The sequence below is a fragment of the Rhyacophila brunnea genome, unplaced genomic scaffold, assembly GCF_057557595.1.
Source record: "Rhyacophila brunnea isolate RB1 unplaced genomic scaffold, BYU_Rbru_1.0 scaffold_9, whole genome shotgun sequence".
Taxonomy (NCBI): Eukaryota; Metazoa; Arthropoda; class Insecta; order Trichoptera; family Rhyacophilidae; genus Rhyacophila; species Rhyacophila brunnea.
In genome coordinates, this window is record NW_028233361.1 from 10,612,973 (window position 1) to 10,685,061 (window position 72,089).

Sequence of the window (72,089 nt, forward strand, 5' to 3'; positions counted from 1 at the left end):
GGTACACGTTTTAATCGAAGTTTACACAATATAAATGGCCAGGAAGCACTGTCGAAGGCACCCGCTATGTCTAAAAGAATGCCTAGTACGTATTTACTTGTTGCTATTTCAGTGTAGTTGATAACTTTTCGAATCGCATACTCAGTGGATTTACCCGGCCTGAAACCATATTGGGGGGAGAGTGGTGCAGTCTCTGCGAGGTGAGTCTCAAGTCGTGTGCGCATAAGACGCTCCAGTACCTTGCTGAATGTAGGCAAGAGTGTCAGAGGGCGGTAGGCCGAGGGCGGCTACCGGCTTTAGGGATTATCCTAAGTATTCCTTTTTTCCAGCAATCCGGAAAAATACCACTGGAAAAGCATTCGGAAAAAAGAGATGTTATTTCTGGCGCTGCAACAGCCCAAACATGCTTGGCCATCAAATTGTCAATACAATCATGGCCAGGTGCTTTCCCAGCGAGAAGGTTTTGAAAAATGCCACCAATTTCATGCTCGGATGGCAATGGCAAAGAGGTGACTTGGAATGGGAGCGCTGCTACAAAACGGGCTTGCTGAAGAATCGTATCATCCTTGGAAGGATCATCCTGTGGTATGAGGGCATCAAGTAATAGCGTGGCTGTTTCAAGCTGCGTAGTGGTGAATCCACGACCTAGAGGTCGCTCAATGCCACTAACGATCTTGGTTGGGCGAAGTCCAATCTTAATCGCGTGATACGGTGGACCCCAGGGGTCCGAGCCACCCTCAGTAGTGACAAAGTCGCGCCAGTGATCCTTTTTTGCTTGGAGAATGGCGTCCTTGTATTTACGTCTGGTACATCTGTGTGCTGAAGCCAGCAGTTCTATGGTATGCGGTGGTAGTCTGGAGCGGTGCGCAGATTGGAGTCGCCACCTAGCTTTTTTGTTGAGTGCTCGGAGATCAGAGATGTGTTCCGTCCATCAGGCTGGTAGGCCTGGAGGTTTGGGATTGCAACGACCCAAAAAGAATTCTGCAGCATTAATAAAGATGTCAGACAGTCGTGAAGCGGCCATATGAGCATTGGAAAGAGGTTTCCTGGAAGCTCTATCTAGTTTTCTAGTGATGATACTTTCGAAATTTTCCCAGTCCCCATGTTTCGATCGAAATCGTCGTGCAAGTCTTGGGGATGCGACAGATACACCAACCGGTGTGGAGCACATAGCAAGCGTAAATGTTAACGATTTGTGATCGCTAATGGAGGAGTCTTCTTCCACCCGCCAGTCACTGATTCGACTGAGGGTTCGGCCAGACACCAGCGTAATGTCAATATGAGAACTCCCTCGCCTCGTTACGAAAGTAGGCGAGCTGTTAGCGTTGTTGATAATCGAGAGATTGCGCTCTGCTATCAGTTTTTCGATATATTCGCCGCCACCCGTAGGATGGTCAACAGGTGCCCAAAGTGGAGATTGCGAGTTAGCGTCGGCACTAATGACGACGTCTCTGTCGCTGATATCGCAAAGTATTGCATCTAGCAGCATGGCCATTTTTTCCGTCGGACTCATATAGTTGAAATACATTGAGATTGCTATAACTGCACTCCCTCCAGGGGCGGTGATTTCAGCACACGCAATATATTCATTTAAAAGGTGAGAGAGGTGGAGTACCCCTAACTGAGGGTCAGCAACAAAGATACAGGCTTTGGATGAAGGGGAGGCACTGACGACACGGCCGGAACCAAACCCCATTTTAGAGCACCAGCGATATGGCTCTTGCACAAGCGCTACATCCAGGCCCTTCTTGAGCATTAAGGTCTCCAACTCCAGTGTACTGACCTTTCCCTTGCCCACATTTAGTTGAGCAAAGCAAATCATTTTAATTCATAGTCTGTCATTGCCCGTTCTCGTTCCTCCGCATACAGACTAGCTGGGCAAAAAGTACTGTTAGTCGGATGATCATTTTGACGTTTATAGCGGTGGCAGGCGACACATTTTGGAGCAATCTCTTTTCCGGGACAGTCTGCGCGATTGTGACCTACCTCAGTATAGTGAGCACACGTTGGAACCTTGGCGGAACACAGTTTTGCCATATGTCCGTACAAGTGGCAATTAGAACATTTTATAACCCCCAGAAAGTCTTGGACTGGGTAAGATTCCCATCCCATGAAGAGACGATCATCAGTAATCAAGGCATGCCTTACAATGGGTGGGACAAATGCAATAAAATGGCACTTTTCCGTGCCCTTTGGACCTGCCTTATGGCTGAGGCTGATTTCCATAACGCAGTCTGCTTCAAAAAGGCCCGATTTATCTTTTGTGGACTTAAATATAGCTTCCTGGAGCTCTTTTTCGGTTGTTGTCGCCGGCAAATTAAATATAATTACTCGGGGTTTCTTGCGTCCGGCGATTTCAGCGCGCAGGCCAGCCTCGGCAATACCAGGGGCAGTCAGCAGGCGTTTTGCTTCATCTTCTATCCGGGGATGGACAATAATTCCACCATTTCTAATGTTGCGGATTCCAGTGATCTGAACGCCCAAAGCCAAGGGGGCAACAGTACTGTAGATTTTAAAATAGTTTTAGTCGATATTGAGGTTTTGTTGCCCTCTGTCGTTGGGAAGTATAAAACACCCGGACGAGCCTGGTGTTGGCTAGGTGGTGGTGGAGCTAAAGGAGGCACTGAACGTCGGCTGACTACCGTTGACCAGGTCGGGATGGTTAATTGAGGCTTCAACTGGTGCTTTGTGTGAATATTTGAAGTCTTGAGGACTTCGATCTCCGCACACGAGGCTGTAATTGTTTTGGTTTTTTTCTGAGAGCAAGTCCTGCATTAATGCCATCCGAAGGCTAAGGTTTTCTAATTCTATTCCTCGGGAGGCTGCTAGATGTTCTGCTTTTAAAAGGTTCGCGTTCATATCTCCGATAGCTAGTGCCAAGGCTAGTGTTGCTTGGTATACTTGTTCGTGCATTGCTTTAGGAGCAGCCTTTGAATTGAGTGCCTCTTGAATGGCCTTCAAATGGGTTATTGCTGTATTATTTTTGTCTGTCTGACCTGGTGGGGGAGTGATGAAATCTAGCAGAGCTGGATTTATAGTGGTTGATGGGACTAGGACATCAGAGTCTGCTGGAGAATCCCAATGTATTTTGGATGAGTCTTCATCAGTCCCAGGTTTCCTGGAACCTAGAATCTTCTTTTTGGGAAGTTCCGAAGGTACGCTCTCCATATTCCCAACCACCTTTCGGGCCGAACTGGTGCTTGGTTCAGGATCAGGTGGTGTCCGTTGCATAGCTGAGCGAAACTATTTATAATAACTGCACAAACAACATATAATAAAATAAGAAATATTAATAACTATTATTATAATGTCAAATAACACACACAAATATTTAAATAAACACAAATAACTATTATTATATTATACTGTTATGATTACTTAATTAAAGAAACTGGTTTAATTAATGGCTAATTAGACTAGGTGATTATTAACTTTTAAGCGATAACAGATAGAAACAACCGTTCACGCCGAAGTATGAATCGTAACTCAAAGAAACTATTCAACATAATATTACTAATTCTGGCTATTAAAAAAAATAGAAATGATGGACAGGCATAAAGACAAAGCACTTAATACAAATTCCATCTACAATCTCAATGGAATAACAGAACCATGTTGTATGAAAAAGCATGGGTATAAGGGTTGGTAATGAATTAAATTATATATATATTTGATGTTAAGCTATATATATGTGAAAACATTTGTGAAATCCAAAGCAATCACAAAAAAACTCGTAGAAATCGCCTGATCAATATAACAAAAATAAATATTTAAAAAAATAGATGTATCTCTGTGAATAGAAGCTAAATTTTATTTAATTTTTTTTACTTAGTTATCTGTTTTGAAATTTTGTAAACTATGCCAAAGGAAAAATCTAAATTAAAACCGATTTAACTTTTGTATTATGATATTAGGGTTTTGTTTGCGTATTATGGATCTGTAACTCCCCTCTGTATAATATATCCCCAATGACAATAAATTGTCTTTTGTTGATTCATCGATACCCTAAGTTACTAATAATGTACTATTGTTAAGAATATTCGATCGATGTGATTTCGACTATTACGATGTACCTACCCAATATTATATTATTGATCAACCCCAATTTATCCACCCTATCTAGCTGTGTTACTACACACATATAAACCCTTGTACATGAACTAAGCATCACTAATATTACTTACTTACTATTTCATATTAATACTATTGTAAATGACCCTTGGATTCATTCAACTCGGACCATTCAACTTGTTGAAACATAATTCAGCTCTGCTCACCGAGTTGTTTCACTGCGGATCGAACCCTATTGAGTTTTTTCCCTTTTATTTGTACACCATGTAATTGTAAATTGAGTATTGACGAATAAACATCTCTGAAGATTAACATCCATCGAGTCTTATTACTGACATGAACCTTCCACTGGATCACGAGAAGATCGGAGCCCGTTGGTAAGGATTTCTGTTGCCGAAAATATAACATGCGACCCAGTTTTCATCTTTCAGCATCTACAACACTTTGCATGCTCAGAAGATAATTATTTTTTGTTAATATACACATAATTCGGAATATGTGCCCATTAAATTTTATTTGAAAAAAAATGAAGATTCCGGGACTGATTTCGGTCATTGCGCTTTACCAATGTTGTCACCTAAACCATATCTAATTACATAAACTATTTATTTAATTCGACGAATAAATCACAAGATTTGAGAATGTAATATTCTATATTATATTGAACCAGTTGTCATTGTATCGAACATACATCTCGTCCAACTTCAAGTCCCGTTGGGTGTCGTAATATTTTTTCTAAAAAAGATTTATTCTTGTATGTATGTTTAAGACCTAGCCAAGACAAAATATTTATCGATTTCGTTAAAGCTATAACTCAGTTGAGGCATGGTCTAAAAAGATCGTGGCTAGGCGATGCGCGAATTGTGCAAATGACGCGTGCCGAACGAAATATAATTGTTCATATTAATCCAACATGCGTCCATTTAATGTTCTGTTTATTATTCTATTAGTAACAATAATAATATATTCATTGACATGTTTTCTTTTTCAAGTAAATGGGTAACGTTTTTTAGTTATCTTTACACGATTTAAGAGTTAACACCCCCATCGCCATCACGAAACAAATTGACGTGTTTACAGCTCTACGTTCACTCTCCGATTGCCAGCGAGTCCAAAATTTCATCGCACCTATAGTTAAAAATTATTTGCCGTTTTACTGAAGTACCGTCTTAATGTCAGCTACCATTTTTTGTGTTTCCAAATCAAGGTGTATTAACCAGGATTTTTTAAAAGTTTTAGTTTTATTTTGAATTTTTTTTATTAAACTATTTTTTTATTCAACGAATAATTCACAAGATTTAAGAATGTAAGTAAGTTTTTGATAGCCTTTTTACTTATGAGAACTCCATTGAATAATTGATCCAAATACACACCCTTTCTCTGAGCTTTTAATACCGCTTTTACTTAATAGAGCTTCAATGCATAATTGATCTAAACAAGACACTTAGTTGAGATTTTCAAGGAAAGCAATTCACTTAAGAGGTACCGTCCATGGCATCACAAAATGTAATGGTATTATGGTCCGTAATTTATTGTGCAATTAGTTCAAGCACATCAGATATATCAATATAAATAACATGTACCTAAATAACTTAGGTAATCTTCTTGTAGACCGTAGACCTGTACAATGGTGACTTACATGGTACTGTAAAATTTAAGTATAATTAATAACACTGTTTTATAAAAAACCTATAATATATTTTTATTCAGTCAATGGATGTTTGAATACAGATGTATTTCATAGCATATACTATACCTAATAGGTGTGATGCAAATTTAAATTAAAATATTATATTAATTTTCACGAGAAAATATTTTTGACGTTTACAACATGACATGAAAAATATAAAGAAAAAATAAGGGTACAGTTTGGTTATGAGGAATACAGCGTCAAACACATTTGATAATAGCCGATATACTGGATTATTTGTTAAGTTAACCTAACCAAACCTTACCGAACCTAACCCAACCTAACCTAATGACATGACCCGGCTCACGGCTAGCTCAATAATACTACCGGGCCGTCACTGAGGAGACTAGTGATGAATTAGGAGAGGTGGATCTCCTTTGTAGTATCACAACTTTTGAATTCCCGAATAAAACTCTCAGCTGGTGTGGTGCCGAATTTATTCAGGTACTAGAGTTCACGGTCACACAATAAGATTAACTGTCATTGTTCCCGTAATTAAATCTCATTAAAGTATCAGCAAACTATTTATTTGTTCACTATAGGATCTCTGTGAAATCTTTCACAAATTCCCGAAAAGTCACACCTAATTCAGAGAATGTATACGCCGATATTCTTTGGATATTTTTAATTCGAGAAATATTTTCCCATAAGAAAGAAAATATAAATTATTCTTTGGTCACACAGTATTAGGTTTATAAAAGAATAGAATTATTTTATTGTTGTTATAAAGTTTATTTATGTTCACAGTGTATTTACAAATATTTATTTGTGTTTACAGACTTGTTTACAAAAGGTTTACTTAATGTTTACAAATTTATTTACTAAAATTTGTTTTTATGTTTATAAATTTGTTTACTAAAATTTATTTTATGATTATGTTTACTAAATAAAGTTTCAAAAATTTATTTTATAATTCCGAAAAAAGATTTGTAAAATTTATTATTACAAACTGAGTTTATTAATTTGTTTTTATAAAACAAATCCGATCACGTAATTTATCTCGATTACGTCACCTCGTATGATGAGTAATGAAAAATGAAATTACTCCGCGAGCGCGTTACTATCGACAGATACGTGGTATTCGAGCTACGTTTTAGCGGCCGACGTCACTACCGACAGATACGTGTTATTCGCGCTACGTTTTGCGGCACACGTCACGACCGGCAGATACGAGATATTCGCGTTACTTTTTGCCCGTCGATGGGGACTTATTGTAGGTAAATTTCACGAATGTTACTGAGAACCGTGTCTCGTATCCGCGGAAGGACTGCTGCTTAGTAGGAGATCGCTGGTGAGAAGTGTAGAAACTAATGATTTTACGGGAAAAGTGGTCACCTTTTATACCCTTCGGATAGAGGTTTAACAGGAAACAGTCCGTAAGGGATAGCAGATGTATATCTTTCTCTCACGGGATAAATTTACATATATCTCCCGTTCCTGGCAACTTTCTAATAGAGATATCTTCTAATTAAATCGGGTTAAAATTACTCTACCTTATTTTCACAAAATAAAGTTTCAATAGGGGTGTTTCAAGCACCCTCTAGAACAAGTCCCTTAAATACGCCGTAGCGGTGACGTAAGCAAAATAGTTGATTTTATATGATTTTTCGTGTTCGAACGAAGGGGAAAGTTTCTAGCTTTCCATCGAGGTATCGGAATAAGTATTCGGGTACTAAATAAGGGAATGGCAGTCTTTAAACTTAAAATGTCAAAACGAAAGGTTGACACCCACTTACTAGTCCTTTCCACCACTCTTGGCCTTTTTAGGCCAATAGAATTTTACTAAGTTTTAATAAAACTATTTGGAGCCGCAGAAAACGTTTCATTCGATATTTACCTTTCGGACGAACATTATTACGTGAAAACACTATAATATTATACTTAACATTTCAACTTAAATATATAAATGCTTAATCCTAACAAGATGTTATTTACAAGCGACTACAAATTTATTAAGTCTTTAATAGTGGCTTTTCCATAGTAATCTAAACGTAACCTTGAATCTATTTTTATCTGGCAACTCAATACAGCCGGGCCGTAAATTCTAGTCGAACAGAATTCAGTTAAGGTTCAAGGTCACGCGTCAATTTGTGTTTTTAGTCGCAGTATTTGATTCTTTTATTTATCCAAGACGCGATTAAGATTTATTATTGTTTATGGGTAGAAACCCATCTATACCAGAACCTTAAGTTTTTCCAATTGTTACTTTTACAATATTCATTATAGTTAGCGAGTTATAGCATTAACAAAATCTATAATTATAATTACGCGTCTATAGATATAGATACGCGTTTACAATATTTTTATAACGGTAGTCCGCCTCTATCTTGTACTGATAAAATTAGTGTTAAAATTCTTTATTCATAATTATACAGTATATAAATTTATAAATATTCAATTTTCTTTTTCAATTTTCATACATTTCCATTATTGCTATAAAAGTTATTGAAGCATGTACTTGCTAAATTTTACGTAAACAATCTCTCCCATAACTTATTTTCTAAGTTTAATGGAGATTTCCCGGAAATTATTTCCAAAATAACATCGCGCCAAATCTACGCGACGTGTCATTTCGAGGCCTGTGGTCACAGTGTTCCAATTACACTTGAGCAGTCTCGATCCTTGGGGGCGAAATTTTCTACGTAAAATTTTATTACATTTACAAAGAAAAGGTAAACAACATACATTTTACTTCCTAATACTAAACGATTACGCTAGTGGTTACCTGTTCATAGTCTTTTTGACCATTTCATTCTTGATTCTTCCATAGTTTAGGACCATGGGACTTATATATTTTGTTTGTACCTTGTCGTGAGATTGTCGCACGGCTATTGAGAAGTAGAATTGACTACAAGGCTAGATTTGTATAGTTATGTCGTTAAACCATACTCTGCCATAAACACTAACTGAAGGTCGGCGTTTTTGTTCGTGTCACTAACCTAAACTAACCCAAACTAACAAATAATCCAGTATACCGGGTATTTTCAAAATGTGTTTTCCACTGTATTCCTCATAACCGAACTGTACGAAAATAAGTAAAATAACAAAAATTATGAGACAATACAGTATAATATAAATAATAAAAACGTGAAAAGAGGTGAGGAAATACTATAAGAATATATATACAAGGACGTAGGTACAGCGAGTGATCTACATGGATATTGAGAAATTTTGCTCACGTAGAGGACTTTCGAGTGAGTTACGAGGTATCTTGATGTTACAAAAAATCCCAGACCATCACATCGTCACCTCAATACCACAACTAGATAACTCTGATTCGGTCATTGTTGGCAAAATAAAATTTAAAATTTACTTGATTAACATAAATATAGGCTATAATTTGAAATAAAATTTGAAAATTGTGCTTGTCTAATTGGAAACAATTAAATAATGTTCAATTGAATAAAAAAAATTATAGGAATGTTATTCTTTTATTTATTTAATGCAGTTATGGTTTTTAATACAGTTCCCATTAACTTCTGACACCAAGTTTTATCATTTTGTAGAGAAAAAAATGTAGACTCATATTCAATAGCTATCTCAAAAACGGTGAAAATCAAGTTCCTTATCTAGGTGTAGTATTGAGGTGACGATATTCAGTCGACACTGATATAATGAGCAAAGAAAATGCCATCACCTATGACGATGTGTTTGTAATAATATTGTTTGAAATGTGTCGCTACATTTCAAAATCCACCTTATATTATTTTTGTATTTTTTCTATGTATTTTTGACTTTTTGCGAATTGCTGAAGAACTACTGCTTTCTAACCTTTCTGCATTATCAAAATGTGGAATTTATTAATTTTAAATATTCTATACTCGAAATAATATAAACTTTCACCCTTGTGACTGTGTATTTGAGAAAACAAAAAGCTGTTTTTCTCCTATTCATCTATTATGGACTTGAGGTGATTTGAGGAGGTGATTTTGAAATCTAGCGACACAAATCTAAATATATTTTAATCTTTATTAAATTTAAGTCAGATAATGTATCAATTGAATAATTTAATGATTTCTTAGCGCCCAATTACATTTTTATTATATTTTTTTATTACTACATAAGATTTAGTTTTTAGTACACAAGCATATTAAATTTGTCGATCGAAAACGCAAAAATAGTACCGATGGTGAAATGTTTAAATTTCTCGGAAAGTAGAGTAATAATTTTTATTTAATAATTTACAGTGAGAAACTATAATAATAATTAATATATATATCTTTTTTTCAGGGTTTCATCGAATTTTAAAAACTAACCAACACCATCTGTAAATTGCAGTCTTATTTCAATAAAAACAAATACGCATGGCAGACAAAGCTTAGTGTACACTATTTATGTCAGATTTTAACAGCCTACTTCCACTCTTCCCCACTGGGTATCAACTTATACGTGGTGTAAATGAGAACTCGTGTGTCCCTGATAACTATTTTAGAAATCGTAAGCATCAGTTGTTTGTTCTCCCGAAGAGCAGAGCTAACCTGCCATTGGTGATGCCAATTGGGAGGGCAATAACTTTGTTCAACCAAATCGCTTCGAATGTTGATATATTTCATCTACGTGAGGATGAGTATTATAGGTGGACGTTGTTTTATAAATCCATAAAATAGGGTCCACTTAGCTCATTCGGTTTTCTTCCGTGCTATATAATTTATATTTTTTATATTATTTTTTACCTTTTACTTTACTTTTCATACTATTTTTCTGATACTGCATATTTTTATTTCTTCTTTACACTGTTTCTTTGTTTTTAAATGTCATGTTATGAACGTCTTGAATTTGTAATTTGTAATGTTCACGGTATGTAAAAAAAAAAATGAATTTGAATTTGAATATATATATATGTATATTTATACATGTAGAGACCAAGTGAAGTTATTAATATATACGTAGAATGTAAAAACTGATTTTTATGCAAAACGCAGTTTCAAAATTCAATCAAGATAGTCTTTTATAATAAGTAATAAATTACGGTGATTCTTTTAAAGCAGCTTACGATCTAAAGGGAAATAATTTACTTAGCGAAAAAAAACTTTTTTAATATACGATAGCAAAGGGAGGCCATATAAATGGTATAAAATTACATGATGAAGAAAAACTAATTTTAAAAAAAGCTCCACTTTAAAGTAGGTAAGTTTGGTGGAAAATAAAAGCATGCTATTCTTTAATAAGAATAAACAAAAGTTTAATAAAAAAATAATATCCTAAGAACTTTATTTTTGGGTAATGTTGTATTACTTACAACGACAGCTGTAAAATATTATATTACATTGTTGCGGTAAGTTCACACGGGGACACTCGCCAGACCATGTTGATAAATTGATCTACTTAACTCTCTTTTGTGTAAGGGCTATTGTAGTCGATAGCGTGTCACTCTTCAAGACAGTTTAACTTAATTAATTACCACTGTATAAACATAGATATGGTTAATACCGCGTTGTTTCCATGCTGGCGATATAGTGCGTAAATCTGTCGGTTATAACCCGTTTATACGTGCATGGATTTACTGCTGACAGTCCGTATTGTCGCGGCCATAATATGAATATACACGTGTAAACATGTATTACCATGCAAGTTACAAGTTTGCATGCATAAATCAAAAAGTTCGGAGGCATCTGAATTTTCACGCGACAGTTGGGATCTGTTCGATATCTGCACCTGCGCATTTCACCGCGGCACAGTACGCCGTGAGGTTTCTTATTGGAAAGAGATGGTCGTATACGATACGGTCTTCAATTTTATTAGGTTCAATATGAACATTAATTCAATTTTTGGCAGCTGATTTAGCTGATTTTGGCAAAATTCACGAATTCAAGAATGAAAACCTAACCTAATCTAACCTAATAAATAATTCAGTATATCCGCTATTTTCAAAAATTGTTTACTGCTGGCTTCCTGCAAAGTAGTGTAAACCGACAAGAATCGTATATTATTTAAATATGAATTTTATGTCAGTACTATTATACGACCCAAAGAGGTCTTTAATATAACATTTCACGGTGAAGTGTGATTCGGCGAACTGCATACGTACAAGTGTCCGGACACGAGAACGATAATGGCGAATCTGCCGGTAAAAAACTAACTACATCGCACAGACTCATTTTGAGGTTAACCGATTTTCACAACCTGTGAAATAGAAATAAAATGACAACATTGCGTCTCGCTTACTCTTGAAGAAAGAGATTGGCGATCATTTTCTTTTAAAATAATTTATGTTTTATCATTGTATTTTTTATGCGGGAACGAAATTATAGTAAAAATAATTTCAAGATAAAAAGAACTTGTTATATACCACGTTTTTAAATGCACTTGAAAAAGAAAACTTGTCAATGGATATACTATTATTATTACGAATATAATAATAAACATAACATTAAAAGGACGCATGTTGAATTTTTATGACAAATTATATTTCGTTCGGCTCGCGTCATTTGTACAATCCGCGCGATAGTCACGATCTTTTTAGACCATGCCTCAACTGAGGTATAGCCTTAAATGTTTAGCTCACAACTTTGCATCTATGTAGGTACCTTTAGAAACAAAAACAAATGAATATATCAAACAAGTTAAATATATATGCGTAAATCGCGACAATTTTAATTATTGTTGACCTAATTTTTCTTTCTCTCGAAAGCTTTGAGATAATGAATTTCTCCTTGCCAACGAACCACGATTGATGACGTGTACTTATGTTTAGTTGGGTTATTTGAACATGTGTTTTGTAGTCTTGAAAATAACCATTCATATAATTTAGTGAGTATGTGCCTAGAGCTGTATTTCAGTGATGAGGAACCTTTCTATTTATGAGGGCCGAATTAAATAATGACACGTTATTTATATACGTATCGCACATTGAGATCTATAGTGTCATAAATGCAAATAACATGATTTTGAGTAATTTGTGTTTGAATGTTAAATAATTAACTACAATACGACTGCTGAAAATACGGCGGTCTAGCACAATAAATATTGTACCAAAGATGTAATATTTTTTATTCAAAAGTGCCTCATGTAAGATAATGCCTCTATATAATAGATCTGAAGTGTGTCAGTACAAATTCGTGATATAGTCTTTTAAAATGAAATAATTGAATTATTTTTACATACATTTTTCACAAGCCGTCAGCGTATCGGTTAATGCGTACTCAGTGAGAAATGCCGACGGAAAAAAATAAGATTGTATATTACGTGCATTTCATACAAATCTTATTACCAATTGCAAATAAAAACTTTTACTTCAGTAATATGATTAATATTAAATTTATTATGTTAAACTGCATTTCTCACCGAATGCATGGGATACTCAGCATAAGCATTATTCAATCGTGAAAAGTTCAATAAATAGGCTATCACAATTTAATGAAAATCTCACTCCGAATTTTATATTGGTAGATAACTGTCACTCTGTATTATCGTGGCTCGGGCCAAAAGCATCTACTTAGTTGTTATCTTTTATCATTGTACTTATTTAAACTGCACTTGTCAATCCGTCAAATAAACACACAACCGCTCTCAACAACCAGTCTTCAGTTCTTCATTCATCTCCTCAATACTATTAGTAATTTTGAGTTGTTGCCTTCTTGAGTTTATTGTGCAGATTTGTTGGAAACACGGCTCGCTGTTACTCAGATAAGTTTTAAATTTTAAAATCATTTCGGGTTATGTACTTGTAAGTCAAGGGTTGTGAGGTAGTGACCAACTAAAGAAATTCATTAAGGAATCGAGAGCATCCACCACAAAAAAATTTGCCAAAGCTTTTTCAGAATGATCATGATCATGGTCCCCATATCCTGAAGCGGGCTCCCAGGCTACGATGTTTAGCGGGTCCCCAAATCTATCGCTAAGATTTAGGACAGTGTAATATTGTACATTAGTCCTCTCAAATGATAATCCGCGGAACCCTAGGTTCTGTGTAAAATAAAGGGTATTCTGTGTTTTTCAACGATGTTTTGTATTTTTAAATAAATATTATGAAGTACTGATCGCAACCCCTTTTTGTGATAGCCAAGTAACATGCGACCCTTCGCCATATTGGATAGTCATTTTTATTAGCCAGGGAACACACTAAAAATAATTATAAAATGAAAACCCATTTGTGAAATAGCGCCGCAAACGACTTTATTACTGTTAAAGAAAATTTGTGGTGTGTATTTATCTCACTTAAGTGGTCGACCTACCACGCTGGGCTTCTTCTAAGCCCAGCCCGTGAGGCTAGAGCCATGTTATCTCCCCCTCTTGTGGGGGCCATGATTATGCTCCCCAATCATGAGGGTGACTACGAAGAGAGAATAGAGTTGAGACAATGAAAGTTATTGGTTGAGCCAAATTGTGGTCGCATTCATCTTTAGTCCCCCCCCTACTCAAGTCAATAGCAACAGCAATACAATTACCAGCCAAAGAATAATATAATTGCGAACAACAGTGGAGCAGTTTTAACAACTCCAAAACCGCCGAGCGCGTAAGGCTTGCTAATGCTGTCGAGCTATATCTGATATGATACGAACGAGGCCGTGTTAGATACAGAGTTATTCAAGAGTTAGTTTAAGACACTGGTGTGTGTGCCTGGTAACGGTAAACCACAGTTATTGATTAATTCAATCCTACAGGCATACCTATCCTCATCAATCATACAACTCATCATCATTCATCAACCTGATTATCAACCATAAACAGTGTACCGTCGAGTGCCGCGCACTGGGCAACCCAAAAAACAATACCGAGTGAGTGACAGTGCAATCGGACCACGAAACCATCATAAATCATCATAAAAGTCAGTGTCTGGCATTCTGTTAAATCACCCCCACCCCTAGATCCGGAATCCACATCATTCTTAAAATTACAGTCCACTTGCGAAAAGCGCCACCAGTTATCATACGTTGATTGATTCTTCAAGACATTTTATCCGACATTAAAATGAAAGTTAATTATTTATGCAGAATTCTAAATCAAAAAGTTTTCTCTTAATGGCATAGGCAGGTACCGGAAAACTCCGTTTCGGCGCGAACGGAAGAGCAAGGACAAAAGAAAAACGTAATAATTGAATTCCAAATCTAACAAAATAACAAAACACCTCCCGCGTTCGGTTTATGGCAATAAACTCTAGGAAATACAATACAAGTAATACTATCGTACGTATCTGTCGTTGAAGCTTTAATTTCTTTGAATGAAAAGATTTATTTTCGGTATTATTACGTATTTTAAGCTTGCCTATATTTATAAATTTATTTGTTTGATAAAGTAGAAACGCGAAATAAACCGTAAACACTACCTATAGAGAAAGCTCTGTATATAATAGGTATTATTATAATTAAAGAATAAGAGTAAGTTAGTTGTCAGTTTATAATTATGAACGTCAGTAATTATCGTAACATTTTATCTTTTCAGCTTAAAAATTACATTGTTGATGATCTATCTTTTAAATAACTTTAATTAAGTTATGTAATTGAATAAAAAGGTTACTTATTCAAATAGAAACTGATTTTTTTGCTTGATTGTTTGGGTCGCCATTTTAGTTAAAATTAATTTTGACAGTTCATATTCGGAAATCGTGATTTATTTGTAAACACATTTTATCAAAATCAATTATTATTGTGACGACTAGAAAATTGTGTAAAATTTTTGGTATAAATAATGTGCCATCAAAACCCACTATTTATCGATTAGTGAGATTAAGTGAAAGGCTATATAGCAGATAATTAGAGACCACATTACTTATCAGTCACCTTTACATTTATTAAAAGTGACTGTATGGTGCACTATGTGGTTTGGAGGAATCATTGGCTCTTACTTTTTTTTAAGATGAACGTGGCGTTACGGTAACTGCTAATGGATATCGTTATTATAACATGATTGACCACTTATTGACACCAGAATTAAATGTTTTGGGATTGGTTGATATGTGGTTCCAACAAGATGGTACCACTTCACATATGCCAATGTTACAATGTCATTACTGAGAGATCTGTTTCCACAAAAAATTATCTCAAGAAATGGTGATTTTGATTGGCCTCCACGGTTGCCGGATTTAACAGCGTCAAACTTATTTTTGTAGGGATATCTAAAGAGCAAGGTTTATGCCAATAAATCAGAAAAACTTCAGCAACTTAAACAAAACATTCGAGACTAAATTAATGAAATACCGGTTGAAATGTGTGAAAATGTGATGAAAATGTTGTAAAAGAGCCCGCATATGTGAAGTTAACAGAGGAGGACATTTAGATGATATTATCTTCTATACGTAATTCTCAATATTTAATAAAACATTTATCAGCATTAAACCATTTTGTTTTCATTTTCCATAAAGTCATACAAAATTAAAGTAGTAAACCTTCCCGGCGAACACCCTGTATAAGTCACTTTAGAATTGTGCTAACTATCCTTGTCATTTCTTATTGAATATTGTAATAATTAAAATAAAACACTATGTAATATTATAATTGGTTAGATATTCACATAATTTAAAATAATGAAGAGAGACGGATATATCTGATTTAATAAAATATACTAGTTGATTTCTGTACTAACAAGTTTATAGACAAAATACTAATTAAATATATATATTCTAAGAATTTCACTCTTGAAAATGAAGTCAATTAAATTGACGTCGTTTCACGGAAAATAATAATATAAGTTATCGTAGTTTGGTACTTCAAACCGACGGCCCCAGGAAAAACCATGATAAGTCTAAAATCATAAATGTTCAGGAGAGCGAAAAAACTAAAATATTTACGCTATTAAATTCATCATATACAATGAGTAAGTTTTTTCTTATCTTATTTAAATAAATCAGATAAACCATTTTATGGTCTATATTCCTATCAAAATTTAATGGTGATTAATTAATTAACAGCTGAGAAAATGTCCAAAAATCGTTTTTATTTGGAATAATATTACGCACTTTATATTTCGACTCGATTCAACATGCTTTTGCGCGGACGAAATAGATTACTGACTCCGCATAACACATTCATATTCTGAGATAGAAACCTTATTTTACGTCGCATTTTTCTTTCTCTATACGATTTTATTAATTACAACTATAGTTATAACGCTCTTTTACGGAAAAATTGACATTGCGCAATATTTAACTCGAAATAGTACAGCGTGTCTATAAAATCTTAACAAGGGATATAGGGACATATTGATATATATATATTTTTATACGGAGTTTTTATAATTTAAATGTATTTAAGTATGACTTTTTATGTTTTTTTGCAAATTATTATTGATATTTTTATAAATAATCAGAATATGTACATTACGAAATAATAAACATTCAGGAAAAATGTTTATAATGGAATAATAAAGAAGTTATGAGGAAATTAGTACATAACACTACTTACTACACCATCAATAAAATATCTATTTTTATACCTACTTCGTAACAAATTTGTCATTAAAAATATACTTAGAATAGATAGAAAAAAAACAATGTAATGTTAATGGTCATGTATATCGCTAGAACAATTTTAATTTAATTAATATTCAGTACAATTATCGAAACCAGAGAGATAATATATTTCATTAAATAAATCATTATAAGTTCGTTAATAGTTTACATAAAGGATATACTGAGTGAATTAAATTAGTAATTATTAATTCAATTTTTGCAACATAATATCTTTCTGTAATTGATCTTGTAAAATTATAATTAAAAGCTTATAAATACTGATACAGTAATCATATTAACTTTCGTTTTGTTTTTCTAATGTTTATTGTTGATATGAGTTTAATTATCGATTAGTAAACATAGTTGAATTATATTTAATTGTCAACATAAATCATGAAACATTAGTATAAGTACGTCTTAATTGAACTCAGTTATGTTAATTAATACGAGGTGTCATGATTGCAATAATTTATTTGGAAAGATAAAATAAATATGTACCTCCCCAACATTGTAATATTTAGTTTCAAATTTAAATAATCGTGGTACGAATCTGCATTTTTCTAAACGGTTGGCTTTTAACTAGTATTTTCTTTAAATGATACATTATATTGTTATCTAATCTAATCAATTACGTAGAGTTTTATTAAATACTTTCTCAAAAAAACATAGTTTAATATCAATTATCATTCATAGCACTTTATTTAACTTACTATTTTGATCGATCTATATAACTCCGATAAAATAGTAATTACTATTTATGCTAGTTTTCATATTTTAAAACAATCATATTCAATAAATTAATACGAGGTATGTATATATGAGAGTAGGTACTAGATTTTTCAAAACCAATAATTGATATTTTGTTCGATATTATACCTACCGGGGATACCACAATATGTTAATCCCATCTCATACATATTATTTACCTAGATTCTAGACAACAATAAATGATTCATAAACTGACTATTATTATACACGTTTTTCGGTAAAATTCTATTGAAAATAATAGATAAAATAAGTTTTCAAAAAACCCGGCTAATCTTTTCTTTTAGGTGACCGACATGTAATAATAATTTATAATCCACAGAGCTCGTTTTCGAGAAACATTCAATGTACAAAGTAATAATAATATATACCCTTTTATATTATTGCAAACATAAAATTAACACGTCGGACGTATTTAAGTTTTACAATGAGCTTAAGTTGGTCCCAATGTGTACAAATCAATTAGTAAGCCTTTCGGAAATTCTCACCATTAAAAGAGTAATAAAATGATTTTTTTCACTTTCTTAAGTCATAAATATTATTCCGTAATTAGTAAGAATTTTACTAAGAGAATAATAAAATAAACTCTCTTGTATTTGCTAGCTAGATAAGTCCTTCCTTTTAAATAATAAAATATTTTGTAATTTAAACATGAAAATACTGCCTAGTTGTTATTATCGATGTACAAGACTAATTTAATCAAAATGTGTCATACTGTACCGAAAATAAAATAATGTTATGAAGTTAAAACATAATATTATAGGTATAAGCATCGGCCTATAACATCGTAGGTTCCGAGTTTGAATCATGGGTCTGAAAAATAGATACAAATTGTTTTTCAATTTGTGGTCGGAGTCAGAGTACGTACCTAATAGGTTGAGCAAGTGGCTGACATCCATTTCTCGTAAAAACAAAACCTGTTCTCCAATCTGTGAGGGGCCTCATTAGGATCGGACATGATCGGATATTTTAGGTGGGTACATTTTTAATTGCAAAACAATTTGTTTTCTAGTAACAGGTAATATTATTTAATTAAAATATGTCGTTTTCTGCTGGGTATTTATTTAAATTAAGTTTATTTATAATTACATACTTTTTTTACTCATCTAAATAATTGAAACAGTGAATTATTATAATGATATATCCATATCGTTTTCTATTAGATATTTGTTTAATATCAAATAATATAACAATTTCAAACTTAAACATTACCTACAACATTGTTTTTTGGGTATCTAAGTAGAAGAGTAATTAACCGAAAATAGTCGAAGAAAGCTTGTGGAGGTCTTTATTTTGCGGTGGATTTAAATTGGCTGATGAATCAAAATTTATATTTAAACATTATTACTGTGTCCTAGTGTAGTAAAAGCACCTACCTATATTAGTACAAAATAATTCTTTTCTATTTTGTTTGTTTTATATTCAATAATATAATATTTTGATAATAAAACACTAGTACTAGTGACTAGTGAGTAACTTTTTAACTAAAACTGCATTTACCTACTGCAAATTCCAATATTTTCCGAAGATAAACCAATATATTTTTCGAAACTAATGTGATACGTCAATATAAACCATGCCGTATATTAGGATCTCCGTTAAAGACTGTTATAGCAAGTAAAACAACCTTCTTACTCGTAAAATAAAACGCAGTACACTTTTTTTATTGATATATGACTATACTCCACGGATATTTATGTGAACACAAATTTGGTCGATGCGATATGTAGATATAGAGCACCATTGTCAAAAACCTAACTTTGTCAATTTTTATGCTAGAGACCTGAAATTTTTACAGGACATGCACAAAAAATATGATATTATAAAAAGCTAATAAAACTTAAAACGCTATTTTCAGACTTATCATGGTTTTTCCTGGGGCCGTCGAAACAAATAAGTATTAATAATTATTGAAAGTTAAGCAAGTTATCAGCATCTCAATCAATCAACATCAATGAAAATATAATACCAATTAATATAAACTATATAAATATAATATTAAGTTGGTACTTAACTTTTAATCAGTAATTATGATATATTTTATTTGAATGGCAATAAGAGATGTTGGATTGATGTCACATTAAATTAATGATTAAATTGATTTAAATTATAAAGACTGACGAAATTTTTTTCGGAACTTGAAATACCTCAGGTAGCTTAGGTATTATTAATAAGTGGTTGCATGAGGGTCATTTGGATCAGCAGCTTATTAGGTTGAGATTATTGAGAGCTTTCACGTAGAAAGTAAAGACATATATTTAGATGTCACTTGATCCTTTATTTATAAGTTGTTCTATGTTGTTGATATATTTTAAATAAAATATTTTCTCTTGAAGTTTTTACAGTGTCCACGGAATTTTACATATTTTCGGAATTAATTTAACCATATTAAATTCACTTCAAATATCATATACGAGTTTAGTTTTTATTGTAATGCAACTACTTTAACCACTGGAAAAAAGAATATATATATATTATTAAATATACAAATGGAAATCTAAGTAGAACGAAAATTGAAACCGGGGTGCCAGCTATGGTGAGTACTCTCGCAACATCAGTTAATTGACGGATTGACTTAACACCTGGATCGCGCATTGCAAACTAATTACATACCAGATAATTGCTATGGTTCAAATGAGGTGGACTGCAATCCGAAGTAATGTTGGCTAGTGATTTGCAAGCGACGGCTAACGTATCATTTTTTAATTATGAGAATGAATATTCTCTAATGAAAATTATTTTTAAATTATTCTTTCTTACATGTATTATTTATTTGTTTATTTAAAAAAAACATGTTGAGTACATAACAAATTATTAATTCAGGATGTTCACAACATGATATTTAGAATAAAAATTACAATTAATCATTTAGAGAAAAAACAAGGTAGAGAAATGAATAAACAAAGCAAAAAATAGTTTTATACAAAAGAAATAAAATAAAAAAACAACAATATTTAAAAAAAAATACAAATTAAAGTTAGGTTTATCATAATTATGAAACTCTTAACCGGGACAAGAATGGAAAACAGGTCAAAGGAATAAATTTAACCACTAAAAATTGTTTTATTATTAAAAGAAGAATTCTTCTGTAGCAGAATTTTAAATTATTTAATAAATAATATAATCATCAGTGGGTCTGTTATGTTTTCGGCAACGGGAATCCTTACCAACGGGCTCCGATCCTTCTCGTGATCCAGTGGAAGGTTCATGTCAGTAATAAGACTCGATGGATGTTAATCTTCAGAGATGTTTATTCGTCAATACTCAATTAAAAATTACATGGTGTATAAATAAAAGGGAAAGAACTCAATAGGGTTCGATCCGCAGTGAAACAACTCGGTGAGCAGAGCTGAATTATGTTTAAACAGGTTGAATGATCCGAGTTGAATGAATCCAAGGATCATTTACAATAGTATTAATATGAAATCGTAAGTAAGTAATATTAGTGACGCGTAGTTCATGTACAAGGATTTATATGTGTGTAATAACACAGCTAGATAGGGTGGATAAATTGGGGTTTATCAATAATATAATATTGAGTAGGTACATTGTAATAGTCAAAATCACAGCAATCGAATATTCTTAACAATAGTACATCATTAGTAACTTAGGGTATTGATGAATCAACAAAAGACAATTTATTGTCATTGGGGAGATATTATACAGAGGGGAGTTACAGATCCATAACAATTATCAAACTTAGGGTAGGTTTGTATCAAATTATTAGCACTTATTATAATAATTACAATAAGTTCGTTGTAATTGTTGCAATAAGTGATATATTTTAACAGCACCTCTCTTGGCTGTGATAAAATTTAGAATGAGATAGACAGTTTTGACTGTTTAGACGGCTTAGACGGCTTACTTATTGTAACAATTTTATTACCTCTATACAAATATGTAATAAATACTATCACTTTATCACTTTAGTGGTCGATAGTCGCTTTGTGTATAAAATAGACCCGCAGGTGTCGCTAAAATGTAACAAAAATTGTAATATCTCCCGATATCAGCAGGATATTAATAGTACCTAATGCCCATACTATATTATAATAATACTTCCTTTAAGATTAATTTTCTTTACATTTTCAATATTTAAAGTAACAAAGCCGAGAAAAATGGAATCATCAGGTATTTTTTGAACTAGCAATGTTTTCGATCTATTCACATTATTGTCTTGAAGCTTGTGATTAAGAATAATATCAAATTACACAATTATTGTTTAAATAATTTGACAGTTAATATATTATCAAGTACTTAGTATAACAAACATTTAAGAGAGATATTGGATTTATGACTCATATATCTAAACTTAAAGCTACCATTTTGGTGTACATATAATAATAATCAATTAGTTTATTTTGGATGACAATTGGCTATAAGTGCTTAGTATATTGGAATCTTTCATAAATGTAGATTGAAAATGAGTTTAGCAACTGCAAAACATGTACTATATAATACAACTTCACTCGACTATAAACACTTTCTAATTTATTACAAAACACCACGATAAACACAGTACGAAAACTGTACCTTTAAATAGTATAAAGTAGTAACAAATATCTTTATATATTTACTATTAAACATGATATATTAAATGATAATATTTAGAAATACAAAGTCTGTGGTTTCACGGTAAAAGTGCGAAAGTTAGTTTGGTTACAGCTGAGATAATCTATTTTAAAATAAATCACAGTTTTCAAAATAATCTTCTTTATGAGTTAATAATTGGTGTATCTTTTTATTATTTCATTTAGATTATTAATCATGTATAATTAAGTTTTTAATATTCAATGTTTTGAATAAGTAATATTACTTTGATTTTATCAATTTAAGCTATTTCTACAAATTAAAATATATAAATTTTTTGCTTACACGTAACAAAATCTATGATATACAACATCTCAAAGAGCACAATTAATTATTTACGCACATTGGCATTAAATTTCGTAAATCGCAACTTATTAATTAATTTGAACAGTTTCTAAGCACGTTAAAATTACTTATAATTATATTGCATCCATAGATAATATTTTGAACAGAACTCAACCTGCAGACTATAGATAATAGACAATATTCTTATAGAATTAATACATAGTGCCAATTGCAAAAAACAAAAAAACACGCAATTTTGACATGAGTCGAAAACGTGTAGTCATGTAGAATGGCTGTTACATATTCGCAGACATTTTTCATTTTCCACAGACAGCTCTAATATAATTTTATCGCTACATATCTTGCAAGTATCAATATTGACTCAAAAAGGAAAACAGAAAATAAAATATTGCGTTGGGAGAGTTGAAAAGCTGGAAAAGTTTATCTCTCCCAGGAATTCAATGATGAAAATGTTATTATGTTTCTTTCAAACTATTATTACAACTGTTTTTAGAACGTGCTCAGTGAAAATCGTTCTAGAAATGCAACGAAATTTTTATATGTATATAATATACGTGGTGGCGCTTTTGCAGTGGACTGTAATTTGAAGATTCTGGTGGATTACGGATCTAGGGGAGGGGGGTTTACACAGGACGCCAGACACCAGTAGCAAAGGGTGGAGGTAAGCTGTTAAGATCCGCCATAAATAGTGCACATTAACCTTTTTTTAGTCATACGTATTTGTTTTATTTAACTAAAACTACTATTTACAGATGGTGTTGGTTAGTTTTAAAAAAATCAATTAAGACCTGCCTAAACCAAACCATAAAGTTTTGATATACTTTGGGCGATAAAATAAAATTATACACACTTTTTCATTCATCTTTTTGTTTTCGTTGGATTAAGAATACCTATTACACAATATTATTGGTTCATTTTTATAAATTCATTAAGCCCTGCCTAAACCAAACTATAATAGATAAAAACTATCATTATATCTATAAAATATCCAACATGATGTATCATTTAATTGCATAATTTTAGATATTTTATAGACAAATATTTTTTGACAATTATCTATTCGCTTGAGTTTCGCAGAGTATAATTGAATTTTAAAAACTAACCAGCACCAATGTAAATTGTAGTCTTATTTCAATGAAAACAAAATACCTATGGCTGACAAAGTTTATTTCGCACTATTTATGGCGGATCTTAACACCTTACCTCCCCGCCTCTGCCACTGCTAGACACTGGCCTTTTATGTTGAGAGGGCTGGTGCGCGTTCGAGCTGGTTCGGTGTTCACGTACTCACGCACTGGTACACGAACGGTTCGGAATGTCACTCTCACGGTTTCACTTGGTTTTTGGATGAATGATGATGAAAAATTCAGGATAGATGATAGACGCGACGTTCACGTCAACCGTATCAGATTTAGAGCAAATAAGGTCAAACATATGCGTTTTGAGTCACTCTGTTGTTAACGACGGCTAATCTATAATAAGCCCGCACGCGAACGCTTTCTTGATGTCACTGGTCTTGATGAGCGAGAAGGTTCTCATCGAGAATTACTACTATATCAAAGTGGGAATCATGCACACCCTAGTCGCGCTAGTGCATATCAAACAAGATCTTGGGAAGTTGCTCCTGGAAAACTCTCAGCAAAACTTCGAAAGGCTCCTAAAGCTTGTTACGCCACGGTAAAGGCCTGCATAACGAGTGGTGTGGAGACGTGGCGGGTGGTGATGGAAAAGGTAATACTTATCTATAATTAGACATTTTATTGAAACTCAAATCATTTTATTTGTGTCATGTTTTTATACGTTCGCAAAAAAATTAGTACGGTGTTTTGTGATCAACAGGCCTTAGTGAATATTATTATTATATATATAAATATATTTCTAGAGAAATTTTTTTTTTAAGAAAAGTGTTTCGTATAAACTGTAATAAAATATATTTTCCACCAATATTTCGTGTATTCACGGAATACAATATTTATTCTCAAATACGACTTTTAATATTATGGAATATAAAAATAAGTTTTCTTCTTATATGACCATTTTTTTCAGTCTTATCAGTTTTTCGTTGAGATTTAAGCTACGTAATCTTACTACAATTTAAAAGAGCCTGTTTTTTTCATTTTGCGTCCCTTAAATTATTACTCGGGCAAATGTAAAAACATCTGTAAATACGTACCTGACAAATCTCGCAAACTCTGCCAGGCTGTTTACGCATTTGTTTGTTTCGTTTAGTCGTATCGTGTCTCATTTTTCTTCCTTACGCGTTTATATTAAGACGCACGAATTTATAACAATTTGACGTTAATACAAAATAAAGTATTTTCAGTGATAAATTTTGCGAAAAACATTTCAGGGCCACATTAATGAATCTTTGTCATGTATATTGCAGTAAATTCAATTTCTGTATAGAGAAAAGTGAGTTTTTCAACAAGAAAAACAAAATATAAACACAGTGAGTAATTGATTCTTCTAATTAAAATATATTTACCCATTACAAAATGTCTGCTGTCAAACTATTCAGGGTTTTCTTTTCTGGACCCACAATTATTCAAGATAGATAGCTGTCTCAAGCAGACTTTTTTGCTCCTTCAAAGATAATATTTTATAAGATTTGCACGATCGCCACTGTGTGGCATTATTTTTTTTATTCCTACACGTCGTCTATAGCGTCATACCTATGTCTTGTTTATATTACCACGTTTTTCTTAGCTCGTATTCTTGTTTGTCCGGTGGTTGTTTATCCAGTACAAATCTTGTAATCGATTTTAACTAACTTCCCGACTAAATAGACATTTGAAACTTTTAGAATATAATATCAGAACACAATGCCAATGCATTCTTTTAATACGTTTAGCCTCTTCAAGTAGCATTGAATTCATTTTAAGTTAGTTCTGTTTTGTATGAAAATTTGGAAGAAATCCATTATCTAATCCACTATTATTGGTTGCTAAGGGGGTGGTCCTAGCAACCAAATTATTAATATATAAGTGCGTTACTATGGAAATCAAAATGACATTTCAGTATTCTATATTTGATTGTTTGTTGCAAAATAGCAAAAAAAATATTTGTTGACAATTGACTTATTTGTCCTAAATTATTAATATATAGAATTGTCAAGTTTATATGATTCAACAGAAAATTTAAAAACGTGGTATATAAAAAGTTCTTTTTATCTTGTAATTAATTATTTGTAATAATGGTTGGCATGGAAAATATTGTTGTTTAAAAAGAAAAGATTTTTAAATTCAGTTCAATTAATATTACTACTATAGACTAAAGGTAATTTATGGAAATTGAATTTAAATTCTAATGTATTTAAGTTTTGTACTACATTTGAGTGGTTGGTGGAAGTGTGATGTGGTGTTGATGGAAGTTGAGTGGAACTCAAATGGAATAGTACAAAACTTAATCCATTTGAATTTGAGCTATAAGTACTTGATTGGGTACTAATTAAAGGTTTCAGTCCATTGCATAATAACTTATATGAAGCTTGTAAACACAATAAATCATAATATTAATCGATTTGTAACCCTGTTAACCCCTGTAAACGGACTGTTCGGAATGTCACTCTTACAGTTTCACTTGGTTTTTGATAGACGCGACGTTCGTTCAAACTGTATCAGATTTAGCGCAATGAAGGTCAAACATATGTGTTTTGTCTGAGTCACTCTGTGTTAAACGGTGGCTCAGCTGTAACAAGCCTACACGCGCCCATTGTCTTGATATAACTGCCTTAGAGGTCGAAATGGTACTCGATAGACGAATCACCTGTAATTATTCGCACAGCGGTTTATGATCAATTCACAAGTGTCAGTTAGCGACGGTATAGTTCTAACTAGTCTACACGCATTCGCTTTTTTGATGTCACTTGAGCTAACTAAATGTTATTCAATTACGGTCAACTGATGACCCGTAATTGCTGTTTCGTTTAATTGCTTTTGAAACATTAAAAATAACGTGAAAAAAGCTACCGGAACGCCGTTCCACCGCGTTACATGGCAAAAAAGCCATGCAAGGAAGTATGTCGAAAGAGACAATTTCATATATTACAGGCTTATGGATTGTACAGATTTTCATTAACACATCTCTAGTATGATATATTGTTGCCATATGGACGTTCTCCGTTATTCCAGATATAAATCAGTCACCATCATAGGCTTCGAGTGTTTTATGTATTTTTTTCTGTTTGAAATACTGCCAATATAGCAAAATACAAACCCAACGGTTTATATGGCTTAATGTTATCAATGCTCATCCTAGGCTATCTATGTCTCGTGAGATTTTAATGTTTATTTCTAAACGGTTGTTATCTGACACTAATCCTAATGGAATTTTCAACTGTGCGGCAAGGGGTTTTTGTGTTCTTTAGAAACGGACAGTAAATGATATCAATATATTGCAAGCTTTATTCTGTAATACCTAATGTTATTTTGACCTTATTTTCACCCAAATCTGTTATAAGGCTTCATTTTGGCTCAGAGGACTACGCTTATTTATTATTCTTCCGTAAAAACCGTGCGACAATATTGTTTACAAAAAATGTATACTTTCAATTCGCTCACTATCTATCACGTATTGTGACCATTGTGATACTATGGATTAACGAAATAATTGGTTGATGTAAACAAATCAAATTAAATTTTATTTATTCGAAATTCCCGCTCTTTCAAGACATAATTTCTAAATATACCGATAGAGTTGACAGCCTCACTGTCACTAGATTACTACTATAATAGTATAACGTAGCTGCAGTGATGACTTTGAAAAAATGGCCAGTCTAGTAGGGACCGGATGTGAGTTGGTACGCCAATTTTACTATCAACCCATAACGAAAACTCGTGGTTAAACAAAATGTAATCGAATAATATTATTGTAACCTGGCGGCGATGTCCTCGTCGCTCGTTCTATAGCGACATCATAATATTATGTAATCGTATTTAATATTATACTCAAATTTAACTTACATGTTTTAAACAATAAAATTGTCTCCACGTGCTGAATGCAGTTTTTGAATACATCAAACCCACCATCTCCAAAAAATCTCGCTCTATCGTCTGCTGTGTTTTAATAAATCTTAGTAAGGTCTTTAGTTAATATTTTACACTACCCACATCCCTTATGTCCTTTGTATATCCTTTGTGTCTAGACCAGTGTTGGAAAATTCTTTTCATCGTGAGTATCAAATTATAAGCGAAAATATTTTAAGTTACCTGATAAGTATATAGCACCTAATATTTGTTTTTCGATTGGTAGTAACACCCCCTTTTTGTGATACCCATTCCCCGTTTGCATTTGGTCGTAAAAATCAACTCGCTATGCATTTAATTGACGTTACCCCGGATTCGTATAACTCCACTTATAAATAGTTAAATGCGTTCTAATTATGTACTATGAAACTTCTCACCTGCACATGCATTTTGCAAGTATACTTACCATATTTGTAATTTCTACTGTGTCAATAAATAAATTTAACAAAACAGTGTTCATTCTGACAACCAAAACCCCGAACCAAACATATCCCACCTCTCTCGTCTGCGATTCCTCCCTGAACGTGTCCGGATTCAAAAGGTGGTTTGTCAGTAGGTATATAGTTTATTAGAGTTTATCAGTAAATTTTAGTGAAGATACTCAACTATATTAGTTAATATACTAAACTCGTAAACTTTATGAAGTTGTTGATAGATGATTGGTAATTCAGGAAGCGGAGAAATTACGAATTTGATCGCCAATGTACAAACTATCCATAAAATATCTTATCAAAGTTAGGGAATAAGTTAGAAGCGTGTCTCCCACATCATCATCATGTAAAAGCGATTATAACGTGTGAAAATGATTTTATGGATACAGAGAAAGTCATACACAATCTGATGATGGCTATAAATGTAATACATAATTTGAATAATGTGATATGTCATGATTTTGCTAGAAGTGACACAGCTCCAGCACTAAAAATAGTGCGATAATAGCGGGGATTTGACGAACCGGAACAGTGGTCCGGTCCGAGTCTTGGACATTTCGCTAGATGGAATCGTGCCCTTCGATAATTGACATTTGAAAAGGTGAAATTTGTATATCTATAAGTAGTATGTGTTTTTTACTGTCTTTATATTCATTTAGATACTTTTGTTAGGCATATTTTCTATTTGTCATCTTTTTCATCCGGTAATGCCGAAAATTGCCGAATGGCCGATAATGACTAATGTCTTAAAACTATTTATTCGTTCTCTACTATGCCTCGATTAGTTCCTGACTTATAGATTTTATAAATCTCTATAATAACGTGACGCTGCGCCAGTGCCCATATGAACCCAATTTAAAAACGTATTATAATTCAAATGATCTGTGGCCGTCATCGGATGTGTGTGGTCTAGTTCTCAAGTTAATGTCATTAATTATTTAATTGTCATTTATTTATTTAATGATTCACAGACCGTCAGCAGTTTTGAAAAACTCTATGAGAAAGAAAAAAAATAAGTTGTTTTGAAACTAAACACCTTTTTACCTCAGCAACATTATATTAAAACGTTTTTCTCACAGAAAGCCTGGGATACTGTTGCTCTTATTTTAACCGTGTTGGGTTAAATAAATAAGGCAAGAATGATCAAACAAATGTCTCACTTGATCTTGTCACATCGTAAACTCACTCCACCTTGTATCTTGCTAAAGTACTTAGTGCCTCGGACAATAATACCTAAATTTATTGTAACATCGCTGCCTGATTTCCAGGTTGTTCTATGTCACTTTCAGTAAAATTCTTAGGAGAGCAATTTGATAGTTCACATTGAAATAATTGCACAACATATATGTATTAAAAACTGTGTTTTGCATATAAAAGAAAAACTTATTTTTGACATCATCGACAAATCCGTTTATAATTTTTGTATTCTAAAAACAGGTTTAAAAGAGTTCTGGAAATAGAACAAAATGGCATTAAAATGTAATTTTTCTTAAAAATGTGATATAGAACAACCTGGAAATCGGGCAGCGACATTGTATCGATGTAAACTTTATCTGTCAAACTGGCAAATAAACACGCAATCTACATCATGCTCAGACTTCAGTTCTTCACTCCTCCATCACTCATCTACAATCATCACCTACATCCAAAGTGGTGACCATCAGCATTACGTCGCTAAAGATCCATAATAGGCATTTTAGTTACTCACACCGCAAAGCCAATAAATAATATTCACCTTAAATCAACATTGTTTACGTGAAAACGTTATACGCAATTCGCTCAAACCGTTAAAACCGAGAAATTTGACGTTACGTTGAATACGTAGGTTGCGGGTTTGAATTATTCAAACCCGCAACCTACAGATTTACAGGCTTGGATTTTGTCTACGTCTCAAGGGTGCTTATTAAATTAATTTAACAGAACATTTTGTTCATCACATATCGTTAAAATGGTAATAAATGCCCACATAGCTGTGACTGCTTGTTTACTCTCAAATAATTAATTTGATAGTAATAATACCATATTATGATCAACATAATATAATATCGGAATTTCAATTTCGACACACTATTATATTAGATTTCAGATTATTAAATTTATTATATTTATACCAATATTCATACAAAATATAAGCAAATTATGTCTATGTGAAGAAAATAATTTAAAATATTTTCATAATAATATTTATATAGTATATCATGGCAAGGAGGGGACTGACAGGGCTGTAGTCTAAAGGCGCAGCTTGAAGCGAGATACATACACATCACAAAATTGCAGTAAAAGTATAAAAATGTCGCCTGCCACGCTGTTTCACTTCAATCGTGTTAACATTTAAAAATATGTGATTGTGCAATGCAATTTTTGATTATTGTTAACTCTTAACTTTATAATTCAAGTGATTCAAAGATACAAAAAATCACTAAATAATTACAAGATAAAAAGAACTTTTTATATACGACGTTTTTCAATTTTCTGTTTAATCATATGAACTTGACTTGACTAGCTTAAACGATCAAAAAAATTTGTACTTGATAGAAATAGGTACTGAATAAATATAGAATACTGAAATGTCATTTTGACATTTCATATTGATTTCCACAGTAACGCACGTATATATTAATAATTTAGTTGCTAGGACCCCAGACCCCTAGCAACCAATAATAGTGTTTTACTTTTTACGGATTTCTTCCGAAATAACTTTTTATACAAAACAGAATTAACTGAAAATGAATTCAATTCTACATAAAGATGGCTAAAAGTATTAAAAGTGGCATCGTGTTCTGATATATTCTAAAAGTTTCAAATGTCTAGCTAGTCGAAAAGTTAGTTAAAAATCGATTGCAATATTTGTACTGGATAAACAACCACCGGACAAACAAGAACACGACCTAATAAAAATGTTGTAAAAATACACTGACTACCCTTAATTTTATCTCGAACGCCATTTGAAACACGCAAATGCAGATGATCACACTGTTTTTAATTAACGTTTGCGATAGGTAGAGGGCCCCAGTGATTCTAGCCTGGGAGCCCGCTTCAGGATGTGGGGGCCATGTAGTATATACATATTAAACATTATTAATAAGGGTGAATTGAATTTATTAAATCCAATAAGTAATCTGGCCTAATCTAAATTATTGCAATTTACCGGGACTATGTATGTATACCATTGATATACTACTGGATGAATCATATGCTTCTTAAAATGACGCCCGATTTTCAGCGAGTCGGCCTTTGTTAAAACTTACTGAGTAAGCCCGGTCTAGCTTGCATCTTACTCTAACTCAGGGGAGGGCAAACTTTTTGGATGGAGGGCCAAATTCAAGAATTCAAAATGACTATTTATGAAAAATAATGAGAAGAATGAAACTGTTGTTTATTTTTTTAAATTCAGGTGTCAATTTTGTAGTTGATATTCTTAAAACTGCTTTTAAATGGGCATCGTCGATATTTGATCGTATAGAATTTTTATTGAGGTTCATGATCGAAAATGTTTGTTCACATATATAAATTGATCCAAAAATAACGAACATTTTTCTTGCATAATCCTTAAGTTGGTCGAATTTGTCTGAATTAAGGGCATTGTAAAATTTGGAGATTTCTTCACGACGATGCAATTCTCTTAAATCAGTGTCACACTGCAGATCAATAATCTCAAGTTCTAGGTTTGTCGGTACACTATCATTATCTATTGAAATCGTTGTTCAACGTAGAAAATAGTGGTTACATAGTGTGAGACGAGACGCAAGGAAGACGTACTGAGATAATACATTTACGAAATAACAAATTCTTCAAATTTTTCATCTATTGTCAATATTTTTTAAAAAAATATAAAAAAAGTTATTCGTAATCAGAAGTACAATTAATGATGGCGGGCCGCAAAAAAATACTCGGCGGGCCACATGCGGCCCGCGGGCCGCAGTTTGCCCTCCCCTGCTCTAACTAATAGTCAGCGCATGACGACTTGCTCTGTCTGTTTTGCGTTGCAGCCATCCTTAGGTTCACTATTCTAAGAACGCAAATTTAGTTTTACAGCCAGGGCAATACGGGTGAAATTCGGGAATCCATGTTTACGGTCTTAACGCATTATTACAAGGAAATATTATAAGACGATATTCGTTATATCTTTTGTGGTACATTTTTAAAATGACACTTGTATGGAAAGTGCTCATCTAGTAGTATATCAATGATGTATACCCAATTATAAAAATATTTTGCGAGGATTCATCGTTATGAGCTACAATTGTGTAAAATAACGTCATAATTATAACTAAAAACTCTATGCATGCACTTGAAGAAGAAAAAATTGTAATCAGTATTACATGTTGTTTATCACATAAAAATAATGATAAAGAATCACATTAAATACTAATTTCGAAGAACAACTAGATGTTGACGTAAAATCAAGATTTAAGAAATGATAGTGCATTTTGACAGTAGTCACGAATACTTTTGCGAATAGTAGATAGCCTAACATAAATATAGATATTTACTTATATTCAAGATTTCGGTCGAAATTATTAACCACAATATTAAAAGGGACGATGGACTACATTTCGTCTCGGAGCTCTTTCAGCAAATTTGAATGTTTGGTCATGCATCTCTCATCTCAATTTAGATTTTAGACAGTATGTAGCACGTTCAAGCTGAAAATTAACAATTAATGTATTATGTATATCGACTTATATAAACCAAAAGGGCGTAAGTAACATTTAGGTGATTTTGAATTAAATATTATGAGGTTAGGTTTACAAAAAAAAAATATTTACCTACAGACTGGCAAAAGACCGTTCTTCATAGATGATTGCAAACAGAGATACGATTTCCCAATTTTGGCGCAAGTGCTAACCCTACAGAAAGCCAATAAGAATTAACGTACCTACCACTAACTTAACGTACCAACATAAAAATGATTATAAAACATACCTAACAGAAATACAAACAAAAACATGAATAAAATAATGAAAAATAAATTTTGTGTTTTCTTAATGAACTTTGTATTCTTTCTTGGACAGCCAAATCAATTAAGAGATTTAAAATTGTAATTGCAAATACATAAATGAATTAACACTACATACTCCAAAACAATATTATACTAACACAAATGAAAGAAAAAAAACCTCGATACTAAGAAAGAAGTTGTTCTCATAAACATGAAATTTGTTCACTCTTTTTGCTCTCCTGAAGTAGCGATTTGTCATTAACGCCCTTTTGGCTTGGAAAAGTCGATATATATATAACTATAATATTGTGTATCTAAATGTGTTAAATAACGTATATATTATTATCTAATATCAGAACGACATAAACTCTCTCGTCTGGCCGGCGTTCCAAGAAATTTCCCAGCACAGAAACGCGGGCATGTGCTCAGTGTTTTCCCACATTTCTGACATATATCGGCTATCATTAGGCATCTGTCATTTTCTCTGTTTGCGGAGGCCAGTGGCCGCCATAAGTTTTTGCATGCCAGAGTAAACATAGCATGGTCAGCCTAATGATTGGTTAATAAAACGTTCCATTCATTGTAGATGTTGTTTTGCCAAAGAATTCCAAACACTCAAATGTTTCCCGTCGTTTGTTATATAAATAGTACTATGGTATACAAAGGTCATAATAATAATATTATAGATGTCAGTTAAGAAGAATACCTATTGGAATCATGTAAGCGATTTACATAATACAATAATTTGGATCTCTAGTAATCGCGTTGAAATTTATTTATTTATTTCTTCTTCTTGGTCGTGCACTCATGGCTGAGGATCGTGACCACATTTAAATTTCGCCATCTTTTGAGCGACCAAGACTTTCCATCCTTTCCAATCTTCCGCTTCTCTCAGGGCAGAATGGATGGTGCCTCCAGTCAGCTCTTTCACTTGGTCGCTCCATCGCGCAGACGCTCTTTCTCTGCTTCGCCTTCCCTGGAGGCTACCCAAAATTACCAGTTTCTCCAGGTTCTCCGGTCCGCGCCTGACAATATGTCTAAAAAACTGCAGAATTCTTCTCAGACATATCGTCGAGAGCCGTTCCTTTATCTTCAGTATCTGGATGATTGACTGGTTCGTCCTGTGCTCTGTCCAAGAAATACGAAGCATTTGGCGCCAACACCACATCTCAAAGGCATCAGTTGCCTTCCATTTTCTTGCCTTCAGGGTCCACGACTCGACTCCGTGTAGAAATATCGAGAACACTAATGTTTGCACAAGCATCATTTTTGTGGCAATCCAACTTCCCTGATCCTTCCATATAGTGGTATGGCGTATCATCGAATTTATTAATTTAAAAAACAAAATAATGTGCACATAACAAATCTAAATTCAAGACGTTCACAACATAAGATTTACATTATAACAAATATTACCATCACAAGAGAGAAGAAGAAAATATATACAGAAAAATAAAATTTCGTAAACAAAAAACATAGCACGTCATTGAAAATGTCTATATATTTGGGGAGCGCATTGACTAGTCTTGCACCTCTCGCTAATGGTGCCTGACAGTATTATGGCATAATATCACTTATATGAATATATCTTGTAATATATCAATTTATTAATAAAGGCTGCGCCAAACCATTTTGTTAGCCAGTAAGGGCAGTAATATAAAATATCTTAAATTATAAAACATGTTGTGAGCCCTTTATTCGGGACTTGATATCCGGGAGGCGATGGCAGGACCGTCTGTCGGCCGGAGCTCTCGCGATGATTGTCGATCTCTTTAAAATGCCGTATCGTTAATTAAACATTTAATTAATAAACTGCCGATGTAAATTCTGTTAAAATAACTCTGAATAAATTCAAACTATTTAAAACGTTATTGTTTAGAGTTCATAATTGCCGCGGTAGTTGGCATGCGGCGTGACCTCTACCTTTGCGTTGCCGTGTTGGGCTAAGGCTTCCCAATGAAGCCGTTCCCTAACATGATATTTGGTGTCAATGGCAGTCTGGTAAATCCGTGCTATAACAACAGGCTTGACACCAGAAAACGGTTTCGAGCCAGAATAGATCATGCCTGCGACCACGTAGGTAATTGATAGGCACATGGAAATTCATATTCTTTAAGACACGAAAATTGAAATCCATACCTCGTGAGAATAGGCAAAAATGTTTCAAGAAAAATTGAATTATGAGATTAAAAATAGTGAAAAGTAAGCATGCCTTGTAGAAAGGCAGTTGGAAAATAATCATTTATTTGACAAATTATCGAAAGGAAAATAGTAATTAGAAATTATACCACGTGACAGCAGGGAAAAATGCTTTAAGAGTAGAAGTAACATACGAGCTTCAAGAGTATGAAAGGCGAGAAAGGCCTTGAAGAAAGTTTGTCGAAAAATACTCAAAAGGAAAATATTTATAAACATTAAAATAAGGACATCGAAGAATTTTTTTCTGGACGCGTTCTATAATAAGCTTATAGGAAACCTCATAAGGACACCAGATAATCGACCGATATTCAAGAATACTATGCACTAATGAGACGTAGAGTGTTAGTTAGTTAATTAAAATCATCGTAAATTAAATAGGATGCCCGTAGTATCATTGTTAAAGCACACTGGCACAAATCCAGCGGTTACAGAACAAGTTCCGTAGGGTGTCGTGTTTTTTTGTTTTAAGATTTTTTTTTAGTGGGGATATGCATGAGATGTTTTGAAATTATGTTTGTCCAATATTATTATAGATTTAGAATTATAAAAATATAGCCAATTAATTTAAATGGGGTTATTAAAACCATTACCAGAATAACTACGTAAAGCTGAGTCTACGCAGCTAATGGAAATTAGGCAGATAGGGAATATATATACATACCAACTGTACGCGATGAATAGGTCACTCGTGTGCCTTTGAAACATAGCGAAGTCTGTCCATATGTTATGCTAAGATCTGTTCTACTCAGTACTGTAGTATTACATAATATACGTATATTATTTACGGTTACTTGTGAAACCCTTTTTAATAGTTAATTCAAAATTAAATGGATAAAAGAATTATTGTTGAAAATAAAGCCATTCTGAGTTTTGTAAAAACCAAAACATGGGAATACATACCTACTCACTAACATAAAATCCGTCGTCAAAAGGAGAAGAGGTATATGTCACAAAAGTGTTATTTTGCAGGAGAATTATTTTAAACTTAAAAGTTGAATATCAAATCAGTTATTTATATTTTTAATGGAATTTTTGTTTTATACATATTATAAAAAATAATGTTTATGTAATCTGCATATTTTTTGCATTTTTATTGGTAATTTGTCTAAAAATTGACATATACCTATTCTCCTGAATGAAATTCGAGCACTTAGCTGACATAATACTATTATTATCAAGCTTTTTTCATAATTTGGTATGGACTAGGACTGAAATAAATGTAAAATAGATGGTTTATAAGAAGATAATTATGTGTCATTGAAGTTTTAATTTATTCGTGAAGTAACAATGCAATATCCTAAGTAAAACAAAAAATTAGATTCTTACATCTTACAGTTACAGTTTTTATATGACTGAAAATAATGAAACCTAGAATGATATCTTATATTTTACTGTTTTACACATTTGAAATAATCAGAAGAAATATAAAATTGAATACTATAAAGTACCCACATATCCACTACATAATATCCATCCGTTTTACCTTAATTTTATCGTAAAATTAAATCTTATTAATCTAGTGGCTTCTTTTCAAAAATCTGGATCGAATATAACTAATTTTTCTAAATACAGTTTCCGCATTCTTATTTGTTTTAAAATAAATCATTCCAAATTCTTTTCTGTATTGAAACCATTTCGTTAGCTAAATGGAAACTATTTTAACTCACATTTGAAATATTTTACAGGGGTAGTTTTTGAAACATCTTATTTATGTTATTTATTATTTATATACCTAGACACATTATACATCATCATGTCATAAAAAAATATCAGTAAATACAAATTTAATGTAGATGTAGAATATTGTTTAAAAAGTGAAACAAACAGGTGCAATTTACCCTCCATGAATACCCATCATCATAATCGTAGATGGTTCATTTTAATGTACAAAGTAGGGGTTTATAGAAGGCAACATTAAATGCTAACATCAGGGTTGGTAGGCACTGCCGGAGATCTAATGAAAAACCCTTTTGGTTGGATCCAACTTGGCTCCCTCTTTATCTTACTTTTTTGTATCATAAGCAACTTGAACGGATTCGTGAGGTTTTTTAATTCTGCTAAAAATGAAGATCTTTATTTTTACCTTTTTGTATATTAATCATTGCAATAATTTACTATTACAAATGTCAATAACATGTCAACGTAAAGTAGAATGCACGCGTATTATGATATGTTTTCTGTGTTTAAATATCACTCATAACAGTCATAATTTAGGATTTTACCGGAAAAAAACATTGACGTCACAAAGACAGAGAATATGTCCAAGTGTATATAATTTCATTGTAATAGAGTTTTGTTTGACAAAAGTCCACATCAGACTAGCATTTTCATGCTTTCTCTATAGGCACTGTTCAATCTATTTGGGTATATGTTGCTGATTCAAACAGCACTGCAGTATTAATTCATGCTACAGCGAATTGGGAGTAGAGGTATAAGTCACATAACACTGTTTTCTTAACAGCTTTCTGTATATTTCTGTACATATACCATATTTAAATATCGAAAAAGGGTATAAGCAATTTTTTTTCATGACTTGTGTTTATTCTCCTGCATAGAATGATTGAAATTTTAGACATCTGCATACTTAACTCATTTTCGGATTTTTGATTACATATACCACTTCTCCTGATTGCCACGGATATTTTGTAGTGTGAGTAGTTATATTAATGAATACTAATATAGTTTTTCGCTATTAAAAATATTATACTTTTCAGTCATAGTAGAAAATTGAGTGGCGACAACACGTGATAGAAGTGAAAGTTTTTAATATGCTCTAAATTCTTGGATACGCAAGTTATAATAATATTATAGACTAGCAATATGTAGTGAATTATATATTATTTTTTAATATAACTGAAGCAAATTATGTGATTTAAAAAAATGCATAGATACATATTAAGAAAACAATTATTGTGCACGCAAACCAATAAATTATCGCTATTAAAAAGTATTAGTTTTTGTTGGAATAAACAGATGGAAATCTAATGTTTTAATGGTGTATTTTAATATTAGAATAAAAATACATTTGTAGCATTCCGTTCAATTCGGTCTGTCATAGGCCTCGGGACAGAGCACACGCACATCCGTCAAAATTATAGATGTATTTAATCAAATCAAATAAATGGGTATCAAACGTCTTAATATCTCTTGAACTGGTCACTAAGCAAACAATTCTCACAATGGTGACCCCGACGTGATTTGAACACAATGACTATAGCCGATACTTATAATCTACTCGTTGTGCTTTTCACTTTCGGTTGTGGACTGTAATTTTGTGACAGAATGATTGTAATGGTAGATGTAGATGCTAGCAAGGGAAGGGATTATGTTGGCATGCCAGGTACTAACCTTTTATTATGTAAATGATCTTGTTTTGTGATCCGGTCGCACTTGCACTTGCGCGGTATTGTTTGCCTGTACCATGGCTTGCCAGGTACTCAGAAGTATCGCTTGGACGACGGTCACACTATAGTTGATGCGGCCTTGGTCCACGAATAACCTGAATCAGTCTGCGTGCGCTTTATGCTTTCCTCGCGATGGTCTAGCTGTAACACGCCTCGAATGAGCCCGAAGTCTTCAGGTAACTTGAGCAAACTGGCTGTTCTTTAATAACAGACTACTGATGACCCGTAACTGCTGGTTGCGACAATAATAAGGGATTTGAGGTAGGTGGGAAAAAGCGACCATAATTGGCCCAACCATCTACTTATCTAACAATGGAGAGTAACTATGTTTTATTTAGATGTTATTGTAGCGACAAATGTGACATATTAATAATAAAGTTATCATTGTGTTATTCATATTTGTTTGTATTATACATTGATATACTACTGGATGAATCATATGCTTCTTAAAATGACGCCCGATTTTCAGCGACTCGGCCAATGTTAAAACTTACTGAGTAAACCCGATCTAGCTTGCATCTTACTCTAACTAATAGTCAGCGCATGACGACTTCTCTGTCTGCTTTGGGTTGCAGCCACCCTTAGGTTCATTATTCCAAGAACGTAAATTTAGTTTTACAGCCAGGGCAATACGGGTGAAATTCGGGAATCCATGTTAACGGTCTTAACGCATTATACCTACAAGGAAATATTATAAGACGATATTCGTAATATCTTTTGTGGTACATTTTTAAAATGACACTTGTATGGGAACTCCTCATCTAGTAGTATATCAATGGTATTATATAAGTATGGTGCTGAGTATTTTCCGTTAAGGTCACAATTCTCGAAATCAAATAGGTACTCAAAATAGTTACGTAAATATCATCATTTATAGTCATTGGGGATAAATAGCTGCTTTTACTGAGTATTTTGCTGTTCGTTTCGGTTTTCAAATGCGCATAAAATACGTGTGTACTTTTCTTCATTGTTTTTTTTTGCGTCTAGGATGCTACAATGAATTGCAAAAAACTCAAAGGCCGTACGGGCTACACCGTGCATTCATTAATTTATATTTCAAACAAACATGAAAAGAAATTCATTCATTTTAAACTATTTATTTTAAATCAGTGTCTGTACAAACCAAAATATTTTATTCTAACGGAAAATACGCAGATAGTTCAGTTTATATTTTTTACCTGAATTGTGTATTTATTTTCACCAAAAACAATGCAAGTTTACAATATAATTATGCGCCGAATCCATCAAAAAAGTGGAAATATTTTATTTTAAATGTATGTATTGGGTAGCGAAAGGTGGGTTTTTGGTTTTTTTCGCAAGAGGTAGGCTGTGGAGATCTGATAAAAAAAACACACTTGTCAGGTATACTTACGAGAAATAAGAAGATAATACGATATTACTACTAATTAATAGGTACACACTAATGACAGCAACACACTAGTTTAATTAAACTTCAAAAACTCATTGACGACATAAAATTAAGCGATCAATTTAAATTACGTATTTTTTCAAAACATTTATACACATCAAAAATCATTAGATAAAAGTTCTCTTTTATTTTTAAAAACAGTCTATATTTATTAATATTCGATTAAATACCATATTTTTTTTTTTGATTTTAGGCTCTGCGATTGGAGCTTATACTAGTTTATACAATTCGATAGACTGGGCGGGGCTACGTGACGTAAAGTATATATGAAAAATATTGAGATTTATTTGAAACATAATCCGACCTTTATTTACAGGTTTTAGACAGGTGGCGCACTGTGGTATATTTTTTTAAACATTTGCAGATTGTTTTGTAATTATTTGTGTAATATTTCCTATACATATGGCATTTCTCATTGGAAAAATAAATTATTTTATGGAAAATATAATCAAGTGATTTTATAAATAAGTCAATATTATGCAATTAAAAAAATATTTTTCTTAAGAAGGTAGGATTCAAATAACCGCCTATAGATCTACCATCATTAATTGGCATTTTAGCGAGGGCGCTAGTATGCCATTGAGAATGTTGCCATAACTAACAAAAAAATGGTAATTTATAATTTTCTATTGGTAGTAGATTTCTGTACAAATATTATTAAAATAAAAAATTAACACAATCAAAATAAAAACGTGTTACTTTTTTTATAACCACGAGGAAGAAATGCATAGTTGGAAAAATCAGAAATTGGAAATTGGAGTATTGTGTATATTTTAGTCATGGAAAAAAATAAAATAAAAAAAGCAAAAATAAATTAAACTCTAAACACAGTAAAATAGTATCAACATAAATGGAATTTTAAATGAAACACGATAACTATAAATTACACAAACAATGTAGAAATTATATAACTTCTATAATGGTTCAATTCCAGATCGACTATCATCCGATTCTGTGTCACTCTCAAGACCATTTACGGTAAAAATAAAACCAGTCGAGGTCATATTATTATGGAATTCAAACTTGTAAATGTCAGTTTAATAAATTAATGTACTTACTAAATTTCTTTATAAATCCGTTTACATACACAAATAATAAGTAAGTATTCATTTATATTGCTATCCGACATTAATTTTTATTTATATCATAACTAACAAAACTAAAAAAAACAAGAAATTACTTGCGTTGTAATATAAATGCAACTTGGTAACACTGAAAATAAATCTTCAACTGTCATGGCGGCTGGCCGTTGTATTCCATTATCGATATAAATAATCAATTCTTTTTGTCCTTTTTCATCATCGCAGAATTGCCATACTTTTAAAATGATGTCTCTGGCATTCCCACGAACTGTTTTAGAACTACTTGCCATTATGCACTATACTTATTTCTTCTGTATTTTCAATAACACAATATATATCCCGAATTCTGCACGCTGACGTTTCAAAATGTAAACATTTGACTCAGTCTGGAATAAATTTGTCATAACGCCCAATCAGTAAACACTACCTACTGCGAAGTTATTTTCGGTTTGCGCTTCGTCTGCATTCATTTTTCGTGGAGACATAATTAGTTGTTGATTATATTAAAATATAGCTTACTTTAAATACTTACCAAATAATTGGTGCTAAGTAGCCATCGAATAATGTCAAATATTAAAAGGTCACATTTGTTTATTAATAATCTAAAATTCTCTTTATGTTTTCAAATGTACAAACAATAAAAATCTTGCGAGCAAGAAAATCAGCGTACCTACCTAAATTAGCAACAAACACTCATTCGATTATAAAATACTATATCAAATATAAAATGATGTATTAGGTACATTCCTTATTTAAAAGGACAAAAGCTTTTTTTACTTGTTGATCTCTTTTTTTAATAAGTAGGTATGTTTTATTTATCAACACTAAATATAATGTGTTTTTGAAATTTTGACGCCATAAGAGCTAAACAAATGCAAGCGCAATCCATAATTCGAGAAACATGTTGTAAAATTAGATGGCGTTTGTGACAAATTTATCCTCGATAGACAATTTTAGTTACAAATTTGACCGGCTGCCAACTTACGATGGTAGATCTTTAGTATGGAGTCTTTGCCACTGGTATTGACCAACTTTTAAGAATAAGATTAAAATACGCTTTAATTGGCAGTTGCTGATTGAACTATTATTACATTCAAATTCTATTAAAATCAATACAATAAACACAGAATGCAGATTGTATGCGTAATGATACGAATTATCGTAATAAATGCCTAAATCTCCCAATAATCATGTAATCGAGAGAACTCGTTTGCAATATTTTTAAAAGAAACATCGAGGAAAGCTAGACCGAGATGCACAACAAAAATAAAAAAAATCGGTGTGTGTGTATTTATGTACGCGCGTTAGAAGTTTTACTTCTTTGGCGTAACAAAACAAAAACAAAACTTGTGATAAACTAGATTCTTCGACTAGCTCTTAATTATCTTGTTAAATTACACACTCAAGAAAAGGGACCGCTTATTAGAACGCCGTTGGTTTATTTCTATACACTTTAACTTATATTACTAAACTATATAATTATTTATCGTTGTTTTTATTTTAAAAGTAACAACTGCCACTATGACGTTTAATAGTTTGTTTACGTAGGGAATTGTAAATGACCGACAATAAGAAGTTCGCTGCCTAGGCAACGGAACAATTCTAAACTATAATATCATACTGTGTATTCGTCACGATTGCAGTATCATAGTGTGGCGTAATGGTAGTGCGTTCGGGTGATAACCGAGCAATCGGTGATTCGAATCCAATTGAGTGCGTTTTTTTTGTGTGAAAAAATAAATTATGTGTTACATGTCACACGCCAAAAATACACTCTGATCTGATTTCCCAAATGCACCAAAAAAGTATAACTAAAACAATATGAATCGTGACATAGTAAAGAAAGTACCGTTGCTTGACTCTGCACGGTTGGAAGAATAGAGGATAGGTAGTTGGGGAGTAGTGTCTGAAACACCGTGCTGTGCAAGCACGGCCGTAAAGTATTCGCCACTTTTTCTTCGCGCCCAAGTACGCGTAGGTACAATGTGTAATCAAAGCTATTTAAAGAATATTAACCAGTGCATGAACAAATAAGACAGTGTTCTTTCCTTAATAATGACAAAGTGCCCGTGAAATATTCACAATTACTATAAACAAATAAACTTTTACCCATGTTGTTGTTACTTATGTAGCGGTCAATGACTTTGGACCAGGCAGCTCTCGTGGTGCAGTGCGTAAGGCGCTTGCCTTCTACTCGAGAGTTCTGGGTTCGATTGCATTCCCGGTCAGGACACAATATTTATGTGTTTTTTTCAAAGCCTGGGTGTTTGTGATTGTTCAAAAATTACTAACAGTCACCTTGTACGAAAAAGCAAGGACATGGTTATTAATAATTAAAAAAAGATACTTTTGACCTTGTCAGCGTTATTTCGACAGTGTAAAAAATACCAAGACATTTAAAATATCGCACAATCGTCGCATCTACCGTCAGCATATTCTACAACAGTGACATTCTTCGATGGGGTCGAAATGCTCGAAGTGCAATAATGCACAGTCCAGCAGATTTCCCAATTGCAAGCTTAATCGAATATTTATGTACATAAATAGCGGGTCATAGTTGATGAGTTAGTCAGTCTAAATCTTAGTATCAATCTTAATATCAGTCCGATCAGCAATCTTCGTGTCAGTCGCTCCGCACAGAATTCTCTTTCACCGAGCCTCGGACCTCGGAACAGTAGATATCATAACTTTGCCCTGCCATTTTACCATTGTACTTATTTACTCGTCAGAGCAACCTCCAATCTCGACTTTTATCACTAATCCATCTCCCGAAACTTCTACGTTGTATTATATATCTCGTGTAAAAAGAAAAAAATATATCAACTATTTAATTACTTTGTATTCGTGGTTTTAATTACAGTTGAAACAAACCCTCAGACATAAACCCTTCCATATCAGTTTTTAATAATATTTTAAAATCAATGCATGTGAATTAAATTTGTTTATATGATGTGTTTTTACATTTATCTCTACAGCGCGATGTGAATCATGCCCAAATGTTTTTAATAATTTTTGGGAGAAATGGTTTTTTTCATAATGATCAATTAAAATGTACAATCCTTACTCAGGACATAACACCAACTGGAAAAATAATGTACCTATTGGATTTTTTTTTTCTTTCGTGGCGTTACAACCCAGCGTGAACCGAGATTGCCTCAAAAAGACTTCTTGACTACTCTAGGTTTTCCACTCTCATTGTCCAGTTAGGTATTGATTATTCGTATAAATATGTTTACGTCTCTGAATATTTAGTATAATTTTAGTCTCAACAATATTTAATTCTGAACTAGCGGGAAGATTTAAAATCAAGACAAGTCATTTTATCCAATACAATTCAGTAATGTACCTTATTAATTAGTTTCAACATTTGAGTCGGTATAGATTGTGTCAATAAAATAAAAATGCCTCAGAAACATACATAGAGATAAAAGCTAGAATATTTTTGGGACCGAGTGAGATTTGAAATACAGCGAGGAAAAAGCTCAACTACTAAGCTTTAGAAGCTCAACTACTAAGCATTCTCTAGAAGTATCAACCCTATCAACACAGAATACAAACTATGAGTCGAACCCACGAAATGCAGTGTGAATCGCAAACGTGACCTGGGTGTGATAATGGATAATAAGATGAATTTTCATAAAAAAGATAAAAAGAAGCATATATCAACGAAACTATCGATGAAGCATTCAAATTATTAGATTTTGTTCTTCGGATTTCTAAATCATTCAGATCACCCGATGTTCTAAAGCATGGGTGGCCAACCTTTTCAGCGGCCGGGCCAGATTTTAGAAATGAGATTTCCTACCGGGCCGTAGAAAAAAAATTATTTTATTATTTAAAGCAAACAAGAAATATATTGTTTTTAAGAAGATATAACAAAAATGAGAATCAAACATATTTATTTGATTAGAGTTATGCAATACAAAAAAATAAAATAAACAAAATATAATAAATTTTAGTGAGACGTCTGATTTTGTTGTCAGAATTATGTGCACCGACGTTGTTGCTACACACAAACAGTTTTCCAAATGCTCATCAGTGATTCATGTTCTCATTTGAGATTTAATATGCTTTATTCGACTAAAAAGCTGTTCACGCGTGTGTTTCCAAATAGCGAAATCATCGATACAGCGTGTTTGTAAAATGCAGGATATTTTCTCCTTGTCCAAATATGTTTTATAAAACTCTTCCAAACCAACCTGATTGAATTTCTCCTTTAACTGTGCATCACAACAGATTTCACAATGTTCCATTTGTAAAATTCCTGGCAATAAATTCACGTCTATGGAGAATGGCGTTGAAAATGCATCAAAAAGCACACGATGCTTTTTTAAATCTTTAAATCGGTTTTCAAATTTCAGGTTCAAGTCGGATATCAATGAAGCGTATTTAACCGCCGCCATTTGTGTCACGTCTGGCTGCAATAACAATGTAGGAAAGTGAGTGAAGATTTTTGTCCTTAACTGTTGTTCCCAAAGCCCAAGTTTCATTTGGAATGCGAATATAAGATCATACATGTTATTAATTAGTTGATATTTCCCTTGTAGACGAGTATTAAAAAAATTTAGGTGGCTAACTATATCGACCAGAAATGCAAAGTCGCTAACCCACTCCTTGTCTTCAAATTCTGGGATACTTTTTGACTTGCTTGCGAAGAATGATTATATTTATTGCTTCAAATCAAACACTATTTTCAACATTTTGGCACGGGTCAGCCATCTTACTTCTGCATAAACTGTAATGTCATTATACTCTGAATCCGAAGACTTGAGAAACTATTGGAACTGACGGTGATTCGACTCCTTTGACTTAATAAAGTTCACTGTTTTGATGACCACCTTCATGGCATGATCCATTTTACGGGACTTGGAACATAAATTCTCCTGATGAATAATGCAATGAAAATTTAGCATCGAAGTATTACCGACTTTGCAGGCCTCATTTTCAATCAATTTTACTAAACCTTTGTGTTTCCCAACCATTACTGGAGCACCATCTGTTGTTACGCCCGATAGGTTGTTGAGTTGTAACGAAAAGCGATTCAATGTCGATGTAACAGCTCCTAACAAATCTCGTGAGCAAATAGTGTTCTTAAGTGGATACAGTGCCGCTAATTCTTTTATTTTGTTAAAATGGACATCAACGCCCTCAATAGAAATCGCCACTTGGGCGGTATCTATTAGGTCTGTGCTTTCATCCAATGCTAGAGCATAAAATATGAACTTGGATGCTCGATTTTTCAAATTATCTTCAATATGTTTTCCAATGTCGTCCACACGCCTAGTAATAGTTTGACGAGGCAGGATTATTTTTGAGAAATCCGTTTTCTTTTCTAGGCACAGAATTTCAACGACACTCTCCAAACATTCCTTAACCATTTCACCATCTAAATATGGCTTCGATTTTTTGCTAGTATCATGGCTATTGCATAACTAGCTTTTACATAGCATGCTGACTCTTGAGCCGCTCTAGTAAATATCCGATGTTGTGCAGAAAGTTTTCTTTTTAATTCATTTACTTGGTCTTGTCAAAATTGCCCCTTGTACTTATCAAACTTATTTGCATGTTTAGCCTCGTAATGCCGTTTAATGTTATACTCTTTCAAGACAGAAACTGAATTATTGCATATCAAGCATTTATTGCCTTTGTTTTAAATTCCACGAAAAAATAGTTTATAGTCCATCTGTCGTGAAAACTTCTCAGTTCTTCTGTGACTCTTCTCTTCTTTGATCTAACGACTTTACTACTTGACGCCATTGTTCTAGCAACTTGTACTCTTATCAATGTGTATTTAAAAGTCGATCGCAAAATCTCACGAGACACAATATGGCGATAACGCACACAATGGAAGCGACCATACGTCCGACGGCGTTGCGTGCTTGCCAGTGCCACAGACTGGCGGTCGCACGACGCATCCCGCCCCGCATCCCGCCCCGCATCCCGCCCCGCATCCCGCCCCGCATCCCGCATTCACGCTCCGGCTATCCACGCAAGATCGGCGTGCGCGCTTCTTAAAATCAGCTTCGTTGTGATTGTTTGTTAACACGAATATACTCGTACCATAGAAGAAATTGTCACGATAGTTGAATCAATGTACTGAGTTACTTCTATATATGGGATATGATACGAACTACGCACGATGGTATGTTCTTTTGGTGGTTTTATGTACACTTAAAGAAAAAAATGTGTCCATATGCTCCACGGGCCACAAGTAGACCCCCAGCGGGCCACACGTGGCCCACGGGCCGCGCGTTGGCCACCCATGTTCTAAAGGTACATAATTTTTCATAATATGTTCTATCCATATTTGAGTTCACTTCAGCCGTGTGGAATCCATAGTACGTTACATACATAAACCGTCTCGAAGGAGTACAAAACTGATTTCGAAAGCACGTCAATTTTATAGCTTACTGTTATGATTTATAATGACAGTAACGACACAGCAAATTCTATTTCAACCACCTTTCAAGCACCTTTTATGGTACCATATTAGGAAAGTCGACGTTCTCTATCTGATCAGTATTTTCATTTTAAAATTATCAGTGGTTTTTTTGACACGCCAAACCTACTCGAAAAGGTGGGTTTCCATTTTCAATCAAAATTTACTCGAAATCAAGCTTTGTACCATGTCAGTCGTGGTGATTCTAATTTTTCTATTCGGTGCTCTTATTCAAAATAACAATATGTATAATATCTCAAAATGATTCTTCTAATACTTCATATATTATATTTCACTTAAACGCGCTATCTCCAACATTTTGTTTGATTGAAATTACTTGAATTTTAGATGTATGTTTTTTCTTTTTCTTTCTTTTTTTTCTGATTACTCATATTATGTACAAATTTTATAATAATTCTTAATACTCATATTATACCTATATAAGTATACTTAATATTAGTATTATATATTTAAAAAAAATGTTACTTTTGTGTCTATAACTATTAAATATTCTTTCTCATTTCGTTATGTAATTTCTTTATGTTTTATGTTCTTCTTACTTTCTTGCTTCTATATTTTAATTTATGTATGGAAACATTGCTGGTTGCAATATCCCTTCTCTAATCTGTTTTTTTTTTATACATATTTGCAATCAATGTAACTGTTTGTCTTCTTAATTAAAATAAAATAAAATAAACTATGTACCAACCATACAAATATTATCTAATTACAACGGTTTTTACTTTCGAATAGTTTATCTATTGACATGTTCGGTACATCTTTTCAGGCACTCAAGCACTAAATTTATATTCTTTGGCGTACTTGACATGTATCAAGTTCAATTTATTTTATTTTATTTATAAATATATTACTTAATTGTAATATTTTGTAATTATTGCAAGTAGTATTTTTTAGAGTAAGTATATGAATGTAATTATTATTTGTATCTTAGATTTATAAATTTAATAACGTCAATTAAATATGCTTGCGTCGTTTATAGAAAATTAAATACATCTAAGTTTTTTTTAAATCTACAGTATGTTATAACTACTTACATTGTACGTAATTTGAATCAAGGTTGTATTAATAATTAAATTAATATAAAGATGTGTATATAATTAAATTTAGTTCCTGTGGGACATATTTCAATAGCATAAACATTATTTATTAAAGAATAAAATCGTATTAATTTTTCATGGTGAGAAATAAATAATATACGCTTAGAGTATTATTAACAAAGGAATTTACGCGGAAACTATTTTACAAAAGTCTTAAAATAATTTAACTCGAATATAAATTAACGCAAAGTTTTCATGAAAAGACTTCTCTGCGTGTAAGCTGAGCGAAACAATCTATGTGCTTTCATTGAAAATGTTATTTTAAGGTGTTTGTATAGAATATTTGATATATAATTAATAAATAAATATAATTTATCACTTACATAAGCGATTTAAAATTGTATGCTAAATTTAATGTTAATCAGAAAATTGATGAGAACGCAATTCATAGCTTTTTGATATTGTTTCTTTTTTGGAGCAAACTACTCGTAGCTTAATTGGCTTTTTGCGAGATTGAGAGTTTAGTTAGAAGTGATTCATAATATTTTCTAAAACATGTCTATAGCTTGTTAATAATAACGAAATATATATAATACGACACGTGTTTCGTTTACATAGTAAACAGTATCATGTATTAGCATAAAAACTACATTTATGTTTATATATTATTATAAATAATAACGACAAATTAAAAAAAACTTTTAAATACAACGTTTTTAAATTTTCTGTTGAATTATTATGCTCAATATGCTCAAACTTGTACTTGATATGAAGTAAATAAAAAACAAACAAACAAACAAATGTAGAATACTGAAATGTCATTTTGATATTTCATTTTGATTTCCATAGTAACGCACGTATATATTAATAATTTAGTTGCTAGGACCACCTCCTCAGCAACCAATAATAGTCTTTTACTTTTTACGGATATTTTTGAAATAACTTTCCATACAAAACAGATTTAACTGAAAATGAATTCAATTCTACTTAAAGATGGCTAAAAGTATTAAAAGAATGCATTGGCATCGTGGTCTGATATATTCTAAAAGTTACAAATGTCTAGCTAGTCGGGAAATTAGTTGAAAATCGATTGCAAGATTTGTACTGGACAAAAAACCACCGGACAAACAAGAATATGAGCAAATAAAACGTTGTAAAATTAATACAGTATATCCCGAATTACGTAAATATCGATACTTACCACAATTTACGTATGTTCGCAGAAAGAAATAAATCAAAATACTTCACGACATTATCAATTTAAAATCGAATCCGAAATATGTAAACCTTACACTGATCTATTGTGAAAATTCTAAATTGGGATTGGCAGGTAGTTTCAACTAACAAACTTTGTATTTTTCAGTTTTAAAGGGCCGTCGACGTATATATTAAAATATACTTTCATTTATTAAAACTATCGACCGAAAATACTTGATGGAATTTGAATTTATATTCTAATGTATTCAAGCTCTGTACTATTCCATTTAAGTCATTTTACTATTCATAATTAATTTGTTGATTGTATTTTTTGTGACCTCTGACTAGATAGGTAGGTAATGGAGTTTTTACCTACTTTATTGTATTGATTTACTTTATAATGTAGAGTTAAGAGTGTTCGTTGTCAGTGTGTGTTTACCTTTGGTGAGTATACACGACGCCTGAAGATGCTGAAAGGCAAAACCCGGGTCGCAAAAAACGACTTAAATAGAATAGTACAGAGCTTGAATCCATAAGAATACTTTCATTTGTTATATAATTCATTTTTAAAATTCTGCTAATAGTTATCAGATATTATCCAACTTAGTACATATTTGTTTTCTTCTTCGATGGCGCTACAGCTCAAGTCGAGCCCTGGCCTTCTCTACCACCGTCCTCCAGCCGGAACGGTCCTCCGCACGTCTTTTCTAGTTCCTAATTTTTAGCAGCTGGTTGGCATCTTTTGTAATGTTATCACCCCATCGTGTGTGGCTTTCTCACTGGCCTTTTCCCCCCTGGGTTTCCTTCGAGGATATTCTTCAGTATACGTGACTCGGTACATATTTACAGGTTGGTAGTAATCGTGTAAAGGCACCTACAAGTTTTGTATTACCTACGTAAAGGGCGTATTTTTTGTTACTTCTCCGGGCGTTAAAATATCTTGCTGCGCCCCTGCCCACCAGCGCTGAAACGATACATTAGAATACAAAAATAAGCAAATAAATTATGATAATGATATTTTATTCAATATACATTACATATACAAATTTGCTTCTAATACTTGTTATATGCGGGAGGTAAACTGCATTTGAAAAAAATCATACACAATATTATGTGGGTAGAGTTGGGTATTTCCCGAGAAAATCTCAATCTCGAGATTCGGGATTTCCAGAAAAGATTTCTCGGGAATTCTCGAGATATCGGGAAATTTAAAAAAACCTGTAAAAATCCTAAAATCAGTGTGAAAACAGACACATTCCAAAAAAATATGATTTTTTTTAAAAATTATTTTAGACAAACAAAATAGAAAGTAGGAAAACTTAAATAATTAAAAATATTACCTACTTATTAAGATGGAATTTCAAAACACAGACTGTCAATCGCTGCGTCTGACAATCGCATACGATTTTAAAATACAAAATTTCCTGATGTTGCAAAAATTGCGCTCATTTTGAGTCGACGTTGGCTTAATTGTGTTAAATGCCCCGATCAGTCTTTGAACGTTTTGTGTTTTCGGTCCACTTTTTCATATAGAAAATCGTTTTTTCAATAAATATTTGAAAATTAAAAAATTCCGAGAAAAGATTCTCGAGATCCTGGATTTTAAATCCGAGATGTTAAAAATTTTGGTACAGGTAGGAATACAGCGGAAAACACATTTTGAAAATACCCGATATACTGGATTATTTAAAATTAAAATGTGTTTTCCGCTGTATTCCTCATAACCGAACAGTACCAAAATTTCTATTCTCGAGATTCGGGATTGAAAATTTCGAAAATATTAAATAAAGAAAATATAAAAATTTTAAAAATTCCCGAAACCTAACTCTACGTGTGCCGTGTGGGTACGTGGTTAGATTATTATTACCAGATTTTATAATGGATAATTGATCATAGTTTAGTTGTAGTTGCATATGCCTGATATTTTGGATTAATCGTTGGTTATTGTTTAAACTTATTTCAACATTAATTAAATTTATCTGAGACATTTAACCTGCTAATTAAACGAGGAACGCCTACTCTTAAATAAACATTGTTTAATTTTCAGATTTTCTGGTTCCTTTATAAGATTACCGTTATCATTATTTTTTGAATCAGTTCTACGTAGAGCTCGTGATATTAATAATTAATTATAACGTAGATTGAAAAATATTTAAATTAAACGTCCCAATGGAGAAGTGTTAAAAATATTTCTAATTAATAATAATAAAAATAAAAATAATATTTTTAATTTAGGTGATAATAATTTTAAACACCGTAAATGGCAACATTAAAGTATTTCGACTAAACTTATATCTTTTATTTTTGAAATGAAAACAAATAGGTACCAGAGAATTGTTGCTAATTAATTTGCGAGTGAGATTAGTAATTAATAATAAATTAACAAAATAATGGAAGAGTTCTCTTTAAATTGAATATAGATATTCTTTTTTGTTTTCTTAAAGGTGTTTGTACGGTATCGACTGCTTAATCTGCAAACCGGCTAACTCCATTTGGGCAAATGGTTCAGCAAGTAGAAAAAACTTAATAATTTAAATATCGAGCGGAATTTAACAATTCCAAAAATATATTTGTTTTTTTTTTACAAATAAGCTGCATTATGAATATTTAATACACTATTTTAGCTTCCCTTTTATATATTATAAAGAAAATTTGTATAAAGAGCGGAGTTTTTCCATTTACAATATTGAAAATTTCGCACCCGCAGTTGTTTGTTTTGTGTGAAGAACGATAACGCATATATTTTATTTATAGGTTCAGGAGTTTGATATTTTGTGTGAGCATAGAAAACATGCTTTAAAACAAAATGCTATCAAAATCTCATTTTTGGTCAAAAGTGCAGTTGGCTGGTTTGCAGATTAAGCAGTCAATATGGGCAATATTATATTGATTACTACATACATACTACAATACTATCAGGTTCGATAGTCTTGGTATGAACTAGTTAGTAGCAAATAATGAGAGAAACCGATGGAATAGGCTTAATGTAATTACAGTCGACAATATAAACAGTAGTAATAATCACATTATATTCATATTTTTTGGTTCATTACTGAATATGGTGATCATAGAAATAACCTTGCTAACAATTTCCTTCCATCTAGAACAGTGTTTCTCATGACGTACGGCCACCAACGCTTTACAGAATAATATTTCAAAAATTTATTTATAAAATTATGAAATTGGTTGAATACACATAACTTTTTACAAATATACGAATACAAATTTCTTTCCACGTTAAAATGATCCATAATTTATTTTTGTGATGAGATCATATTGTGTGAAATAGTTTTCAAAGAATTGGCAACAATTGCTTTAACCGGTTAAGTGCCCAAAACGTCTTTGGACGTCCTAATTACAACAATTCTTATGTTAATTACTATCAATTAACTAATTGCGGCATAGAAAAGATTAATAATATCGTCGATTTTACTGTTTACTGTGAAAAATCATTCAGTGTAATACTCTTCGTAAAAACAAATGTCGAAACCAGTTGACAGATGTAAACTTAGAAGCAGTCATGCGACTCGCATTGAGTATTGAGGAATTTCCATTTACATTATTTTTAAATAAATAGATATGTGCTAAGATATTCAAAAGTCTGTTATTAAATGGAATTGTCTATAAGTAAATTGATCCATTTTTTTTTTGGTAAATAGGATTTAGTTTTAATTTTTAATCACAAACAAGTGAAATTTCGTGCTGCCACCAGACGTTTCCATAGAACTGTCAATGTCAATTGTGCGGCCACAGTTAAATTACTCATGTGATACCACTAACCTTATTCCTTCAGTTATTCTGTCGTTCCGAGATGGCGTTGTTCTACCTCAAAGACGTTTGCCTTCAAAACCTCCTCCTTTTGAGTTTCGATACTACCAGAATCACATTTGCGCTTTTCATTTTATCGGTGGGGTAAAAACAATATCGGAATATGTCTCTATTTATTTTTATTAATATTTGAATAAACAACTATATGAAAAAATAGTGTTAATTTACAGTTCAGTTCTATTTTTACAATAAACTATATGTTTTAATACTATTTTATCAATAAACATAGCAATATGTCATTTTGTATACCTTTCCCTTATTTCATACAATATAAAATGAATGTCAAAAATAAGACATAAATAAAAGTTATTAGGAATTCAATCAATGCAACTTTAGGAATGATGAGGTGGAGGAAATAAATTCATAGTCATTTGGCTATTTCGAGGTATGAGTTTATTTGTCGTTGCAAAAATAAATAAATACAATAATAAACTATGACAGTGTGAGGTTATAATCGCAGGTACGGATTGTACTGGTGAGATATAGGTGATTGAGAGATCGATTATATTAATGAAGTGAGAGACTGAACTGGAATGATGGTCGACTATGTCAAGTGACCGGACTCAATGTGAGAGTGGTGCGTCGAGTGACGGACTCGATGAGTGAGGGAGGATTTTTGGATTGTCCTTATTACAACGTTTTTCTTATGTCGTATTCTTATTTGTCCGGTGGGTTTTTGTCCGGTGGTTGTTTGTCCGTTACAAATCTTGCAATCGATTTTTCAACTCTCCAACTCAACTTTCCCGACTAGCTAGATATTTGAAACTATTAGAATATATAAAAACACGATGACAATGCATTTTTTAATACTTTTAGCCATCTTTAAGTAGAATTGAATTCATTTTTAGTTAATTCTGTTTTGTATGAAAAGTTATTTCGATATCATTATTGGTTATTTGGAATTGGGTCCTAGCAACTAAATTATTAAATAATATATACGTGCGTTACTATGGAAATCAATATGAAATAACATTTTATTATTCAGTATTTCTATCAAGTACAGTTTTTTTGATCGTTTAAGCTAGTCAAGTCAAGTCAAGTTTATATGATTCAACAGAAAATTTAAAAACGTTGTATATAAAAAGTTCTTTTTATCTTGTAATTATTTATACTAATGCAGTCAATATATTACAAGAGACATTGTCGCAATTTCAAATCATAATAGACCCTACTGATATAGTTACGATTAAGAAAATGCTGACAATCATTTTCACTCCGTTGTTTTATTTTGACAACAAAACATACATATTAAAGTATATCACCCATGCAATGCTGAGTGATATGATTAGTACAAAATCAATACATAATAATATAAAATTTTCATTTAAGTAAAATATGTTCAATAATTGGTTTACGAAATATTTTATATTTATATTGAATATATCAGGTAAAACGAGCGCAATGTGGATTTTACGATCTGATATTGAGTGTTGTATAATCCATCATTATCCCGAGGCTTGCTAATATATAATTAATATGAAATAACTATTATGATTCAGATATATATTTCATTACAGTTATAAAGCTTTATACCGTACCATGCATTATATCTAGCCGATATCAATGAAACTTACCGATGACATATTTTGGGATTAATAAGTAGGAATATGTTTATTTAACAAAGACTTATCTGTTACTATGACAACCTTTTACTAAAATACAATATACTTAAGTGAGCTTATTTTTGTTATCGTGGAAGTGATTCTAACATAATAAATTGATAGCCAGTCGTTCTCATATGGCCATATTACACCATATTGATTGCTTGATAAGATGAAATTTTGGTTGTACTTATTTAAAAAAAGAATGAGTAACGATATTGTTGTCTGAATCAAGTATACCAATCAATCATTTTTTTCCAAATTATTTCATTGGATAATATTATAACATCTATTGTGCATGTATTAAAAAAACTGAGATTACTTCTGTTATATGATATATCAGGGCTTCGAAACGGAACTGAACCGAAAACAGTTATTTTTGTCGGAATGAAAATCGGAACCGGAAAATATATATATATTTATATCAGTATATATTCAAACACGTGCGTTAGCATGATCTTAGGACCTTACTCCCCATTTCAGATGTCATTCAACTGTCATAGATGCAACACGTCTTACATATTGGGTCTTGGAAACATTTAAAAATTAAAAACTCAGAGCTGAACCGAAAACCAGAAAAACCGTTATTTTTTCAGAATGAAAACCGGAACCAAACCGATATACTATATATATATTTGCTTGAACATAATATATTAATAAATAAATATTGACTTGTAATCTTACTAATAAATATCATTTAAACTAAATGACTTTTACAGCATGTATACATAAGAAGCGTCAACATAATGATTTTGCGGTGAGGAGAACGAACAGGGATGGGTAAGAGGCAATGACATTAATATGGACGAATCATCTGGAAAAGAAAATGACACTCACTTTATTGTCGGGTCTGCCGAATGGCATAATCTGTTCTAACGCCATTAGAATAAAGGTGATATTGCTATAAATTCCTGTTGGTTTTTGTTGGGTCTGTCGAATGGTTCGGTTCGAACGGGTTCGCTCAAATGAACATTGACATTAGAAACACTGCTCTAACGCCATTACAATAAAGGTCATATTGCTATAAATTCCCGATGCGTGATATCGCATAATGGAAATTGCGTGACGTCTACCTATACATGCGAATGCGCGAATTTACTTGCTAGCTACTGTATTGAGTGCGTCGTCCATTAATAATGTCATTGGTAAGAGGGGATTCTAGTACTGTGGGGTCAACAACCCTAGACCATGTCAGCAAATGCTCCGTGATTACAACAACGCAATAATCAGCGAGTTACACAAGTATCGCACGTCACCTCATCTACGGTCAGAGCATTCTGCAAGTGTGACATACTTTGATGAAGTTCAACAACCCCACGCTTTGTCAGCAAAATGCCGCAAAGTTGCAGCAGTGCAACAGCCAGGATATTACCCAATTGTGATCTAGGTAAATCATTAATAATGGCTTGCCACAATTTATCGAATATGCATTTTAATAGATAACGAGTTACTTTTATTGGGATATAGTAGTATACTCTATCATCGTGCTTCGGACTGGGCAGATCTCACCGCATAATACTCATTTTCATCGAGCCTCAGACCAGCGCTCTCTCTCGCCATGCCCCGCCTTTATTCATTATCTCACTGTACTTGGGACTCAAGCATTCCTACCACCGAGCCTCAGACCGGTAACATCTCTCTTGCGTTATTTATTATTGTACCATATGTATACCATTTACGCAACAATACATTTTCACTACTCGATTCATTCCAGCAACCTACAACCATTCCATTTTCATCCAACACATTCACCCCTAAAGTATCTACACCAAGTAGCCGTAGACCAAGATAAACTGGTCGGATTCTCGTTTTAATACCAAAATTTTATTAATATTTTAATTATTATGTTATAATGTAGTGAACTTTTATCTGTGTAGATCGTATAAGTTCTCTTCCTATACCTAGTTTAAACTCTTCAGTTTCAAACTGTGGATTATTTAGCGCGTTATCAATACGCCAATCGGCAAGCTTTACCACAGACGTCGGAATTGAAACGAAACTTAGTGTACATAATATATATATATATACACGAGAAGTTTTCTCTATCTCGAATGATTGCTTATCATCGTAAAGTACTAGAAAAAATATTCAAAGTTTTAAACAAAGCTTTCGTGTGGATACAGATTTTCAGTGGCAACGTGGTTTATCGTATTTTCGACGGAATACCCAGAAATCTCCGGATTTGGTTGACATTTAAAAAAAGAATTTTATAAAATGTGTTATTGTTTCCTAATTCATTGGTATGAGAAGAGAAAAAAAATCAAATTTAGAAACTTTTATAAAAATTGTTTGATAGTGTTTATTTAAAACAATTGAAATCCAACTATGAATACGAATCGTGTTTGAAATTAGAGATGATTTGGAGTCATTCTTAATCCTTTTAAAGTTATAGTTTTATACGACTCAACCAACGATTCTCGTAAAAGTGGTATTATTAAAAAAATGGGGCCTTATGCAAAAGTCATTCAAGAATCACCTCTCCCATAATTGAAATCCAAATGTGTGTATTTATATATTAACATAATTAATAGAATCCGCCTGAATAGTATCTTCAAAAGTGACTTCCTATTATGTCTTAAGCGTAAAGTGTTCAACCAATATGTGCTACCAACGTTCAAGTATGCATGTGAAACATGGACTCTTAATGTAAGAGAAATCCAAAAATTACGAAACCAATTAATATTACAAAAAATTTGATAATACCTTTTTCTATAGAGATGGAGCCTTATATTTATATGGAATTGAAGCAAAAAACGGATAATGTTTTAAAGTAACTTCGCATTCCAGCGCATCGATTATATACACAAAACTGCTGTCGGCAGCTATCGAGGGTAGATTTTCATAAATGATTGTATCATAATTATTACAATAAGTTAGCCGTCTAAACAGTCAAAACTGTCTATCTCGCTCTAAAATTAACCACATCCAAGAGAGGTGCTGTTAAAACATAGAACTTATTGTAACAATTACAACACACTTATTGTAATTGTTACAATAAGTGCTAATACTTCGATACAAACATATGAAAAAACTACCCTCGATAGCCGTCGATAGCAGTCTTGTATATAGAATATATGTGTTGGAGTATATATTTTAAATGACGTAGGTAATTATCGTTTGAAAGTCATACCTGCCTATATCAAAAATAATTATTTTTGTTTGTCGTTTAATATTTATGTGCGATTTATATTAGAAATATAGAATTCATTGTTATTTGTAGTAATTATTATGCAGTAAGAATTTAATTTAGTAAAAACAAACATCTGTTTGAAATTTAAGCCAAGTTGCCCACCTGAATTTTAATGATCTAAAAAGGTATAGGTAATTGGATAAATTATTGAAGGTAATGTACCCGCTGCTTTAGGTACATTAAATGTATAGGGGGAGTATTCTACCTGGAAGAGGATTTCGAGTGCGATAAAATATTAGGCGACTAAAAAGTGCTGGAAAAATTATTGTAGTTTAAAAAACATAAAAAAAAAATGCTGAAAGACTTGATTTTAGTGGAATAACGAATGTACTATGTCGAGTGACCTCGTGACAGTAGCAGCACATCTCGTGATGGACACGCTAAGTTGAGTGAAAATTCATAGATTGTCCTTCTTATTTATATGAATGCAGTATCGTGAGGAATAAGGTGTGGAGAGGTAGGTTTGGTTGACTCCAAGAATGAGAAGGCTTGGTTGCGTGATTATAAATTATACCTCATTTATTAATCCCCAACAATAAATAAAATTTACAGACAGTGTTACAGGTACAATTCAATGATGTTATTTCTATGAAGTTACTAGACCGATCGGACAGGGTAGAACGGTTACCCGATAGTCGTGGTTATGTTGATTGACTGTGAGTACTGAGTGATAAAGTAGGTAGAAATACCTCCTTTATATATTGATAGAATGCATTGGCATGTATCGAGGCGACACTGTTGTCAAATTAAAAAAAAAGGTCAGAGTCTAGACAGCCTCTTCATATTGCTTCCGAAAGAATTTGCTTACGAGGTGACATTTGATTTGTTCAATTATTTCAAATTCAGATTTATTTCAAAAATACATTGTAATAGGAAGTCGCAAATTAAGCAATTTGATAAAATGTGCAGGCTAGCGTCTGAAGCAAAGGTCACTTTGTTTAGATGACGACAAAGATGACTTCTGGCGTACGTGTTAAAGCATGATTTGATGAAGGGTACATAAATGATATAGTTTACATTGTAAGTTCAACTTAATGCTATGTAGGTATTACTTAAATAAATTAGGCATGTTTGAGATTCACGATGGACAGCTACAGCAGTACATATATTTCAATAGATATTGTCGTAATTACCAATCAAAACAAATCACTGATCGAGTTAAGATTGAGAAAACGCTGACATTTGTACATAAATTAAAGTATGTCACAGATTGAATGTATTATGATTGCTAAATGTTCATATGGTAACTAGTTTATCCTAATAAAAGAGAGTACATGAGTATAGTACGTATATATAGGTGTTTTGTAGGTATAACGCGTAATAAAAATGTATATAATAAAAAGGGAATACACAAAGATTTATGCCATGTAAGAAAACCTTAGATGAAAATGGGTCGGTTATATATATGGCCCGAAGCATAGATAATTCCTAAATAAATGAAGTAATCCAATAATATGTACCTGAAAATAACTATAAAACGTTAGAAAGGTAGACTGAATAGATGAAATATTTAAGGTGTGAAGCAATGCACAGATAAATGGTTTTATTATAATTTATTTAATAATGATAATGATAGTGAATTCGCTTAGATGTCGCTTTTGCCTTATTTTCTGTTAAAATAGATACCATACAACATCGTTGACAAAAATATATAAAAACAGCAATAAAAAACAATTTATCATTTTAGTTCATAAATTTTATGTCGCAATCTTCAACTGAAGGTCGGATAGACGTACAAGTTTAAATAACGAGAAATTGAGATGTTTAAGATTTTTAAAATTAAAAAAAAAATATATAAAGATATTTCGCGTTCCTTTTTCATCTACCTTCTCATTCATGCCAATCTAAAATTAGCAAATAAATAAATTATATCAGTCTTAAAAAGCTTCGCGCAAAACTTTGGGAAAGCTCTCTCATATACATAAATGTAATGACGCGACTCATTAAATAATAAATTAGGCCATTGCGATAACTTTTCATCATTAACACATTTAACTTCAGCATTTAAACTTAAATTCGTTTTGTTATTGAGGTTGTTTTAAACAAATACAGCACTAATACTATGATCCAAATTCATTTGTTAAACACAAAAAAGAAGAATCGTTCAGTGGAGTCGTAAATGTTGAAGTTTGTTGTTTTCGAGACAGATAAAATACACACTTTACTATTAAATACAATGCACGGGCGGCACGTGTGTAATATATTATGTACCTATAGCAAGAATAGTCGGCAGTTTTTCTTCAACGCTTCATATTCAATATTTCGATTTTCACTTGTGTCTAGAAATAGATGTCAGCCACTTGCTCAACCTATTAGGTCCTTACCCTGACTCGCACACAAATCGAAAAACAATATGTGTACTTGCCAGACCTAGGATTTGAACCTGGGACCCACGGCGTGATAGTCCAACACTTAAGCCGCGGGGCCACCGTGGGTGGAATTTACAAATTTAATGCATGTTTTTTTTCTTAAATACAATTTATTATTATTAGTATGGTTTATATTATGTTCTAGCGTATATGTATACCGATTTTTAAATATTTTATCTCTTCTTAGAGCCGAGCCACACCGGGCGACTCTGGTCTCAGGACCCTGGGCCCCGATTTCTTAACTATCGACTCGTGTGGCACCAGACGACATGACGTAATTGTGACGTCAGCCAATCCACGCTCGAGGCATGCCGCCCGCGCGCAGTACTCACCGTTGATAATTATTACGATGAAACACCTATATGTGTATGGTGACAATGAATAGCGCCGCTGTCTGAGTAGCGTGATTTTCTCGAGTGCTATTATCACTCCGGTAGTACGTCACAATGATGTCATATGACGTCATGTCGACCGGGAAGCTTGCACTCGCAAGTTCTAACATAGGGCCCCAGTCGCGCAACTGGTCTCCTCGGGCGATTTACTCAGGCGACTTGCCGGTGGCCAGAGAGGCAGCCAATAATAAAAATAATATTGAATGTACACGCAAGTATGCAAAAAATACGTTCTGCCGGCGAATTGAAGGCGAGAGGCAGTCAATAAATAATAATAATGAATGTACGTACCTACGCAAGTATGCAAAAAAATACGTTCCCTCCGCGGCGTGGTTCTCGCGACTGATCGCCTAGTGTGACAGCACTCAATACAATTATGTTTTCATACATCGCTACCGGTCGCCCAACCAGAGAGACCGCGAGACCAGACCGAGCGCAAGAACGAGATTTTACCGATCGCCCGACTTTATTGCTTGCGCGACTACTGGGCGACCAGGTGTCATGGTCCATATAACTGCATGCATCGGTCTGGTCTCGGCGACTGGTCTCGAGACCAGAGTCGCCCGGTGTGGCTCGGCTCTAAGTCGTTCTCTCATGGCTGAGTATCGTGACTACCTTGAATTTTTTTAATTTTTTGAGTGACCAAGACTTTCTACCCCTCTCTACAGCTCATATTATAACAGCAGTTATATGTACAATATGTTCGATCATACGAGGATTATAGGCCCCCTACAGAGTGAATGTTGTATAAATAGATTTTTGTTTTGACGAGAAATAATTGATGTCACCCACTTTTTTAATCTATAAAGATTTATTTTCTTACTTTTTAGCACTACAGCAGGCCATAAGGTCCAATTACAGTTACAGTACTGTAGTGAAACAATTACAAATATTCAATCTTTTAGGAAATCACATACATATATCATTGTGACCTCACCGGTAATCGAACACGGAGCCCCTATATTTTGTAACAACTGTCATGTTGTATTGATAGACCATAGACAATAACGCAACGGAAATGAAACAGTTGTCATTGAGCCTTCCTATGACACAGTTGTCTTCCGGCCTTCCTACAATGTAGTCGACACGCGTCACTTCGGTGTCTCTCACTATATCTAAATGCCAAATTAATGTAAGTCTTTCAACTCAAACTAAAATCAATGTGATAGTCATTTCTTAGTGCCGCGTTTATCCGAACATTATTACTTCAAAATAAAACCAAAAAAATACCAAAATGTGTTCTCTTTATCATTGGCGAAACATATTATATCACACACACACACACACACACCAACCAACCAGCAACACAGCAACCTTCAGAATTTGGAACTTAACATCGGGGGTAAGAAAACATCATCGTCATCCCCCCGATAAAGACTCTAGGTCTAAATATACATTGAAAAACAACATGTGAATGTTAAAGACATGGCATTCGAACCCAATATTGATGAAATTATAAGCCGACACGTACACAGCATATATATTATATTTTTCAAATATTTTATTATTTGAATTGATTATGTTCTATCATTATGATTAATTATATATTATTATTTTCTCTGGGGGGAGGCATATAATATTTACCAATGGTAAATAGTGATTCTATTATCATCAAGCTTCGTTGAGACATATAAATTATATACCGATGCATTATTATATTTGGGTAAATTATTTTACTGAAACATGCCGGGAAATTTTTTATAAATTTTAAAAGTCCTACCATTTGCACAATTGCACATAGAATGCCAAAATAAGGGAAAAGTGCCCGCTCGTTGGGTTTCAGCTTGCGAGATCTATCTGATCATTCCTTTCCCATTAGCAGTAGAAATAAAGCCAGGTCATTTTTTGTGTTCTCACTCACTGAAAATTTAATAAGTGTAGTGATAAGTACCAATGTGTTTTTTTCATTACGCTATCTTTAATACGATATAATTATAAATAGTATTTATTTCTGTCTGCCAAATTCGGCTCGTTTGCTACTCGTTAGAATATACGCTTGCGGTTTCCACCCTTATGGTATATACGTAAAATCTGTTTGAACACAATATGGTGTGGGAAAATCAGGTTGACGCGTTTGTGGTCCAGTTCGTATTATAAACTGCGGATTTTCCTCAAACCCTGCTAAGAGAGAAATAGAATTAACCTAATATGCCCTGATATATTATTTATATTCAAAACATACGAACTGATATCTATATATCAATATCGCTACGCTATTCAAGCATTGACGCACTGGGGGGAAAAAACAAGGTCGCACCACGTACAACGTCACTTGACATTTAAGAATTGCACTTGACATTTATTTATTTAGAAAAGTGTATTATGGTATTACAGTAATAATACAATATAATAAATACAAATCAAAAAAATGACTTAATTACAAATAACAACCAATATAACAAGAAAGTAGAAAAGAAAGTATGTGCTTATGTAGATATTAAAGTAAATCAATAAATAAAATTATAAATTTAACTAATTTAACACATCCACAAACATGATATAGTTAATAAAAAATAAATCAACTTTTACGGTGCTATCAAATAAGTTAATCGCACGATACACAGCATCATGAAACATCACATATGTCCTGCGATAGGGTATCATGAAGACCGTAGAGTTACGAGTGATATTGGTGGGAACATGAAAATTAATATTTGCCAGTAAATATACGGATTGTAAATGAACCCACGTAGAAGTAAAAATAAATGCTTTAAAAGAGCAATCACTCTTCGGGTGGACAGAGATAGCATGGTGGAGAGGATATGGGAGTGTTTGTGATGCCATTTTATCACTGTAAAACTGTAATCTTAAGCCCGGTCGCACATACAAACTCATTTAGACTGCAACATGTCGAATTTGTCGATTTCATTGTGTTGTCATTCACAAAACGCGTTTAATTTAATATAGTCGTTCGTTTCGGCTAGCCGCATGACGTCCCTGCTCCGGTATGGTCACATATGTTTGCGCTTAAGACAATTGCAAAATTGCTGGCCATTTTGCAGTCGGGATGATTTTGAATGTGCAACCAGGCTAATATACGTAGTACCTACATTTGAGATTTAGTCAAGTGCCTCGTATCACAGGTAAACGAGTACAAGTAGAATCATAGAGGTATTACTTACTCTTTAAAACATATGCATTCGATCTTCACAGAGTAATCAGTGACTTCCATTGTTCCATGTGACCCTGAGATGCTCGAACGCAGACTCGTGCGGATACCAAGATAAACCGATAATAGTTTTAGTAAGTTAATACAATGTATACAACTTTGTAAAAAAGTTTATTCACCCTTCAAAATATCACAACAATATGTTTTAATATTCAAACGATACTCTTCCAATGAGTAAGGAAAAGTCTTCACCTTTAATGGGTTTACCTGAGATGGGCCGTCATATTAATTATTCAACCGATTTTATGATCGTAAACATGCCCATCGATTGATTCAATACTTAGCAGAGATGTAATATTATAAAAAATTTTCTTTTTGATATTTCTTGGTCGTAAGAAATAATGAACTGATTATTAATTTTACAACGTTTTTCTTAGATCGTATTCTTATTTGTCCGGTGGTTCTTTGTCCCGTACAAATCTTGCAATCGATTTTTAACTAACTTCCCGACTAGCTAGACATTTGAAATATTTAGAATATATCAGAACACTAAGCCAGTGCATTTTTTTTAATACTTTTAGCCAGCTTTAAGTAGAATTGAATTCATTTTCAGTTATTTCTGTTCTGTATGAAAAGTTAATTCGACACCATTATTGGTTGCTAGAGGTCTGGGGTCCTAGCAACTAAATTATTAATGTATACGTGCGTTACTATGGAAATCAATATGACATATCAAGTACAAATTTTTTTGATCGTTTAAGCTAGTCAAGTTAAGTTTATATGATTTAACAGAAAATTTAAAAACGTTGTATATAAAAAGTCATTTTTATCTTGTAATTATTATTTATATTTTGGTCATATTTTCACATTCTTTCTTAAACCGAAATTGTCTTTAAGACATCAAAAATTATTATCATAGATTATCAAGTATCTAAGATGTATTTTGCTTTCATATTTTTTAGTTTATATTTAAGGTTTATAAATTTGAGGGGGTGGAGAGCAACAGGTGATGTCGGTCGATTGAAAACAACGATAGCGTAGATACCAGTGGCGAAGGCTCCATAGTAGGCGATTATTTAAAGCCTACCTACTGAGAAAAATAGATCTTCAAGCAAATAATTTAAATTAAAAAAAAAAATACACTGAAAAATCCAAGATAATTGATAGTCATCTATCGTCAAAATTCAGAAATAAATAGCTTTATTTTATAAATTAGTATGGTTTAGAACCATAACTACTGCCGCGTGGATTCAACTATGTTATGAAATATTCGATGGGAATTTAAGATGTGGTTTGTATGCGTTTTTAGTCACGTGACGCCACTGACGCCAGTCTCTGTCTGGCTTTTTATTTCGAAATCATAGGCTGTTTAGTTAGCGCTTACATCCGCACATTTATTCAAAATAATTAATAAGAAGATAATTTAAAAATTAATTTCTATGGGATTATTCACATATACATATTGATTGTTGTTAAAAATATAAAATAATTTATCTCGCGATTTTTATTTATCAGTTATTTATACCTAAGTCTGTCTTTTAAATATATAAGTATTTTAAAACGTCTAGTTTTACGGGTTAAATTATAAATTGTGATGGATCATATTATTATACAAAACAACGGATATTTTCAAAGATGATAGATAATATATTTTGAGCGTATGTTACGTTTATAGGAAAATACATAATTCAATCTAATTGCTTATTTATAAACTAATTATATTAAACTAATTGAGATTATGAAATTTCATCGATTTAGTGTACCTATTCATCAGTAGTAATATAGGGCTATCTTCTTATTTCCCGTAAATATATCTGACAAGCTTGGTTACTCCACAGCCTACCTCTTTCCAAAAGTCACCCTTCGCCACTGGTAGATACATGTAGAGTTTATAATTTGAATATAGAGTTACAGTTATAGAAGTAAAGATAAGAATACAGAGTAAACACGGTGAGCTATGCTCAGACCAAGCCGCGATCCGGTAGTGAGTGCTACCGAACTATTGACAATACGGAGAGCGAGTGACTGATTTTGAGAGAAACTGAGATCAAGTGAGGAGTGACTGTTTCCATTATTTTCCTTCGATATATATATTTACAACTGAATATTCAATACATTATAAAAGTCATTGTTTATCTAGGTTGCCAATGGGAAATCCGCTGACAACTGCGTTTTGCAACTTTGCAGTGTTTTGATGATAAAGCATGAATTAGTAACTGTAGAAAATGCTGACTTGTAGATGCGACGATTGTGCGATAATTTAAATGACTTGCTAATTCTTACACTGTCGAAATAATGCTGACAAGGCCCCAAGTTATTGACCGCTACATTTTTTTATTCAAATACTTTCAATTTTTTTTAATGATACATTTAAACATCTATCTGCTTAGCTAAGGTTGAATTATTCAGAATTTTGTTAATTTTTTTTTCAAAATAATTAACTGGTTATTAGAATGCTTAATGAAATTAATTACAACTATCAAAATGAAATTTGTTTGTAATAATTAAAATTTATTACAGTATAAAAACACGTAAATATGTAATTGTACCTACATTAATTATCATTTACGTATAGAGGAAAAATAAATTTTACTGTTATGCTTCTAAATTTTATTTTAATTACTTACAAAGTATTTATTATACATTCCCCAATTATCAAATTTGTTTTTTAATTTTATTTACGATATAATGCATAACGGCTTTAATATTAATTACTATATTGATTGTCAGACTTCTGTGTCATCAACCTAATATTTATATTAAATATTTTGATATATTATGTAAGATATGGTTTACTACACTACCAAGCGTCTACTGTGGTATGATAGCCAGAAACGTGTTTAGAATCTAACCATTCAGGACTTTTCACGAGTCGGGAATAGAGTGTACTCAGGTGTTTAAATTTTTTTTTTATTTTAAGCCTGGATGTAAATAATTCCATTTTCTCGCAGTATGATGCTGCTTGTTAACTATAAGTCAAAAATTCTGCGTGACAAATAAAACGAGATATAATAATTGGATGTTAGGAAATGTCTAAAATCACTATACAATTTTCAGTAGAACATACATTGAGTTTTAACAATAATTGTGTATGTAACTTTCTATGTTTCTATTTAATTTACTATTTCGGCTACGTTGATTCGCCTCGTTTATCTCTTTTCTCATTAACTCATAAGTGAATTATATTAAATTTGTCAAATTTATTATTTAACATTTTCCAGGTATATTTCTAAGTAATTATCTCTGTGGAAAACTGTACGCAATTGTAGATTAACTCAACTGTAAGTCGGAAAGACTTAATATCTCTTGTATTTCAAATTACATATTATTTAATCATTTATACCAGGTTCCAAAAGATGTGATAATTATCAGATCATATCACCAAGCTGACAGAACTTGGTCACCGTGAAGAACAGTTTTTAAGAACTGATATATTCAATGATCTGTAGTCAGTCGGGTATCTCCATGCTATTTTGTTTTCAGTCTCCAGTTAAAGATATTATAATATATTCGTTGATCCTACAATCACACATTTATCTAACCGTCATTATTCATCTTTACTCATTAATTTTATCGTCTCAATAATAGAGTAATATGTGAAATAGCTATCTACTAAAACAGATAATGAGAGGTCAATACAATTATTATTATACTATTGTAACCAAAATATATTTGCAGTCTTCATTATGTAGGTACTATGTTGTAAATACGAGATATTAAGTAAAATAGTTCGAAATTTGAATTGCCGTATTGCATTAAAAAAATATTGTCTAAAACTATTATCTAATGGTAATAACAGAAAATGGTTTAATTTTATTAACAATAGGAAAATATAATATATACATATCGATGATTGATAATTAGGTATAATATTTATGAAGAAGTATAATAATAATGGGGTTAACTGTTTAATAACTTATCTGTTTGTGTACTTATTCTAAAATGAATCCGAGAAAATCCGGAACAAACATGGTTAATGGTATTTAACGAATGTATTAATTGTTAAATTGACACTTCTAGCTACTTATTTAAAGATTGAGATCTTTGTAAATTGCTGTGCAGAGAAAAAAAACGGTGCCAACCCCTGGGCGTGTTGAAGCATTGCGTAGATGTTTTGCTTCAAACTGATTATAATGTGGGTAAGTAAGATTAAGTAGGGGCTTTATTGTTCGCATAGAAAATACACGTCAACCTTTTTAGAGCTTAGTTATTTTAGTTTCAAATACAATTTAATAATACATCATTTAATATGTATAACATGTAGAAATTAGAATCACGCGATCTTAAAAGGTAAACCGATTAAGTACGTATTACTGCATTACGTTGTTTATATAGTATTGTACATTTAAATGTGTACATATTTACCACACAACGTCGTTCAACTGTTAAAACCTTTGATGTAAATTTTAAAAAATTGAAGCGATGAAAGACTATAGGGTATAAGTGCCAAAAATTCTAAAATAAGATTTTTACTTCAATGCAATCTATACGCTAAGCCTAATGATATTCTGAAGGGTCTAAGTTTCTAACTCTACCATTTTTGAAACACAAATAAATTGAAATATGGGCGGGGTCTATGTTCCCCTACATACCCATCTACATAGAAAGTTTCAATATTGTCCATGTATAAATATTTTATTCTTCCTTTATTTATTTTATCTTTAGAATTATATTATATTATCATATTATACTGATGTTGTTCTGTAATCGTGTAGAAACTTATTCGTAATGAAACAGAGTGGTAGAAACATAATATTTATTCATTTGAAATGACATAATGATTATTAATTATTGTTTTCAATTTCACCTCAGTGAGTAGTAATTAATGGTTTTTGAATAAGCTCGTCAATTTGTCAATAACATAGAGGTATTAAATAAGTCAATAACTTATCCGGACGCTTGACGAAGGTTCCAAAAGTAAACATTGATTATAAATACCAGTATTACAGGTATTAGGAAGGTAATTTTAGCTTATAGTAAACTGTACGTGTGCAATTCACTGTAGCACAGTTCACCTTGAGCTGTTGTTTCGGAAAGAGATTTCAGTATTCATAGGATTTCGTTAAAAAATGACACATTGTTTGTCAAGTGAAGTAAGTTGTACGTAAGTTACATATTATTTTTACAAATACATTACAAATAAACGTCACATCTAAATGATATTATCATTTAGATGTGACGTTTATTTGCAGACAGAAATTTCCCGATTTTATTAGATTTAATAAGAAGATTAATTTGCTAACCTAGTTTTGAATCATGTAGAATTATATATACACAACAACTATAATATAATAATGATTGTATTTTTAATTAAGTTAATTATTTTATACGGTCGTTTGGTCTTGTATTCCGGTTGTTTTTCTTACGCTTTTTAATACGGTACTTCAGTGAAACGGTAAATAATTTTCAACCATAGGTGCGACTAAATTTCTGACTGGCTGGCAATCGGAGAGCGATATTCGAGCTGTAAATACGTCAATTTATTTTGTGATGGCGACGGGGAATTTATTATTAAATCGTGTAAAGATGACTAAAAAACGTTACCCATTTAATTGAAAAAGAAAACATGTCATTGAATATATTATTATTATTAATAATAGAACAATAAACATAAGTTTAAATGGACGCATGTTGACTTTTTATGACAAATTATGTTTTGTTCTGCACGCGTCATTTGTATAATCTTCGCGTCGCGTAGTCACGATCGTTTTAGACCGTGCCCCAGCTGAAGTATAGCCTAAAGTGTTTTAATTAGATATGAATTTGAACTCGATGCTATACGGCCATCATTTGTAGATACAACATCTCTCAGTAAGCTATGATATGGCTAACTGTAAATATACAATTTTGCAGACACGGTGAAAAATAAATATGTCAAAAATTCTCTCGTCGTAGCATTTGCCTCACTACCGAGAAGCACTATTATTCAGTCTGAATGTGAGAATGGCGCAAAATTTTAATTTTAATGATTGACTGTGTATGTTTCTTTGTATCTTTTGCCTCAGTGATCACTGAAATTACAGGCTTTGTTTTCAGAGTCTGTTTCCGATACTACATCACATGGTAAATTATTGTGATACGGTGAGCTGAACATTTACAATTTTCCTGACACGATTGTTATATTTGCATGAAAAAGATTATTTACTATCTGGGAAACTCAAAAAATGCATAATTTTTAAATTTGTCGTCTAGTGCAATCATTCTTCATCAACTTTCTATAAAAATATCGTTACAAAAGTGTTAGTTAATGCTTATATGTCAGGGATGGCGAACTTTTTTACGTACGCTTGCCGAAATTTCCCAAATAATATTTTTCGATTGTCTGACGTGCCAAGCAGTTTTTTATGTTTTCTGAAAAAAAAGTTTTTAAGAGTTCTATTAAAAAGGTTTCAAAATTACAATTATGTTATTAATATTTTATCTTTCTATAATATTTTTTCCTTGTGTTCATATTACTCATAGAGATCGGTGAAAGCATTTAAACCACTCTTCTTTCATATTACATTCTCCATCACTGAGCGGTTTTCCATTTTAGAGATTATGTTTGAGGTAAAATAACAAGCAATTATTATATTTGAGTACTGCCGATAACTAATTTCATAAGGTTTGTTGTTTGTATATTTTTATTTTTAATTCCCCGATCCTAAGGACTGACCTATGCAACCGCAAATTTACATTAAACGTAATGTATATTCTTTAAAATGATTTGCCTGCATTTTTTCATACATTGCGATTTGTCATTATTTATGCGTGAATTTTTCCAATTTTTTAACGTTTCCGCATCGTTTGGTACCTAAACATACTATGAAAAACCGAAGAAAATACGCATGGCTATGTCGTCATTATTTTTTAATATTGCGTATAAGTAAGTGGGTACTCAAGTATAATTATATTTGTTTGTTAAACTTTTTTTATAAAAAACACTTTTAAATATATATATATATAAAATAGTAATATTTCTTTTCTCTTCAAAATGAAACATTCGCGTGCCATGCAAAATCATCTCGCGTGCCACTGGTGGCACGCATGCCATAAGTTTGCCATCCCTGCTATGTATAATATATTGATATTCTTACTGTAACATTAATAACTTTGTCATACTAAGTGAAGCAATTTGCTTAGTTCTGCACCCACGATGAATAATAATAGGCGTATTGAAAATTTTATGTACCAAATCTTACCAATATTATGTGAATAATATTACCTTCGCTTTGATAAGGTGTGGTAGCCTAAAATAATAAGTGAGTAACGATTGGTAAGTGCATAGCAACGCGTGATAAAAAAAACCTAAGTGCATAGCAACCAATGTGTTTAGGCAAGCATTGTGTAAACTAGATTCCATTACGTTTTTTGACGTCATAATCTTGTCTATAATTTTCGTCATTATTATCTATAAAACTATGGTTTAGGTATTCTTTTTTTAAATAACAAGAACGTGGGTTGCAATTGTGTAAAAAAATAAGTGTTTATTTGACAAGTGGGAATTAAAAAAAATAAGTACATCAAATTTTTGATTCAAGTCTGTTACTCATCTGTTTGAATCTGAGCACATACGAAAAAAATACATATTGCCACCTGAAAGCAACA